The 72,089-nt window shown below is 40.3% G+C and overlaps 2 protein-coding genes across 19 annotated transcripts in view; one reads left to right on the top strand and one right to left on the bottom strand.

Annotated features, from left to right (window-relative positions):
- Positions 1-6,220: 6,220 nt before the first annotated feature.
- LOC124149532 (ly6/PLAUR domain-containing protein 6-like) lies at positions 6,221-27,574 on the top strand. Of its 10 annotated transcripts, none has more exons than XR_007218082.1 (6): positions 18,562-20,305; positions 20,531-20,823; positions 23,109-23,189; positions 24,915-25,054; positions 25,959-26,569; positions 26,780-27,574. XR_007218082.1 is itself a non-coding variant. In XM_046521196.2 (5 exons), exons 2-5 carry the CDS (start codon positions 20,727-20,729, stop codon positions 26,124-26,126), a joined length of 486 nt encoding a protein of 161 aa, XP_046377152.1. In that variant the 5' UTR covers positions 6,221-6,314; positions 20,531-20,726; the 3' UTR covers positions 26,127-27,574. The 10 variants fall into 10 exon arrangements, 3 of the variants coding, with proteins under 3 accessions (XP_046377152.1, XP_046377153.1, XP_046377154.1); XR_006863111.2 differs by having other exon boundaries at positions 25,959-26,506; positions 26,717-27,574; XR_006863106.2 differs by having other exon boundaries at positions 25,959-26,422; positions 26,570-27,574.
- Positions 27,575-29,494: 1,920 nt separating this feature from the next.
- Positions 29,495-72,089, bottom strand: part of LOC124149528 — a 193,009-nt gene continuing 150,414 nt past the window's right edge. For 8 of the 9 annotated variants that reach the window (XM_046521180.2, XM_046521178.2, XM_046521181.2 and 5 more), the window contains 12 exons: positions 58,796-58,941; positions 47,552-47,642; positions 42,903-42,992; positions 42,504-42,677; positions 41,982-42,101; positions 39,624-39,734; positions 39,343-39,468; positions 36,154-38,883; positions 35,741-35,881; positions 34,608-35,594; positions 33,233-33,353; positions 29,495-33,112 (listed from right to left, as the gene is read on the bottom strand). In XM_046521180.2, coding sequence (XP_046377136.2) covers positions 32,592-33,112; positions 33,233-33,353; positions 34,608-35,594; positions 35,741-35,881; positions 36,154-38,883; positions 39,343-39,468; positions 39,624-39,734; positions 41,982-42,101; positions 42,504-42,677; positions 42,903-42,992; positions 47,552-47,642; positions 58,796-58,941 — 5,358 coding nt within the window. In that variant the 3' untranslated portion in view covers positions 29,495-32,591. Of the gene's footprint in view, positions 33,113-33,232; positions 33,354-34,607; positions 35,595-35,740; positions 35,882-36,153; positions 38,884-39,342; positions 39,469-39,623; positions 39,735-41,981; positions 42,102-42,503; positions 42,678-42,902; positions 42,993-47,551; positions 47,643-51,318; positions 51,435-58,795; positions 58,942-72,089 lie in introns of those variants that run through there. The other variant, XM_046521186.2, reaches the window with a different exon arrangement.

A 72,089-nucleotide genomic window follows, 5' to 3' on the forward strand; every position in this document is an offset into this window, starting at 1 on the left:
GAAATGGCGATTTACATTTTAACCAATCACGTTCGGCAGTAGAGGCTGTATCCCACTGAGCTTGTAAGGCCTCACACCAGTAAGGTTTGTAAACCGAGTTACCCTTTTTACAAAAAGGCTTATATCGGGACACTTCCCCAATGTTATACCCCAATTATACCCCGTGTTGCCTCCAAGCCAGGAGATCGAGTAAAGCTGCACTTATACTCCGTGTTACACCAAAAGGGGAGATCGAGTAAAGCTGCACTTATACCCCGTGTTACCTCCAAGCCAGGAGATCGAGTAAAGCTGCACTTATACCCCGTGTTACCTCCAAGCCAGAAGATCGAGTAAAGCTGCACTTATACCCCGTGTTACCTCCAAGCCAGAAGATCGAGTAAAGCTGCACTTATACCCCGTGTTACCTCCAAGCCAGGGGATTGAGTAAAGCTGCACTTATACCCCGTGTTACCTCCAAGCCAGGGGATTGAGTAAAGCTGCACTTATACCCCGTGTTACCCCCAAACCACGAGATCGAGTAAAGCTGCACTTATACCCCGTGTTACCCCAAAAGGGGAGATTGAGTAAAGATGCACTTATACCCCGTGTTACCTCCAAGCCAGGAGATTGAGTAAAGCTGCACTTATACCCCGTGTTACCCCCAAACCAGGAGATCGAGTAAAGCTGCACTTATACCCCGTGTTACCCCCAAACCAGGAGATCGAGTAAAGATGCACTTATACCCCGTGTTACCTCCAAGCCAGGAGATTGAGTAAAGATGCACTTATACCCCGTGTTACCTCCAAGCCAGGAGACTGAGTAAAGCTGCACTTATACCCCGTGTTACCCCCAAACCAGGAGATCGAGTAAAGCTGCACTTATACCCCGTGTTACCTCCAAGCCAGGAGATTGAGTAAAGCTGCACTTATACCCCGTGTTACCTCCAAGCCAGAAGATCGAGTAAAGCTGCACTTATACCCCGTGTTACCTCCAAGCCAGAAGATCGAGTAAAGCTGCACTTATACCCCGTGTTACCTCCAAGCCAGGGGATTGAGTAAAGCTGCACTTATACCCCGTGTTACCTCCAAGCCAGGGGATTGAGTAAAGCTGCACTTATACCCCGTGTTACACCCAAACCAGGAGATCGAGTAAAGCTGCACTTATACCCCGTGTTACCCCAAAAGGGGAGATTGAGTAAAGCTGCACTTATACCCCGTGTTACCTCCAAGCCAGGAGACTGAGTAAAGCTGCACTTATACCCCGTGTTACCCCCAAACCAGGAGATCGAGTAAAGCTGCACTTATACCCCGTGTTACCTCCAAGCCAGGAGATTGAGTAAAGCTGCACTTATACCCCGTGTTACCCCCAAACCAGGAGATCGAGTAAAGCTGCACTTATACCCCGTGTTACCCCCAAGCCAGGAGATCGAGTAAAGCTGCACTTATACCCCGTGTTACCCCCAAACCAGGAGATTGAGTAAAGCTGCACTTATACCCCGTGTTACCTCCAAGCCAGGAGATTGAGTAAAGCTGCACTTATACCCCGTGTTACCCCCAAGCCAGGAGGACAATGATACTTCTGACAAGGACATTGACGGAGCTCGGACATCTCCAACGCCCATGTACACTTACTTACCGGGACTAGTCCTGGTACTTCATATACTTCTAGTCCGTCAATGTCAAGTTCGACATATTTAAAAGGCGTTTGTGTACGTGTGTGTGTTGTTGAACCATACTTTCCCTAATCACCCTAGTCGCGGTGATGGAGTAGCCATATACCTGAGTGCGACGTGTCCATGTTGAATCAGGTGTAAGTACGTCTGCCTTGACACATGACGCCTGTCCCACTTGACACACCATCAACACAACCTGTGCCAGGCCTTGCCTCTAGTACATCGCAGTGCTTATTCAAACGATTGTTTATCACTCTGACTGATATATCCTTGAGCTCGCGCAGCTTCTGTCCTGTTTTTAGACTAACAAGATGTTAATATGATCTTCAGAAGGATAAGAAACTAGTTTGTTGTTCAACGCCGTACTCATGCAGCAATATTCCAGCTACATGACGCGGGTCTTTAAACAATCGAGTCTGGAATGATTGACATCGTGAGCATCGATCTACACAATTGGGATACGATGACATCCATCAACCAAGTCAGCGAGCCTGACCTTCCGATTTCGTTAGTCGCCTCTTACGACAAGCAAGGGTTAATTGTAGAAGACAAATTCTAACCCGCGCGGAATCTTCACGGGATAAGAAACTAGTAAAAAACAAACCTTCGCGTGTATACTAACTGTTTTCTTATTTACAGACCCCCGTCATATTGCTAGAACATTGCTGAGTGTTAAACAACAAACAAGCAAACAAAAAAACGAACTGTTGAACTTAAATTTAAAATTGCCTAAATTTTAAATTGTCTTATTATATTAGCCATATTAAACCGTTCTATTTTCACCTCTCCTTACAACTACAGTTACGTGTATATGTTAGCCAATTACAGTAATTGCGTTCTATGCAGATATGCATAGTATTATGACTTAAAAAAGGAAATTTCAACATATTTACATTTTTGTACTCATAATATATAAAACAGGTGCTGGTCAAATAAAAATATGGCAAGCTATTCGAAGTCAAGTTGTGAAGTATTTGTTTAAGTGACGAAAGCTAAGATCCTTATTTCAGTGAGTGCTAGTTCCGTCTCTCGTTCTGTCGTAAAACTAAACAAACTGAAGTGACGTGCCCCAACGTTTCAACAAATAGTTCCCGTTGCCGTCGCTGGCACGTAGTTCACGGAGTCAATTTGCATGATGTAACGAGTCAGCGCGCCTCCCAATCTGTCGTGATTCCTTGCATGTCACGAGGCTCAGTTGCCGGGCTTTCAATAACTTGAACTGTCTTCCATTGCCCGCGATCAGCCTAAGTCACTCTATCACTACCTTTGATCCCGGACATCGTGTTTGGTTGTTCTTCCAATGCGCAGTCTTCTCTATCGCAACTCCTTTCATCAAGCGTTTGACCACCCACCCACACTCTCGCCAAAACATTGCCCACATTGTCTACATACAGGGCTGCATGTCAATATTGTACTTCAGTTTAAACTTCCAATTGCACTGAATTATGTAGCGCTCCTGGCAATGCTATAGATATCTGTACTCCTTCCCATGTCGAATGTCGGAGGAGGAACATGAGTTGATATTACGCTTCGGGATGAAGGTGTTGTTGGTGCGTCGTGAAAAACTGACAGTGGGCGGGTCTCTGGCCCTCGCTGAAACGTTTAGGAGCCTTCATCAGCCCGTAGGCCTACTAACGGCAGCCACCGACTGATCTTAATCTGCCTAACCACATTTATTCTATATAAACCTCCCCAAAACTATATTTCAGACAAAATGTGTAAACCAGTTGATATATTAACTCACAACAACAGTTCAAATGGGCCGAGCAGATATCGTTGGTATCCCCGTCTCAAATGTTACACTTTCAGCATTGTGGAGCCAATCATGCTTACTCATGAAGTTACCAGAGAAAGAGAGAGAGAGAGTGTGTGTGTGTGTGTGTGTGTGTGTGTGTCTACAATCCCACCTTCACCTCCGCGCAGTCATAGTTCTTACAGATGAGCCATTTGCCTATAACGACCATGGGCGTCAGCAATCTTCCTATCAATGGGGCGGTCGGGTAGCCTAGTGGTTAAAGCGTTCGCTCGTCACGCCGAAGACCCGGGCTAAATCCCAACATAGGTACAATGTGTGAAGCCCATTTCTGGTGTCCCCCGCCGTGATATTGCTGGAATATTGCTAAAAGCGGCGTAAAATCAAACTCACTCACTCTTTCTATCAATAAAACGCCGGTTTGAACAGCATTTCAGTGCATATACCATGTTCGGGAGGAGCCCATGCAACTTGATGCAGACGTTTACCCAACAGGGCGGCTATGGTGCTGATAAACCAAGAATCAGAATCAGGGCGATCTTGGATTCGAACCCACGATCATACGATTGTGGCACACGTAAGTACGACCTCTGCACAGTGACTACGGCACCTTGACGCAAAGCTCATTATGTGGGTGATAGCTAGCTGTAGAAGATAACATCGTGTAATAGTGACTTATTCATGTCATAATGTTCATGGCATTAGCTTGCAATGCCAGAAATGCAGAATGTGTATTGTTAGAGAATCTTTATACATGTAAAAGGCAAAAAGCAAATACGCCGCATTTTAGTAACTATTGCCAGCTGTGTCGCCTTCTTTTAGAATCACTACTCTGGAACAGCATGGGTACATATTATATCATCCCCTCCAAGGGGATACACTTCTGCTTACTATGCTGGAGTACTTGGATCCCAATTGTGTAGAAGGCTTCCTCCTAGTGGTGACAACTGACGCCCCCACCACAGAAATGACGACATCGTCATTTGCATAATGCTTGCCAGACAGTTCTTTCTTTAATTTGGGAAGATGTGGAAATATGACAGTGCCAAATCTGGTGAATCACATCCGTCAGTCCGTTATAAGCGTGTTCGTTATAACCGTAGTTTTCTGTATGTGTATTTTCTCCATGTAGGATCTCTTTTGTAAGAGTTCAAAACTGCGAGATAGATGCCCACCTTAGCCAACCAAATGCTTTATCGTCACACGACATGTTATAAGTGACACCATGAACAATGACAGACGTCAATGGAACTGTGCATGGATTAGCTCATCAATGTGACGTATACTTATATTTCTCAATGAGACGTACCCAAAATAATGTTTCAATGTTTCACAATGTTTCACAATATTTTCCTCGTGTTTTCGTAAGACTAGCTCGATTTGTAAATCAATAGTATTTACAATGTTCCTAATTATAAACCTGCATCACCCTTCCATCCAATCTAGCTTATTTAGATCAAATAGATTCACCTTCTCTTACAAGCATATCCATCTACTTATATATTGTAACTGTTGCGATCTGGTTTAACGCTGTAGGGTTGGAAAGTCAAGAAAGCCACGCCTTGCCTTATTAACATAAAGGGTTTTAAATGAAGCCAGCGAATGTCTGTATGCGACAGATTGTCTGCGTTTGTTTGTTGATACAGGCTCGTGTTGCTATTTTTGCTTTGTTTTGACACAATGGCAACATCCAAGTAAACAAGTATGGTGTCGTAAGTTCGTGTCAGTATATTTGACTATGACACCCTGGGAGGTAAGCTCTGTCCGGAAGGCGTGAAATGTACATAGTTTGAGATAAATACATTCTATGTGTGACTATCAACACCGACCCGTGATGCATAGTATTACACGTTGCAACTTAACACATAGGAAGGGATCCACTGTCTAAGTACATCTATAAACGAAATTTCCCAGCTAAAACACACGCATATGACTGATACTTATTAAAGCCTGTGAGGCTATCTCCTCTTGGGAGGAATGGCACAGGAAAGGGCCCCAGTACCCCAGTGTAGTTGCTTGGTTTGTTGTTTAACGCCGCACTCAGCAATAGTCCAGCTATATGACGGCGGTCTGTAAATAATCGAGTCTGGACCAGACAATCCAGTTTTTGATATCATGAGCATCGATCCTCGCAATGTGGGATCGATGACATCCATCAACCAAGTCAGCGAGCCTAACCACCCGATCCCGTTAGTCGCCTTTTACGACAATCATAGTCGCGTTTTACGGCAAGCTTGGGTTGCTGAAGAGCTATTCAACCCCGGATCTTCACGGGTCATACGCCAGTGTAAGACCTAGCTGATACGTCATTGTGGATCGATGTTTATGCCATCAACCATCGGTTTGCAGTGATGTATCTGGACTAGCGTTGACTGCGGCGTGATACGACATCTACTCGCCGTGAAGTTTCACCGCAGTGGACTGGACTTGAGGTTAGATAGTTACTGTTGGGCCAATTCCATTAAAAGGTTAATATTTGTGAATCTCATCTGTGATACTGTCACCTTCATAATATAATTGATGCAATGCCGCGGTACCTTTTTATTTGAAATCTTTTTTATCAAATTGCATAAATATCAATATAGGTACATAATTTGCCTTTGAAACCTTGAGTTAAATTAATCCCCAGTGCGGTTCAAGCCTCGCTTTTCAGATCCCGCACTTACTAATGCGAATGTGTGCGTGCGTGCGCGCGTGTGAGGGGATATTCGTTGTTATTTGTTACATGTATATATTATTATTGCATTTTACCACTTTGGTCCACATTGACCATATTGAGCTGCGAGTTCGAGCTACAGGCCCCCCTCTCGTTGAAATAGACCGGCCCGAGCAGACAAAGCCTCGTGCCATACTCTCGCTAGTTGCAGACGACACAACTGGCGCCCGTTATAGCAGATGAATCTTGCGAAGGTAAACGGTTATTTGTTAAGCTATTACATATCATGGTTGACATTCTCATTTCTTGGTTTAATTGTGTGTAATACATGTTTATTAAAAATATGTACTGCAATGCACATTTAGTTCTGTTTTCAACACCGCTAAATGAACGGCAGACGACACATTTCATTTGTTTACATTTTATCCTGTTCATGTTAGAGTACAGACATAGGCGGCAGAATGCTGTATATATATGCTTTGGCTAGCTAAGGAAATAAACGTTTGTGTATATCATCAGATAAATTAACTGGAACTATTGCTGTTTAACTCATGTCGAACCAAAACTCAGTATATGTTGATAAGCTGTACAGTTGCTGTTCGCTGATTATTGTGTGGTATACTACTCACTGATAGCCATCAGGACCCCAAAGTCAAAAGCCGTGTTTGAGTCGCAAATGACGTTTAAATCGTTTATATCAAACTTGAATATGCTCTTTTAATTGTCCAGTAATGCCTAGGTTACATTAGATGTAGGAACCATTTTTCATATTATATTAATTTATTATATCTCTGGCACCTCTTGCAAATATAACAAGTTAATGCAGAGTCTAATACCTCCGATCTGAACCAGTGCATTCGACCAAGTATCATCTCACTCCTGCATTGTATAACCCCACATATGCAGTTTGGCATTTGATCTAACAAATCCAGGATATTGTTCCAGGAAGAGAGATTAACAATACTCCTTATGAATTCACCTACATTCACCTTGTTTATTGACACTGCCAGGTAGAGGCCAGTCTATGTTGGGGACACATGAAACCCTTGGCCTGTCTGGAAGGTAGTATGGCTGAGGCTTATTCATCTGGTGGCATATTAAGATGGTATCAGATGTTTTAATGCTGTGGGACAGTGTTGACATAGCACGGTCAGCACAGTCCTTGTGGAGCTGTATAGCCTGCTGTCAAATCAATCACCCAGTTACAATAGCTGTGACAGTCCACTAATAGCATGATCAGGTTAGATATTGGCAGGCATTACACACCATAACCCAGCTGACATACATAACACTTTGTCACATGCACTCTGAGGGATTGGTTTTTCCTTAAAATGATATGAATTAAGAGAGTTTATAATGTAATGTAAAGGTGCTTGGTTTGGTTTCTCACACAAGTAGTGAAAAGATAATATCAAGATCTGGTTCACATTCCTTGTTCCTTGTCCCATTCCTGATGTCCCCACCATGATATTGCTCACTCACTCACTCACTCACTCACTCACTCACTCACTCACTGGTAGTTGACAATAGATGTATACACAGCTTGGAAAATTGTAACAGTGTTGCAGTTCTGATAAAACATTAAACATGTAATAGTTAATGTATCAGTCAGTATATCCCACATGGATTCATTATAACATAGGTTGCATTTTTATTCAGTACCAAAATAGTGAGATGTGGCTTGTTTTGTATTTTCCTATAGTTACACATTCTTGTTCAATATACACAATGTGGAAGTATCTAATGCATATATAAATGCAAGGGAAACATGTACAAGCAAGGTATTCATAGTCTCACAAATTTAGCACCAATTCAGAGGAGTAATGCTTCATCTCTTATGCCTTCATCACATATATATCTTATGAAGATGGTGGCCATTGCAACTATTATGAAACTTAATCTGTTTCTGTTTTATACAACCCTCTCTATATTTTTAATCAAAGCACATCTACTCAGTAAATCCAAATGTGAAACACATTTTCTTCTGTATACAGTAATTAGTAATTTACAAACATATAAGTTATCCCACTTAACCATTTTTCTTTTTAGAAATTAAAATGATTTCAGTACATTCTGTATGACAACTGCTGATTCAAGCTAAATAGAACTTCCGAAATGGCTGACATTCTAGTAACATAGAACTCGGCTGTAGACCTGTGACATGAAAATGGACAGTCCTGAGCTGCCAGATAGAGGGAAGAATGTCCTCTCAAGTAATCCAGTCACTGTACCCATGTACATATACTGACATGTGTATCATTACATACCTTCTGTTTTGTTACGTTTCTAATAATTGAGCATTATTCTAAGCAAGGCTGTTGTGTTCTAGTAGACAGAAGATTTAAGACATGTACAAGTGGAAGGGAGCCAGTATTTGCGGAACATGGTCAAGTGTTGTTTGTGTTTGCCTTGCATGAGCCTCCATGCACAGTGGAGTTATACACCACCCAGAGTAGCTGCTCAAGGGAGGAACAACTGCAGTCTTCAGCTGTTTTTATCATCACTTAGAAGACTATAGGTAGAGAACAAATTGTCATCAGCCGATAACAACCAAGTGGAACTCTTGACAAGGCCCACTGCAGTCCACTGTAGAGCTGTAATGAAGGATTGACTCATCAGGATGTTCCCTGCTGTCAATACAAACAACTGGAACAATGTGACACAATCAGCGTCAGAACAAATAAATTATCACGGTTTGAATTGGATGAAATAAGAACTTCTGTTCATATGAATTATTTAAGAAAAACAATTCCGGGTACACCAGTACCAGTAAGTGAGTGTGTGTCACACTTGCATACAAAGCTGAAGGACTCTCCAAACAACTCTGCAAACATGGAGCAACTGGATTTATCACTATTATAATTTAGGGGGCAAATGTCTTTTTTTCAGTTCCTTGGCTGTTTGGTGCTGATGACCAATCTTTGATTGCTGCTTTTTGGTAATTCCAAATCAATTATTAAGTAGATAATATAAGTAGGCTTTAAATCTTCAGGAAATGTTCATGAGTTATTCTGATACTTAATAACAATACATGCCATGCGATGTTGCTATTTAGACACTTTGATCTTTAGTTCTGTGGTTTCTGTATGTCTGTTTGAATCCTGTAACAAACTTCAGCCATCGTAGCATGCACATAAATCTCACCACAGATTTCCTTCACTCACTCACTCACTCACTAACTAAGTTTTGTTTTAAGAAAGAAAAAGTTCTATCCATAGTTAGCGTAAAAAGAATCAATACCCAGTTTACAAATTCAATGTTTCTTGAAAGAAATCTTGTTGTCGTTTAACACAGGTGGTCTCCTTTATTTTGTTAGTATAGTATGGCTTAATTCATTAGTAGTAATATTTTAAGGAATTATGAGAATCCTTTTTCAGCTGTATGTTGCATGACAGTCTAAACAGTCCAAGCAAAAAGAATCATGGCTGAATAAAGCGATAAACAGTTTGTATTGTGCTGCAATTCAAGTATTCTAAACAATTTGCTTTTTAAGCACTATATGCAAAATCATGTGTTCTGCTTCCATTGTGGTGTGTCAGTGCTGCCTGTCATGCTTATGGTACTACTGTGATTTGTATGAATCTGAAATATTTATGTAATATATGACGCATTCTAGAAGTTGGTGAGTAAGTAAGAAAAACATAAACTTTATGGATAACAACTTCTGGTTTATTCAGCAACATTTTGATGTAGATTCTTATATCTATCAAGCTGGAGTGGAGTCACTTGTGCTACAAGCGTGGCTGTATAATATATATAGTACACATAAGGAGTGAATTAAGGTGTAGCTGAAGCTCATTTTGTTGATAGTTGTGGTAATAGCACCCAAGGGGTACCCTCCGCCCCAGTTAACAAGAGGTCATGTGAAGGCAGCAGGCAGGTGGGATCAACTGGGGATCACATTAATCCACACTGGTGTAAAATATCTTTCTCATGGATTATCCATGTTTTTTTCAAATTGAAAATTGGTAGCTTAAGGGTTTGAGTGGTTCCTTGCTCACCTTGTATGTGTCGAAGGGTAATGATGGGTTAGGTGTCCCTGTAGCAACAACACTGGCTGCGGGAGAAGGATCTTACCCTCTCTGTCATTAGGCAGGAGGTGCAAGTCTCAAGGGTGGCTGTCTCTCAAGATGTATCATGTGTGCTTTGAAACAAGTTTCTCATGTTTCCGTTGCAAACATACTCATAATGAAGAGACAGCCAAATGAAAAGTTCAGTACCACTATCTTAACTCTATCTCCATTGTAAGATATGGGTGGACAACTGAGATGGTAGCACTGTACTTTGGGTGTGGAGGGAGGTAAGTGTGGTTGGACACACCTTAATGGTAGCACTTTACTTCGTGGGTGGACACACCGAGATTGTAGCAATGTACTTCGGGAGTGGATGGAGGTAGGTGTGGATGGACACACCGAGATGGTAGCACTGTACTTGGGGTGTGGAGGGAGGTAAGTGTGGGTGGACACACCGAGATGGTAGCACTGTACTTGGGGTGTGGAGGGAGGTAAGTGTGGGTGGACACACCGAGATGGTAGCACTGTACTTCGGGAGTGGAGGGAAGTAAGTGTGGGTGGACACACCGAGATGGTAGCAATGTACTTCGGGAGTGGAGGGAGGTAAGTGTGGGTGGACACACCGAGATGGTAGCACTGTACTTCGGGAGTGGAGGGAAGTAAGTGTGGGTGGACACACCGAGATGGTAGCAATGTACTTCGGGAGTGGAGGGAGGTAAGTGTGGGTGGACAACTGAGATGGTAGCACTGTACTTCAGGTGTGGAGGGAGGTAGGTATTTAGGGTGAAACGATATACACGGATATTCAGATGCATCGCGATACTCGACCAAAGATACGATACACGATTGTCAGATTTCAACAATATTGAAATATGTTATTCCTGATAAAACAATAATTTCAGATACAATTTCTTCCGACCATTGCATCCAAATTCTTTGAAGTTATATCACTGGGTACGTTTTAACTGAATCACTGGAAGATTGGGAGAAAACGTGTGTACAGCTGGTTGCTATTTCCGGCTTAGTTTACCAGACAATACACACGATAATCTTAATCTCTGCATATAAAACAATGCCCTGGAGAGCAGGAAATAGAATGTTAATGGTAAATCATCGTGTTTGGTGATGTTTTATATCAAATTTCATATTTTTATTGACCAGGTTTGTAATGCCTGTTTATTCACCTGAATTTGCTGAAGGGATACGATGTGTTTTTTTTCAAAAGGGCATGACCTTCGATAATATTTTTTTTACAATATTCTAATCCTTTTTCAAACTCAGAAGCGTACATCGTAGATCGTGTTAGGTAGGCAGAGCATGAACTGAGAATATCGAGATACATATCGTATCGTTACCTTCCTGCATCGTTGCAGCCCTAGTAGGTATGGGTGGACACACCGAGATGGTAGCACTGTACTTGGGGTGTGGAGGGAGGTAAGTGTGGGTGGACACACCGAGATGGTAGCACTGTACTTCGGGTGTGGAGGGAGGTAGGTATGGGTGGACACACAGCTTTTAGTCCATTCAGTCTCAGACGAAATCATCACTTTTTAAGTAAATAACAGATTAAAAGATACTTATTGAACAACTTACTGAAACTGTTTTGCAGCAGTTTATTCATTTATACATGAAAACAAACTGAAAAAATATATGTTCATATATACAATATTTTGTTTAATATACAAAAAACAAGTTAATGACATAGATATGACCCAACACTAGAGCACTTGGCAAGAACAATATGGCAAGCAGGATATATATTCCAACAACAATAATAAGTCAAATATTTTTTCATGCTCTGTCGTTTTTTTATGTTAGTAAGTATGAACAAGACAGGACTTACAGTACTGTAAGATAGGTAACAGCGTTGTCCAACAAGCCATGACAATTGTTGTTTGAGCTGTTCTTGTGCCAGGTTACCCACTGTAGATTGGGTCATGTGAGACTATAAATTCTGTAGTGATGCCATCATAAACTTGTGAGTGGTCCAGACAATGTATGACCAAGCAGTTTGTCAATATTTGAAGTGAATATGGAATTAGCCTATCAGCTGGCTGATGTACTTTTCTACTCCAAAGCTGGTGATTTACAACTTTCCACTAATAAATCCACTGATAAGCAAAGGCATTCCACTCTATAATGGTTTTATAACATGCAGGAGAAGTTAAACAATTCTGTCCTGAAATCCAGGGGTATTCACCTCAATCACTTGTGCCATCCTTAACTGCCTAAGTTTGACATTGATGTCACAGTTCATAAGTTGATTTTCAATGAGATTCAAATGTGCAGATATCAGAAATAGTGCTTCTGATGGAGACTGGGGTGTCTTCTTGGATTTAAAGCTTAAGGCTGTTTTGGTTGAGGTAAGCTACCAAGGTATTGCCATCTAGGCCAGGTGTGAATTACCTTACGTGCCTTTGTGTACTGCTACACCCCTTATAAGATGCAGTCAGGAATTAACATCCCTTGTTGTACTAGCTTTAATGGAGCAGAAGTTGACACTGATTTGTTTGTCAACTTGAAGGATCCTTCTCTCAACTTGGACTCAATGTGACTGGAGCATGTAGCTCTGTTGACTGCTTTCACATATTCTCCTATTGCTTAATGAAAGGCTTGTTGTGGTCTCCCGTGTGTGGATTGAGGCCAAGAGGATGTGAGTGTTGAGATTGTGTAATTACTTCATACCTGTGTATTCATTGTTATACCAACATCGCTGGTGATACTTGCAAAGCTATGATGAGGAATTTTATGTTGTGACATTATCAAAACCCTCTAATGGTGGCTAAACCAAGGTATGGCTGTTGGAATGTTTTTAGTAAATATTGCTGAGCACGTCCTAAAAGGGCACTGCCTGTACCAGAGCACTAGTCCATTGAGCTACGGGTAAGCACGTTCTAAAGTCCAATGAACAACTGGTAAGCATGTCTTGAAAGGGGATTGACATTGCCAGAGTCAACCATATGGAGTAGAGGGTAGGATGTATTCTGAGTTAATCTGGACACAAGCAAGGCACAACCACAATCAGTTCAATAGCCCTAAGATTAACCTTTTGTTATTGGATCATATCTTTGCATATGATCTGATTTGAGAAAAATGAATAAGTCATTTTGGTTTTTTTCTCACTAATAGTGTGGATGATATACTGGTATGGCATTTTGATCAGTGGCATGTTCTCAGTGGCTTCAGCAGTTTCATGCAGAGATGTTAACATGTGTGTCTTAATACTTACTGTTGTTCATGACCACTTGCTTTTAGGGGTGAACCGATACATCGGTGCACCAGTGCTTCGGGATTTTCTTGTGACAATACAGCACACAATATTTTATCGTTGTCATCCATGAGATGTTCACTACAGACTTCACACACATATATACTATACAACACTGTAGTTATGCCAACACCAAAATGTTTTCCCACAGTTCTGTGTTCCACTGTAGATGCCAAGCTTTTCTCTAATGGTGTTGGTTCTCTTACCCAGTTGTCACTGTTTCTGGTGATCCTTGACCTTCTCACAGACTTGTGCATACGCAAATTAGCATACCATTCATTGTCAATATCATTATGGTGCATACCTTCCTACCAAGCCGTATCTCTGTCAATCTTCCATACAGATTTGTCTTTAGGTAAGACCATTTATATTATTGTTGTCAAACCATGCTGACAAGGAAATTGTCTCCTTTATCTTCTGTGATGTGAAATTAGTCTTTCCATGTTGAATACTTGCCATCATATGATGCTTTTGCATTTACTACCCTCAATATACAACACTTGACTAAAACTTTGCGAACACATAGTAGTTTTGCTTTTACTCACGTGTGCCAAAATACACGTGTAATTTTGCTTTTACTCACGTGTGCCAAAATACACGTGTAATTTTGCTTTTACTCATGAGTGCCAAAATACATGTGTAATTTTGCTTTTACTCATGAGTGCCAAAGTACACGTGTAATTTTGCTTTTACTCACGTGTGCCAAAATACATGTGTAATTTTGCTTTTACTCATGAGTGCCAAAGTACACGTGTAATTTTGCTTTTACTCATGAGTGCCAAAGTACATGTGTAATTTTGCTTTTACTCATGAGTGCCAAAGTACACGTGTAATTTTGCTTTTACTCACGTGTGCCAAAGTACACGTGTAATTTTGCTTTTACTCATGAGTGCCAAAATACATGTGTAATTTTGCTTTTACTCATGAGTGCCAAAGTTCACGTGTAATTTTGCTTTTACTCACGTGTGCCGAAATACATGTGAAATTTTGCTTTTACTCATGAGTGCCAAAATACATGTGTAATTTTGCTTTTACTCATGTGTGCCAAAATACATGTGTAATTTTGCTTTTACTCATGAGTGCCAAAATACACGTGTAATTTTGCTTTTACTCACGTGTGCCAAAATACACGTGTAATTTTGCTTTTACGCACGTGTGCCAAAATACACGTGTAATTTTGCTTTTACTCATGAGTGCCAAAATACACGTGTAATTTTGCTTTTACTCACGTGTGCCAAAATACACGTGTAATTTTGCTTTTACTCATGAGTGCCAAAATACATGTGTAATTTTGCTTTTACTCACGTGTGCCAAAATACACGTGCAGTTTTGCGTACGTGAGTAAAGGTTGTGCATGCGAACTGAGCTTTAGTTAATCATCATGTATTGTTTTGTATAATGCCTTCATGAATATAACTTGTACTGGAGAGCTATTTTAACAGAAGTCTTCTTAGCTTGTTTACTGATCCAGATTCATAGAATAAAACTATGGTTAAATGATAATACTTATATCTTCTTTCCATCAGCCAGTGCACTTGACATTTGTGTAGTTCAGTCATGGTAGTCACAACTATATGCTGCCCAATCTCATTAAAATCAGATCTTAGTTCTTACTACCGCTAAACAAAGATCTGAGGACATCCCATTACAGGTCACGTCAGACCGACCTTGCACGAACTTTGACCGACCAATGGGATGACCAATCAGAAGGCAGCTTTCTCGAGCTTTAAGGCACTAATTTCAAACTGGCGACTACGCTTCGAAACATATTTTGACAAATTCTCGATTACAAATATAAAACCCGAACAAAAGAAAATTCTGGAATGGCTAATAAATGGGCTAGATTGTAAGGATTCAGTTGTTAAACCCGTAACTATCGTTCGGAATAAAGTTTTCGAGGTTGCATGATTAGAAATCACATTCCGACTGTCACTTTCATAATCTGGTAAGCGGCGCTCTGATTGGTCGGATGAAAGGTCGTTCTGACGTGACCCCTAATGGGATGTCTTCAGATCTTTGTTTAGCGGTAGCGAGAACTAAGGTCTGATTTTAATGAGATTGATATGCTGCCCAGTTCTCAATGAACCTGTATTGCAAGGTATTGTGAAGTGAGAGGGTAACACAACACTTTAACACCTGTGGTAATTGTAGACCTTTCATAATTGAAAATGTCAATTAAGAACCAGCATTGACATCCATTTGTGAAGTACCAAAGTGAGTTCTTAAACCCCACCATAACTTGATCATTTTTATACCCCACAATGTGTTTTGCAGGGGATATTAAAATGGAAATGTCTGTCAATCTGTGCAAGATGTTGTTTCCGAAGCAGGTGTTGAAAACACTTACCAGATTTCATCACCAAACATGGCACATTGAAAGGTCTAGTGGTGAACTGGTGCCGTGTAATAGTTTGTGATTTAAAAAAAATAAAATTTTCAAGTTCCCATTGCAACAACTTTGATTTAGACTGAAACTGGCTGTAGTGCTTGTTTCCAGAGATTGAAAACCGTTCAATATTTCAACACCATGCATCATATAGATAGGTCTAGTGGTGAACTGGTGCCTTTTGATAGTTTGGGAAGTTTCATATATTTATCCATGACAAGTATTTGCCATTACAGGGGATATCAATGACTTTGTGCTCTTGTCTTGTTTGAATTGCCAATTGCTAGTTTTCTTAGCAAAACACAATTTTTTATAGTGATGTTTTATTGAAAAGGCTGAATTTGTTGTATTTAGCAACAACAAAATTACTTCCCATTTGAAAACAGGCTTCCTAAGGTTCAGAAAGGCCATACCGAGCAACTGAAGAACCTTAAATGTCTATCAATGTTTGTCACAACCATCATTAGGCCTTTGAACATGAGAAACATATCTGCATATGAGTTACTATGTCAGTAGGTGGGATGCACCTTCAACCTTTATGTGCTACTGAATGGTGTGTTGGGTCTGAACAGAAGCAGGGAATACTTGTGTTTATGCTGGAATGGTATGTTACTGTGACACATACTTCCAGCTCTTCCCCTTGCTTTGATGTTAAGTGGTGCTTATTGTGACATGTAGGTAATGTGTGTGCTCAGTGTTTCTCAAGACTGTTTTCCAGCCACCATGTATCTTATCACCGCAGATGGTGTGTTTATACAGCACTTTCATCTACTAACAAGACCTATCCCATTCAGAGCACGCTACAATAGCACATATTTACCTGAGCAATTGCCTGTAATTGGGTTAGGCTGGTGCCCTTAGATAGGTATAGACAGTGTTTATGATGCACTCTGCTGGTTGTGATTGGAAGTAATTAGGGTCAAACAAAGAGAACTGCCTGCTCAACCAGTGCAGTCTGTCATCAGCTAATTTGTCCACCTCCTTCACTAAAACATTTTGAAGGGTTTTGCTATGTGTTATCATTATAACTTCTGGAATTTCTATTCTTTAAATATACGGGTGGCCCAGTTGTCAAAGGCATTGCAATTTGCTGTGCAGTGTTGCGTCCCTAAGGCATACCAGAAACCTATGATTGTGGGTTCGAACCCCGGTTAGCACCATACCCATGCTCGTGGGTTTCACCAAAGTGGTAAACGTCTAAGACCTGCATCACTTCGGGCTTTCCTCCCACACTAAGCTGACACGCCGTGATATAACTGGAATACTGTTAAAAGCAGCGTTAAACATAACTCACACTCTATTCTTGAAATCACTGACGACACTAAAATATCAATCAATTTCACTTTGGAAGGGAAGCAACTCTTCTGCAATTGTCACTTGTGATCAGCAGCAGTGTAACTAATTTCATTGGACGACTGCTGCATCTCTGCCGAATCACTTCTCGACGGAGTCACCTGAATGCCAATTCTCTGTCAGATTGTAAAACTTGATGATGTTTATCACTAGCAAAATGGACATTTCTTGAATAGCTAACTTTGTAATTTTTGTTTTTACTGTAAGTAATATTCCTTATCACTGGAATGGATTATTTTCACTTTATAAGTTTAGCACACATTTAGCTATCTTCGTTAATTAATCATCGCAATATTTCGTGGTTCTATTTCAAGAGGCAGAGGACTGACTATAGTGGTTAGCACCATTATGGATTAGCAACTCTCTGGTTGGCTTGTTTGGAGTCAAGATCATTCTTTCAAAATACATATGTCTACGAATATTTGCCTGATATAACAGGTTTACAGTATCTTCTTCATCTCACTACTTTCTGGTTCATGCCTTTCCTTGCTCCACACTTTTAATTCAGAGATTCCAGCCATTACAATTTTGTCAAATTGAATCATAACAATATTTTAAATCAAATTTGACCAGACCATGCAGTGATTACTATTGCAAAAATTTTATCCAACAAAACATCACTTGTAATTTGAACTGGATACTGATTTCGTTATGCAGTCATTGTCACATATGCAGCCAATGTAACAATCAAGTAGTAATCACTTGTTTTATCCCAGATGGGAAGATTTACTGTTTTTGAGGGTTTGGGTAATAAGAAATAATGCTAAAGATGATTTATTTTAAACCCAAATGGTTAATTTTAGATGTCAAGTACCTAGCTATTCCTTGTTGCTTCAAATTGAGGTTGGCACCTGTATAAATTGTCTTACATGGCATTTTAATATATTCATAGGTGCACTTTAACTTTATTCTGTATGTTCCTAACATACCATATGAATATCAAGTTTTGTTGATTAAGTTTTGTTTCAGCAGACTTTTGAGTAGAATATATTTGGTTTGGTTATATAACTTATGACAATGTATTGTACAGAAGTAACTTCTTCAAATTCAATACAATCATAGCAACCTTGACAACACCATAGGAAACCACTCTGAGCAGTTGCTACAATTGAAATTCACACATTGTTTATTCATCTTTTCATTAATTGTGTTACATTATAATATTTGTATGCCCTGCTGTGTCCTGAATGGCTGCCAGGTGTATGAGCATATACTTGTTGATGATCCTGTCTGATGCTACTGTTGTTTTAACAAGTCAAACATTTGTGCAAGTACTTCCTGCTCAAGGACAATGGAGGGGTGCTGTCCCCCACCCTGATTGGATGGGGAGGAATCAGTGCTACTCTCACTGCCTATATGGGGAGGGAAAAGCTTAGAGTGATACCAAACTTACTGGAGATTGGACACAGTGACATTTAAGGTGGGCTCTCCTGTTTTTTTAATATTATTTGTCTGCAATCTAAATGAATGTAATGCACTCTAAATTGCAGTTTACATATATTGTGTTGTATCCAGATATGCAGTGAATGTGTTTCCATCCAAGTGTGATGACTTTCATACCCCATCAGTGATAAAGTATTGGTCTGTATAGTCCCAGCATATACGTACCTCAATGTGGGGTGCATGTGTAGAGGTCATGTTGATGCAAAGGTACATGCACAGGTACATCAAAGGGCAACAGGTTATTCACCAGGGAAATAAATCACTCAGTTTAACTTATTGTAATTTCTGGTCATTGTGTCACTACCTATTTATCATCTAACATCATGTTAAAGATCTATATTATCTTTGTAACTACAGTGTATATGTAACCATGTGCAACCTGTACAAAAAAAGAAAAGAAAAAGAAGTTTATTTTTGCCTCAAATCCAATGTAATGTTGTTGGAGATGTTTCAAGTTTCATGACGTCAGCCCAAGTTAATAAGTATCAGGGAAGGTGTCGGCACAGCATGTGGATCACATGACAGATGCTTTTGCATGAAGGGCATAGATTTATTGCTTGTTCGCATGATGCCCTTCACTTAGATAGTAGGGTTCTATTTCACTCAATGAATAAACTCATTACAAGTTTGTCAGGTGTGAACTTTAGTGTACAAAGTCTCTTGGCCCCCTCCCTAATCCTCCTTCTTTTTACTTTGTGTGCGATTGTGATCAATACTTGTATCGAGAAGTGAAAAATTGTGATGCATCGGTGCATCGTCCCACTACTAATATAAGTATAATCAATAATGTTTAACCTTTTTTAGAATATGTTAACCGCATATAGTCTAAACATTCATCTGTAAGAAATCATCATAATATTATTTATGATGTGCTAATTTGGGGGACCAATGGTTAAAATGTGCATTACATATTTCCCTCAATTTCTAGCATATAGTGACATTTTATTCTTAACATGATAGTGTACGTACTGTGATGCCACGCGATGAAAGTACAACGCAGTGATGTAACAGTGCTACTCTGTTCACTGTTGCCAATAGCAATACTTGGCCTTGTAAAAGTATTTACTTTTTGTTAAATATATGCCGACAGTTTTGGTGAACATGATGAGATGTTTTGTTGATACAAGCATTGTCTAGCTACCTGTCAAGAGTGATTGAGTCAGGCAGCCACAATCATGTGCATTAAACAGAAGTCTATCCCAGTCACCAATTCTATGTTTGTACTTATTGGTATGTAGACATCTTCTGCAGTAATTACCAGTGGATTAACTTTCAGGGCATGTTAACAGTTCATAGTTTCCTTTGAGCAGTTAGGTACTTGTAAATGTTCCGTTAACCCACTGTGGTAACAGTGAAAGCCCTGGTACCTTGTGCCCAGGGTGATTCATTTATTCCATAGCTGCCTCAGTCCTACACACATTTCATCCTGAAAATATTGATTTTTCTCCTATATTGAGCTGTCTTTTGTAAATATGTTCTGTCAGAATTATATAGCAGTGATGAGGACCATTAGTTAAGAAAGAATGTAATTATTGCAGTGATTATGTGAGGTAGAGTTAGATGTGTAATTTGCACTGATGCTAGACTGAGCTCACTGAAGCCTGGTAACCACTGCATCATTGGGTATTTTCTAGATTGGTTTGATCGATAAGGCAGAGCAGCAGCGAAGTTGTGAGTCATCACATGGTCACTGGACCAAGGATCATATCTCGGCAGCGGCCTTTCCCTCTCTGCTGTTAAGGGAGTTGATTGTGGACTCTCATGCTGGCATCATTTGGGAAGGTCCAGTCAATGTTAGGTGTATCTGACATGTTAGACACAGGGTTTTAACTTCCTTGATTTGATCCCATTTTGTTAAATAGTATTTACAGAAGTGTCATTGCTGTCTTGCTTGGCTGGTTAGCATAAACTGACATATCTGATTCACTGTGTAAAATGATGTAAGTGTATATCTCTAAATAGCTGATTTTGAATGACCATAGTGATTTTGTGTTTACTGTGCTACAGGTGAATGTGTACCTGGAGGACACACACTACCCCAGTCTGCCATCTGTGGACCTCATCTACAGGCTGTTCCACATCTGCTCCATCAAGCACAGCATCACAGACTACACATAGGAACTTCCACAGAGATATTTCTCCAGCAGGTTTTTGTGATACCTGATGTCAGAGTGACTGTTTCTATACTTTGCTGTCTGCCAGTATGGCGTGTCTACAAGAGTGGATGGTTGTGGTGATGTGTGTGGTGGTGTATTCTAAGGATCTGGTTGTGCAGGCTGACACACAGATAACAGTAGACTGTAAGTATCTGTTGACATGTTACAGAAATATGTACCTTGTAGGTAAATTTGGACAGAATAGATCCTTCTGCCTCATACTTGTCAAAATAGGTGACTTGAATGGTGATTGGTTGGTTACTGCACCCTAGGTGATTGTGCTTCACACCCCAAGCAGGCTCATGCATTAGACTCTAGTTATTGTACTTGATGGATGTAGATTACAGTAGACTGTAGCTTATATATACATTACTAAAGAAGTCCCCATTAGATACCAAGGATGAGTGTAGTAATTTATTTATTTCTCTCTTTGACTTCGCACACTATCGAAATTCAATGTAGAAAAAAGACGTTATTGGTGTCACGGTGGCATATAAATACAACATTCGTAGCTGATGATTCTCTCAAGGTGCTACCTGGCAACAAAGTGCCCAGCTTTCTTGAAAGAAATGAAGTAACACCATGTTCATGATAGCATGTGGGATGGTACACTATATTATCATGGTAGTGAATTTATGATGGATCGTAATGGTGCACAATTACTAACCTGTTAAATGTGTCATACGTTTCTTTTCTTTTTTTGTGACACATCAATTAGGATTGATCGATGCTGATTGTCCTCACTGTGTTTGGTAAACAGGGTACCTGTCATTAGCAACTAATGGGTGGACAACTCTATTTTATCACGATATGGCTATTTTGTGGTGTGATATGTGTGGATTATGTGGTTTACATCACTTCTTGTTTTGGATTGTCCATAATCAGTATGCATACGACCTAGTTTGGGTCAAGGGACTTCGTCTAAACAAATGTTGTTGTTTTTGTGCAATCAATTTTGAATTGATGTCGGGGGTATTCCACTTCAAAAACAGTCCAGAAACATTGATAGGCATTACTTAGAAGTTGACGGACAAGGTAGACACAATTTTATGGATAACAACTTCTTTAATACTGTAAAAAGCGATGTTTTGGTATAGATCCTTATACCCTTGTCAAGCAAGACTGTCAACGAGTCCTGTATTCAATCAAGCGATGAAATATCGTGCTTAGATTTGCATAAGTAAACAGTCGACAGTGGCTGTGCATTGCGAGATTTGCCAATACCGCAATAATATAGAGCCCGCAAAAAAATACTATATGTGTATACACAAACATCACAATGTTAGAAATATTTGCATGCAACAAAATCTAGTTTCAAACTCAGTTCTGTGTAGGCGAGTGGAGCTTGCGAGTCGAGTTATGTCACGTTCGCTATTTTTTTGAGTTTTGCTTGGAGATATATATATGTAAAGATATTGGTTGTAATTGCAACAAGTACCGGTACACAAAAGAGCATGAAAGGTTCACAACACAAGATTGTATCGGTTGGCATGACGACATTTTTAACTATTGTCGAAATTGGTCCAAGGGTCGCCACTCTCATATACAACACAAAGTTCAAGGTCAAGCGAGGAATGCTTTCAAAATAATACTTTGTTTATAAATGATTCTTTTAACTTAATGCCGCGATGCTTGCACTACAATAATGCAAAAGTGAGAGTCTGTATACCCTATTTCAAACATTAGTTTGCGAGTTCACAGGCAAGTGCCAACACAAGACTCCAGCAGACGTTGCAGAGTACAGTTGAACAGTGCTTGATGCCAAAAATAGTCCTGCAAGTGATGTTAATAGATAATGTGTAATAAATGTACTTATTACTCATCTGTGAAGAGATCACCCGTTAAATAAACTAACAGCTGAATTACACATTGTTTAATACCAAAGCGCATGGTTATATACTGCTGGAATAGCAAATATTGAAAACATTGCTGGGCTTAATCAAAGACATTGTGCAGGAGATGATAGATCACTGGGAGGAGTGATGATTCTGCACACTCGATGATCCCATAAGCAGCAGCCCTTTTGCTAGGCTGACGTCACAGGGCTTTGTTTCGCTAGTGTAGCTTCACAAATTACATCATAGGGTATTGTGACATGTTTTGTAAACTTTGTGGTCCTGAATTCTAAAGGGAGGCCTTTGTGTGGTATTGAATTTATACATGTCAACTTTTAATGTGTTCTAGGTTGAAGTATTCTGTTAATCTTAATTAAAATTTTGATGTAGATCATGTTGATGTCTTGGTATTTGCACACCATAGTAAGATATTCTATTCATACATTTGACCTTTGACATTTGACAGGAATTCCCATAGTTCAATCAATGAACTTTTAAGCGAAGAGTAATAAATATGATACTAAACTCGCTCTGTAATACCAATTTGATGAAACTTGCTTTTGATTGTCTGATACCAGAACTATTTCTCTGCAGTGATCACATGCTGGACCTGCCCCAACATGACAACTAACGGCGAGTGCAATGGATGGGCCCCAGACATCAAGTGCCCTGCTGGTGAGACTACAATATGGTTGCATTTGACTTATCATTTCGCATGCATTATATTATTAACTCACCAGGTCCGAAGGACCAAGGTGAGCTTATGCCATACAGTGCCATCCATCGTCCAACAAAGGGCTGAGGGGCGGGGCCAAATAGGGGTATTTTTTGCTATATTACTTTAAGCGACTTTTTCTCTGGAACTAAGGATAGATATTGACCATATATGTTTGGAAGCATTCTCCGGTGGTGAGGATTCAAAGTTGTACAGATGGAGGGGCTGACCCCCAAAAGGGGCTGAGGGGCGGGAGTGAAATAGGGGTAATTTGGCGTTATTGCTTTAAACAACGTCTTCTACTATAACAAGACAAATACACATATGCTACCAGGACTGGCCCTTCACAAGGAGTTAGAACCTTGACCACAACATACAACATGAAATAAACAGATACATTGTATACATTTGTTTGTTATGAAGAGAATAATACATTTATGCCAATAGAATTCACCCCGGGGTCCAGAGATGCCTCTGGAAACTTAGATCCTGGATCATAACATGGAAACAGTTCAGATCCTTATGCTACATTTGTATCTAAAGAAGTACACGTTCATGCTGTCAGATTTGCCATCCACCCCTTTTAAATTCAAAATAACGAAATATTTGCAGTATTTGCAGTGCATGTACAATGCAAATGTATATTTTGTCATGATTCCGTAAATATCCAGATGAATGATACACCATGTCACCTTTTACTGATTAGGCAAGGCTTTTTAATATTTTTTAGTATAAATATTCCTAGTTGGTTGGCAGGAAAAAAATAAAATAATAAATACATTTCATATTTGATTTTTTTATATTATATTTCTATGTGAGTAGTGTTAGGTCAGCTTGTCAAGTCTAGTTTAACTTGTATTAAACGTAAATGTATAATGGTATGTGGTTGGTACATAAAAAAGTACTTTTCACATTTATTTTTCACATTTCATAAATAAAGGATGAACAGAACCTGTAAACCAATGTTTTCTCTAACCCCACCCAAAGAAATGCATCCAGTGCATTGCATGTATCATTAAAGGATATTTTATTTCTCTTGATTTGTATGTACTTACTGATGGTATTTCAATAATAATTAATTCAGAAATGTTTGAAATGTATTTTTTGTGTTTCCCAGGTTCAAATGAGGGTAGGGTTAACCTCTAGAGTAACTATAATACCTATGATCATCTCTCCATGACACTAGCAAATTCCTTAGGCTTGTTAGGGTCTGGTTCAAATGAGGGTAGGGTTTAGTCTGGAGCACAATTAGTCATCTACCATTCGATGTTTCCTCAGGTTGATAAGGGCCCATTTTGGCCCGCAGCATCAGGAACAAAAGAAACATGGTAAAAATGTCATCTTGGTTCAGACTTACCCATACTTTTCATTTGACGTAATCATGATCTGCCTCATTTTAGCCATCTTTGTTTGTTTGTGGCCATGTCCAAAACTTGCAAGTGTAAGAAAGAAAAATGGCTCTTTTCATACCAATATTTTAAAGTTTTTCACAACGTTAACATTTGACATATCCAGTAGGCCTTTTATTAGGGCCCTTATCCTTCCTAAAACCCTCGGTATTGGATAATATTCTCATTTTGATTTTCTCAGTGACAAGATCTTATGTATATGGATACCTTACACTAAAACAAAGTACTCCTCAAGCTCTGCAGTGTGTTAATAATGCAAGTTTTGCTGCGTTACAGAGCAAACAGTGTGCAGGACTGTCCACAGGTTCGAGTCAGCGTCAGGCTCCAGTGTCTTGGTCAACAAGGGATGTGTTGCACCCTCCCAGTGCAGCAAGACACATGTTGGCTGCCGGGCAACAGATAATCGGTCACTCAAGGTAAAACTAGTCAAGGGATATATCAATATTAAATTGTGTGAACATATCAATCATTATTCATCTGAGAGATCCATGAAAAGCTTAAGATGGAAATGTAAGTTGTAAGATGATCTGATGTAAATGTACCAGCATCATTGACCATGTGGCTAATCCGGTGTATATCTCTTGTGATATATCCCCTGTACACATTTGTAGTCCAATTTCAATGTCACAACACTAGAAATGACCATCAAATTACTTGTGACTTCAATGAGGTTGAGATGATACTGTTACCTCCTAAAACAAAATATGGTGGGTAATAGGAGGCCATACCAGGGATGATGATCGAATGTAAATCATAGCATTTTCTGCCCCCAGTGTGGTGTGGGCTCTGGATGTTGGGCCACTTACTCAGCTGTGCCTCTTGGTATCCTATGTCACTGTGAAAATATAGCTGGAGGCTACTGTCTCTATGTACAGATGCAGTTTCTTGTAACCATCAGTTCACTACCGGATCAATAACATGGATGTCCTTTTGTCAGTATCAAATTTGAACTTTCCCATTAACCATTAAGTATCTTCAACAAAGGTTGTGTGTTTCAACGTGGGAGCTTCACCCAACTACTTTGCCTTGGGTGTGAAATGTGTCAACTGTAGTTGACTGTCATCACTGTAATTACCTGTTCTGTTTATCATAGGATTGCAACCCCCCTTCAATATATAGGGTGTAAGGCTACCCATTTTAGCATGGATTACTTTGTGTATCAAGTATTTGATATCATATCACAGATATTATTCTAGGTAAAAGCAGTGTAAGTTAAAATAAACATCATATTTTTTGTAATAGGCAGGCTATTTGTTTGCAGGCGTATTAAAATACAAATATGCGTGGTTGTTACTTCAGTAAGAGTATTGCATGTTTCAGGAATGTGTATCATGCTGCACAGAGTCCTATTGTAACAAGGAGGTAGCAGTGGACAACATGACCGCCATGCAGCTGTCTTTATCTGTGCTCAACTTTGCATCCCCTCTCTCCAGCCTGGCCCCTGGCTGTCTTCTGGTGCTCATGTTTCTCCATTACTGTGTCACGTGAGACGTCTCCAACTCCAGGTTTCATATTGGTGCTATCACAGCGAGTCGGACAGACTCAGATGTTGTGTACAGAGAGCTTGAAGGGCTCCAGTTGCCCTGTACCATGAGGTAGATGGACTCGGATGTTGTGTACAGAGAGCTTGCAGGGCTCCAGTTGCCCTGTACAGTGAGGTAGATGGACTCGGATGTTGTGTACAGAGAGCTTGCAGGCCTCCAGTTGCCCTGTACAGTGAGGTAGATGGACTCAGATGTTGTGTACAGAGAGCTTGCAGGCCTCCAGTTGCCCTGTACAGTGAGGTAGATGTACCCTATAGTGAGGTAGATGGACTCAGATGTTATGTACAGAGAGCTTGCAGGCCTCCAGTTGCCCTGTACCGTGCGGTAGATGGACTCAGATGTTGTGTACAGAGAGCTTGCAGGCCTCCAGTTGCCCTGTACAGTGAGGTAGATGGACTCAGATGTTGTGTACGGAGAGCTTGCAGGGCTCCAGTTGCCCTGTACCGTGTGGTAGATGGACCTGGATGTTGTGTACGGAGAGCTTCCAGGGCTCCAGTTGCCCTGTACCGTGTGGTAGATGTACCCTATAGTGAGGTAGATGGACTCAGATGTTGTGTACAGAGAGCTTGCAGGCCTCCTGTTGCCCTGTACAGTGAGGTAGATGTACCCTATAGTGAGGTAGATGGACTCAGATGTTATGTACAGAGAGCTTGCAGGCCTCCATTTGCCCTGTACCGTGAGGTAGATGGACTCGGATGTTGTGTACAGAGAGCTTGCAGGCCTCCTGTTGCCCTGTACAGTGAGGTAGATGTACCCTATAGTGAGGTAGATAGACTCAGATGTTATGTACAGAGAGCTTGCAGGCCTCCAGTTGATCTGTACAGTGAGGAAGCCACCTGATGGTGCAATCCAAGCCAAGAAGTTAGTGGTCATGTGTGGATGTGTTGCACTAGACCTACAGCTCAGGACTAGCCCCGATGTAGAGCTTTGTTGACACATGATTATTCTGGAAACAGTTTGTGTTAGCAGTACAGTGTTAGTATTTATTGCTGTGGATGGTCAGTGTAAGGTTGACAATCACCATCTCCAGCATCAGTAGTGACAGTGACCAGCATATCTGTGATACAGGAATTCCAGAAATTGACCTTCATATAACCTTCTAGGTTTGGAATTGAAGATCATTCAGACACTGAGATTTTTGTTTTCTATGTGCAATATGACTTTAGTGTTGGTGACATTTGTGTTAACTGAATTTGATTTGAGTGTAATACTCATAGTTTGCCAAAGTGTTGTGTAGTATACTGACGGGAGGGACTGGCAACTTCCAACAGTTGGCATAATGCTGTCAGTGAATGGGTACCGAGCAGCCACAAATAATACATGGTAGTAATCTGTTCCATGTCTGTGAATAAAGTTGACTTTCACAAGTGAAGTCTGTATGGATGGTCTTAATCGGTTCTCATTTTGTTGGTGTCACAGATGTAAGGGGAGTGCACATCTGGCACAGCCTCCCTGCTGTGTATTGTGTCATACTGATGGTTGACATTTATGCACATCCAAGCACACATAACACAAATGAATGTGTTCTAAAACTGATAGTAAAATTTTTCGTGGGTATGTTAAAATCAAATTTGTATCTTGTAAAAAAACGAAGCGGAATATATAGTTCACCGGTTGACCGTTCGTACGAAGCAGGGTAATCAGGACCACGTGGAAGTACGGAAGTAGCAGAAACTGTGCCTTGAAGGGACGTAGAGAACATTATAATCATATACCAAAACAAAAATGTCGACAAAAAGAATTATGAAGATGTGAGTGAGTGGTTTTAACCTGCTTTTAGCAATATTCCAGCAATATCACGGCGGGGGACACCAGAAATGGGCTTCACACATTGTACCCATGTCGGGAATGGAACTCGGGTCCTTGGCGCGACGCTTTAACTGCTAGGCTACCCGACCGCCCCGGTGAAAGACCACACGTATAGTAATTGAATACTACTGTAAATGCTTCGCATGGCTTGTATGAGATCAGTCTGTACCAAGTCTTGTTTACAAAACAGAGCTATCTAGACATGTGATGTGTAATTTGCAGGAACCGGAAATGCAGCAGTCTTTCCGAACACGTGGTCAAAAGCTGGTCAAACACACAAGTGGTGTCCCGAGAAACAAAAAAAAGGGTGTTCCTTTGTCAGTCAGTTTCTTGTAGAATATTGGGCGAAACGGTGTAGTACCAAGGTGAGCACACACTGCAAGAGTGAGGGACCTAATCACCAGCACACAAATATATTTTATACGAAAAAACTAGATCTGTTTTCAAAAGCATGTCTCGCCAGCTCTATTCCACATATGAATCAGTAAACAACGCCTTGAAACCGAAAACAGTCGCCTTTATCAAACACTTAGCGAAGTAAGTTGAGATCTGATTCTAACAAGGTAACACACTGTACACATCGTGCACCACACACTCCACTACAATCACAACAAATGGGATGGGGTTAAGTGGCGAAAAACAGGTGATACCATTCGTGTAAAAGAATGTGACGACTAAATAATATATCGTATCTTTGTGTACCACACACTCTTTATGGTAATGGTAAACAGAAGTGAAGTCGTGAAAATCTTTTATAAAAAACCCAACTAAAACAATTATGTTTGGGTGTACGTCCGAAACCCCAGGCAATAGAATTGAGTGAGTGAGTGAGTTGGGTTTAACGCCGCTTTTAACAGTATTCCAGTTATATCACGGCGTGTCAGCTTAATGTGGGAGGAAGGCCCGAAGTGATGCAGGTCTCGGACGTTTACCACTTCGGTGAAACCCACGAGCATGGGTATGGTGCTAACCGGGATTCGAACCCACAATCATAGGTTTCTGGCGTGCCCAAGGGACGCAACTCTGCACAGCGAATCGCGGCACCTTAGACGACTGGGCCACCCGTGCCCCCCGCAATAGAATTGAGAATGAGGGTGCTGGATATGTCTGGTGTTAGGATCGCAGGGGTCGTGTCGCACGGGAATGCAGTGGTGTGTGACCCATGATCACAGTGCTGATTTGGTGATGTATGGGATGTGTTTGGGTGATTAATGTTTTTTGAAGCTGGAAACTTTGTTCTAACACCAGGATCGAAGAATAAGAAGAAATGCATAGTGTAAAAATTGCATATTCAGAACAGAGGGTTCCTGTTTAGGTAAAGTATTTCTGTGTGATGATTTGAATAATGTTAATTTACAGCTTCAGTGGACAAGTGGTTTCTGCAGATATGTACGAGGACGGCAAGACTTACATTCAAGTAGGCAAAATTAGGTTCAAGATTCCCATCCTTGAGTCAGTGTAGCAGTTGAACTGTAGCTAAAACAACATGGATCAAGTTTATGAGAGTGTTCAATATTTATTCCCGACAATGGTGACACCTCATTTCTTCATATGGCCACAATATTACATATCCCTCTTTCAGTCTGAAAATGTAATTATAGTAATGAAATTTGTTGATGTGTAGTAAACATGTGAAGGCAACAAAACACAATGCATTGCATCTAGATATAGTAGTTTATTATTGGTATGAAAAGTACATACTCATGTGACTTGCTTAGTTTTTGCTCACAAGTTTCAAATCTAAGGGCTATAAATATTCTGTAAATAGATATGAAATGTTCACTGATTTCAATGAATACAAGATTATTAAATATTCTTCCTTTTAGAAAAAAATCTTTCATAAACTTGTGAACAAAATATCTGATTCTCATGTCAACAGCATACATAAAATTCAATGAATTCGAAATCACTCCTGTGAAAGTGTGACATATATTAAATATATGGTACTCCTATGAAACATACTACTCTCTGATCCATACACCTAGTATCATTGTTTACATTCAGGCTGGTATAAAAAAACTGATTCACTCAGAAGACACTAACATCCAACAGTGGGAAGCCTTTCCATTGTCATTGCTCAACACACATCTGCATAAAAGCAGGCAAATCAAACCTGCTATTGCTATTTACACATTATGAGATCAAAAGATTTCTTCCAAGTAGAAAATATGAACATGTTGCAAAGCAAGTCACTAATCATCATTGAATTGATGTAAGAAACTGAAATTTATAATATTACAAAATACCATTCCTTCATTCTGTATCAATAGCAGCACAAAACATTTTAATACATGTAAAGCATATTCTGCTTACTGAAATGGAGTTTGTAAGCTGATGATGGTTCAACAGGCATGCTGACATAGTGGCTCTGACATGTTGCACCTCTCAGCTACTGAGGACACACCTTAAAACACATACTGGGAGTAGAACTCAACAAATCTGTCAGGTTAAGCTACACATAGACGGTAAAATCCAATACAACTTACATGACATAGTCCCACAATGGGTATTAATAACAAAATGGATGAAGATGAAACCGCAATGAAAGTATGAAGATCAATGTATCCCACATGAACAAGATTCAGCAGATTTAAAATCTTTACTATACATGTGTAGCGGTGGAGTAATAATGGCGATGAAGTAGGTGTGGTATTCAGGCTGGTATTGCTTGTGGGCGGGGCATCTGCATAGTGGATCAGAGTATTGGCAAGCGTGTCTCACCGTCATCAGCACCTGCTTTGAAACTCAGGAGGCACTCGGTAAATAATGTATCAAAATTCTCATATTGGGTATATTAGATGTCCTGTTAAAATGATGGACAACTCTTATGCAATACTGCAGATGACATCTTAAAGGATGTAGGGCCCATTGTAAAAAAGAAAACCTTACTGATATTTTGGTGTAGATTCATTCACTCCAGTAAACAGGATAATTTAAGACACATTAAGGATTCCTCACTAAAACAATTCTGATAACAATTCAGAATAGCATTAAAATAACAACTTCTTAAAATCCTAGATCAAGGGAGATAACCATATTTTCCATCACACCTAGTTCACATGTTTTGTTGATAGTAAGAATTTCTAAATCAACAATACAGAAAAAGATGGCATAATAATTATTTTGAAGAAATATATTACATCAATGTTCACTTGTGGCAAAATCAACACCACAAAATGTAAGAATGTGCAAAGTCAACTTTCCAGTTCAATACAATAAGCAAATTACAAATTCAACAATCATATTAAAGCATTGTGTGAATAAATAGCACTTACAATAGGATCACTACAAAAATGTAGCAATAACTTGAAATTTAAATTGAATGTAAAATCACAGATTTTCACCAACGCAGAGCACAAGTAACAGCCAAATTCCTATTTGCAGACATAATCAGCCAGTAGTAAAACAACAGGCTGCTGAAAAAGGCAGAAGAACTACTGAGGCGACAACAAGTGACCCTTCTACTTCACACTGTAACCTCCTCAATTGGGTAATGGCACATTTTAACAACAGGCACTAGAGTCAATGGTCAACGTGGCACAAAATCACTCATAAATGATCTCAAGAACATATTTATAGAAGCTGATTGTTACGGTTTAGATGTTACTGAACATAGAGGTTTGATTCTACTATTCCAGGAACCTTTGAACACTGATCAAATGAGCCTGAAGAGTTGAGGTAGACACTACAGTAGTTGATAAAGCGTGTGAATGTTGTCAACATGCATTTTGACTGAAATACAGGTGCGGCCTACATTGTTCCCCAGGACACACCACAGCAGTTGTAGACAGGTATACCAGTCAGTCTGAATGTCACATGCCCTATTGTTGTATGATTAAACGTTATGAGCATTGGTGAATGATAGATGCATAAAATCCTACAGGTGATCGACAGTCCATGTACCATGTAACTAATGCTTTAATGATGCAGATGATTTACAGATGTTTGAGGAGTGTGTCCTTCCCTACACTGGACAGCGGGGACCACGTGGGCAACCAGATATAGCAGGTGAAATGGCATGTGTATATAGATATGTACAGCTTGTCCCAGTAGATCCAGTTGGCACCCGTATGCACCTGATGATAAGCTCCGGTGACTCAAAGTCATTTAATGTTAAGTATACAGAAAATACAAGCCAGTAAAGTCTGCAGCTGTATGAGTTTGGTGACAAATACTGCCAACATGAAACTTGAAGTTATTCTGTCACTAACCTTAGTCTACTCAAAGTTATTTTGAGACTAGCAAAAATATCTCAGTACAAAATTACAACCATGAAATAGTCTGTAATGGTTCCCTATGGATGGTTGTAAGCTGCCAATGGGAACAGTAATATATTTTGTTATTATTTGTTATTCTATACTTTTGATAATGAAGTATAAAATCAATAAACAATTAATGATATTGGCAGAATAAAAGATGTCATGTCTACATATCCCTGTCCTGTACAACTAGCCTCTCACTCAGTACACCCTTGCAAACACTTTGTGTATATATGTAATCTATATAACATCCTGGCACCAAAAGAGTGTGAATGCATGTGGAAGATAAGGATCCCTGACTATATACCCCAGTGAGCCATTTGGCTCACAACATAGTCAGGTCATTGGTTGGAGAAGCCCTCACAGCAAGAGTCACTCAGTGATAAGTTGCCTGCACTGACTGCTGCATCCGAGGAGTCCTGCTGCTGGGGTGAGTCAGCTCTACAGGCTTGTCCCATGCCTATACGGGAATTGTTCTCCCGCTGCTTCCGGGCTTTCATAGCATCTCCCCTTTTTTTCCGCTTATTCTTGTCCACCCGTCTTACCCTTCCTGACGAGGTTGTTATTATCTTTTGGTTTTCTAATCTGTGACCTTCCAGAGGTTGTCCTTGACCATGGTTCATGTTTATCTGACGACTTCTGTGTCCGCGACAATGTTCAGAACGTTCCTCATTGCCTTCAACATTGTCCAGAGCTATCAGTCTTGGGAGAGAGCCAGATTCAGAGTTAGAAGTAGAAAGGTCCTCGAGAAAATCGAAAGCAGCCACAGCTTGTTGTTCAGGCTCTCCATATCTAATGAAGAACTTGGAAAAGTCAAGAGGAGGGCGGTGGGTTGACGGGTACCTCATCACTTCATGGCGAGCTGAGAAAAGACAAAATCCATTCAGAAACAAGTTATTAAGCCAAATGTTCTTCATGTTTATCAGAATAAACTCATACTAGTTTATTATCATGATTATGAATGTGTTCAAAGATTTATCACCTTGTCTCCTGCGGCCAATGAGGCGTTGACACATCACATGGTCCAAACCAATGTCACTGGCAAGGCTGTCATTACTCTCCCCACCTGATGCCAGCATGGAGTCCAGGATGTCGGCACGCTTCTGCAGAACACAACAGCATCAGTATACAATGTTCCTTTCAGAGAAATAACAAGCTGTCAACTCTATTTGTGGTTAACTTGGCATAGCATCCTGTCCACACATCTTGAAATATTTTGTTCACAAGCAATACTAGTGACAGCTATTTTGACCTTTACGCATATGAAGTATACTACCTGTCTTTTAATATGGATATTTTTATGTCATATGATTCATTAATCACAATGCTGACCTACAATGAGGTGAGGTGAAATGGGGTTTAATGTCGCATCCAAGATTATTGCACTTATATAGCGACGTGCATACAGGTGTGTGTGTGGCCTCTTGTATTAGTCTGGAATAAAGCTTTTTATATGCTTGACCACGGAGATATGCTGCAGTTGAACATGAGTACCCCACTCAGTCACAGTATACTGACTCTAAGCTAACAAGTCCTTGTTTTAACCCCTTTATGCCAAGCACCAGGCAGGGTAACAACAAGTATCATCTTTTAACGTCTTTGTAAACGTGGCTGGGTATCGACCCCAGACCATCTGCTCTCCGGGCAGATGCTCTACCACTACACCACAGAACCTGCAATGAAACGACCTGGCCATTTGGTGGAAATCAAACAAAGCACATAGTGACCCCGCATTACATATTACGTATACATATAACATATCTGTTGAATCAGTTTTCAACCCATACTGACACTGACAGTAAATGTCAGCCAAACTATGGCAAATAAACACTGTTAGACCTTTGAATTTAGTGAAACAGACCTGGCACGAATGATGATACAGGAATAAATACTACACGTTGCATTATAAATGAGGTAAACAGAAGGCTTTCCTAGAAACCCTGGTCAATATGATATTGTTACATAAGTCTCGGTAGTCTATTTGACTTTTCATGAGGGTTTACTACTGAAAACAAATGATGGATGGAGAAAGTTATGCCAATTTAGTTCACTTAAATCTGATAAACTGTCTTGGATAAATATTGGTAAATATTGTCAATAAGCATCTTTCAAAAGAAAGAAAGTGACTGAAGTGAAGATGAGACAAGTGTTGCATAAATATCCAGTCAATAAATAAGACAGTCTAGGTGTACCTGCTGATGCTTTATCTCAGGACATGCAAATCCCTGGTTTCATCACTGAATTTTAGTGATCCAATCGTAATTTCCCCCCCAGTATTTTGCTTATCACATTCAATGGAATCTGTTTCACAGATAAATGAGACAGATTATTCTCTGGCATTGATGTTTTGTATTTACCTCAGGATCAGCCATGTGGCTGTCAGACAGATGCCTCTTTGGGAGCCTGGTCTTATCCCCGTTGCAGGCCTTATTGCCATGATAAACTCTGGTACTGGCAGCCCCATTCTCTGAGTATGTGTATCCTGGCAGGTCTGTGTATGATGTCCCATTCACCTGAATCTCATAGAATTCCTCCTCTCGAATCTCACAGTTAGTATCCAGGTCACACGTAGCACCATCATTGTCCTCAAAGTCATCCATCCAGTTGGTAGACTCTTCAGCAAGTAATTCTGTGCTCCCTATGATGACCTCTCCTCCACAGGATGCCATGTAAAACTCATCATCCACCCAGTGGTAGCCATCAAGTGCAGCTGAAGGCTGAGCAGTGGTTTGATTGGCAGGAGGAGGACATCCTGGAAGTTCGTTGGTGGATCCAGAATCAGCAGAATTCAAACTTGATAAACTTTTATGCAAATCATTCACAGTTTTGGATAAGTTGGCAATTTGTCTTGAAATCTCTTCAAATTCCCTGGATTCAATATTCTCCTCTCCAGCATTTTTTCTAACTCTTGGTCTCTCTAGTTCAGGTGGACCAAGTTTGTTAATCCCCCGATCATGACTCCCATTGGAGAAGAGACTTCTGTTGGAGCCCATGTTGCAGAGGCTGTAGAAATTGCTGTTAAATTTGGTCTGCTCTTCTGATGGTGGTGATCGTGGACTATCCTCACTCGATGCCCCCTCATGTGTACCATTAGATGTCTCAGGGGCAGTGAAGGACCCATCCTGAGCAACTGTGGAACTGTTCGAAATGTTGGCTTCTGCCGATGAAAGGTTACCACTGATATTGTTCAGACAATCATCCTCTGCACAGCCATTTTGTGAAGAGGCTTGGAGGTTACTACCTTTAATGTGTTTTTCAATTTCATCTTTGCTGAACTTCAGTAGCCAATCTTCAGGGTTAGAAGAATCAAACTTCTTCATCGACACTGGGGAGGGGGTAGAGCTCTGCAAGAATAGAAAATATCATTAGTAAATACTTCAAGGATCCTCATTTTCATTACGCATCATTATATGATTTATGCATCATTATATGATTTAGAGTAAAAAGAAGTGGATGTTATTTGATACTGAAATAAAGGGCCTTGCAATACCTTCTTTAATTCATCCATGGTGTGTTTTGGCGTCCATGGGGGCAGCGTGAAGGGTCGCTCACTTTTCTGTTTCAGTAATTCAATAAAGTTGATCTGAGCCTCAGAGTCAGTGTCCGAGTCTGACACCAGGGCGGGAGACATCTACAGATGAAAAGCATTCCCACTAAATTGAAGTGTATATGCTAAAATATAAGGTTACAGTCAGGACTTTTAAAATAGATTTTTATACATACTTTCAATATATTTGTGTTAGTTTTAAAAATGTCCTACAGTATCTAGAGATCACACTGAGCAAGTACATTCATGACATTGTTTTTGTATTAATAATGGTGTATACAAATAAATGTGGCTAATTACTGATTAAGGCCTTTCATAATATTGTATAATGTTCTGACATATATCTGTTACTATACCTTTGACTGACAGTGATCCTTGACTATGTCATGTACCCTGTATAGGACGGAGGTTTCATCGATGTCAATTTGTACAACTTGGCGTTGGTAATCACAGTTGCTGCCAGTAGATGGCACTGGCTGGAAATCCATCTCTGAGACTGATGCTGAACGTTCTGGAACTTTTCCACTGTCCCAGTTTCCTTGCGTGAAGTCTTCATACAGAGAGGTAGATTTACTCTGTCCAGCATTGGACAGATCGGAGTCTGACTTAGCCTTGGTAAGGCACAATGAAGGAAGTTTGGTCGATGTATACTTTGTGGAATCTAACGGTGGCAAACAAGGAAGTTTTTGAGTGAAAGGTTGAGGTTTGCTGGACATGTTTTCCATGGAATTTTGAAGGTGTGACTTGAGGCTATTCTTTTGCATGGCAACACTTTCTTGCACAGTTTTGTTGTGAATAGCTTCCCACTCATCATCCTCTGGTATATCCTCCAACAACTTGTCTTCACTGATGTGCAGTGACAGTGCATGGTCACAGATGGAATTTTCCGTCACACTGGTGAAATTTTGGAAGATGATATCTGCTGCTGGGACAGACCCATCATCCTGAGCAGGATCTTTAGCTGGAACAGAGCCATTTACTTCCAGAGCCTGTTGCATAGATTTGGAGGAATTAGGGCTTTTGGCATGTCTGTCTTTATCAAATGGCCAGCGTTTCTTTGGACTCTTGGGAGATATGATTGGTGATCTGGAAGCGTCTAGCTGTTTAGCACCTTTAAGTTTCTTTGCCTCCTCCTCGAAAAACTTTTTCATGTCATTGACCTTAAGGACAGGACTGACAGCACTCTCGCAGCTGGAGGAGGACACTTGTGAGGACAAACTCTGGTTGGAGTTGCGCAGCTCCATGCTGTGTGTGGATGTCTCCATGGCAGAGTCGTGATCACTCATCACATCTGTGAATGCATCCTTTGTCTTTATAGTACTACATTCAGCTGTGGAACTAATGTCACTCTCATTTACTTGTTCACATTTAAATAGAATTTCAACTTTTTGTGCTGCAGCATCACTGAATTTTTCTAAAATCTCTGGCTGAATGTCACTAGACATAGTGGAATATCCATCATCTTTACTTCCAGAGCGTTCTACACGGACACTTTCGAAACTAGTGTCAGAAGATGGAGCCTTTTGATGGTATGCCAACACTTCTCTGCTTTTCACACGTTCAATTACATCCTGGACAAGAAACGCAGCGAGATCTTTCTGTTTTTCAACAGTCAAATTTTCACTCAAAAATGGCATTCCATCTTTGTCCATGATCAGTCCACTACCCTTCTTGTCTGTGCGACCTTGACACTGATCTTCACTAGATAATTTACGTAACCTTGGAGGTTTTTGTGGCACAGGTGGTGGTGATTTTTTAAATTTCCCGGGTGGACTAACAAGAAGAGAAACATTGGCAACAATGCAGTTCTTGTTATCTCCAGCAACATTTGCTGGATATTTTCTCACCATACTGTCATGTTTTTCAACTTTCTGAGGGTTACCTCCCTTCTCTGACTTCTGCTCACTATTTTTCCCCTTGGCATCACTACTTACGTTACGTTTGACACTGTTGATCAAAGACTTGTGTTCCTCAGTGCTCGAAGAGCTGGATGAACTGAATCCACAAGAAAACTGTTTTTCTCTTGGCACAAGAATAAGGTTATCTGGTCTAAGAGGTTTACACCCACTAAACCCGTCTTCACTTTTCACCACAGTTGCTGAGCCATCTTTTACTATAATATCAGCATATGGCCCTGACTTGACAGTTTTAGGTGAAGATCGTGTTGGATTGGCATAGTGGTAGAACATCCCCTTTGTCATAACAGGAATCTGACTCGGGCCTGAGGCAGGTGTGTTGAGGCTATTTGGTGACAGACAATTTGGAGACCAGTCAGAAAGGAAGTCCTCATCGAGAGGGTTGTCCATGTCTAAACTACTATCCAAGAGATCATTGAGTGAGACAGTGGAGGCGGTGCTAGAGTCTCTAGACACTGGTCGGGAGTCACTGTCCTCATCACTGTAGTCATAATAGTACTGACTGCGAAATGGCAGCGTGTGTCGGGGAGAGTCACTGGATTGTCTTGATGAGTTGACAGATTTAGGAGAATTATCCCGAGAGAGTGCTTTTTTCCTCTGTGACATGAGATCATGGAAACTTTGAGGTGTATTGTGTTTTGGTCCTTGCACTTTCTGCTCGGGTGTGTGGTCACCTGACCCTTTCCGAGCTCCCTGATTGGCTGTAAGTGTTGGAACCCTGCTTGGTATTCGAGACTTGGTCCGTGGAGATGGAGGGGGCAAAACTTGTGCTTTGTTAGCAGCACCTTCAGCATTTACATTCTTCTCACTGGATGACTTCTTCCCTAAACTTTTAGGTTTTCGATGAGGACGTGTTGTGTTTTTGATACTAGGGGACTTTCTAGCAACACCAATCCGATCTAGAGACTGACAGCCTCTTTCAAGTCCAGTGACATGTTTCACCTTTGGACTAGAATTATTGGCTGGGAATTCTGTTTTTATTTTTGTCTGTAATGCTGGGCTGCTGCTGGCCTTTGCAATGGACTCTGTGTGGGAGGGGGTAGGGGGGGTCACAGGACTGTTGTCAGAAGAACTGGGCCGACTTTCATCTGTCAAGGGCAAGTCCAGCTTATCTCTCAGCCAAGGGGGAGGAGAACTCATCTCGGGCATACCAGGACTATCATCAAACAGCTATAACAAAGAACATTCATGGGTTAGATTAAAGAAACTAGGGATACAAAGCATTGGGGATATATATCAAAGTTTTGAGAAAGATTTTACTAATTGATGTTCATTAACCAAATTAAATAACTTGCTGAAAGTGTATCATAATTGATTCTTACATAGTTTGTTTGTTTGTTGTTTAACGCTGCACGCAGCAACATTCCAGCTTTATGATGGTGGTCTGAAAATAATCGAGTCTGGACCAGACAATCCAGTGGTTGACATCATGAGCATCGATCCACGCATTTGGGATACGATGACATGCATCAACCATGTCAGTGAGCCTAACCACCCGATCCCGTCAGTCGCCTCTTACGACAAGCATAGTCGCCTTTTACAGCAAGCATAGGTTACTGAAGACCTTTTCTACCCCGGATCTTCACGGGTCTCTTACATAGTATCTAGATTGACAAGTCAAGAACGTACATATTCACTACACATGCTCTGAAGTGAACCCGTGGACCTCTCCAGTGTTGGTGGGGTTGTCTCCCCTTTACCCCCTGCTGGTGCTGCTGCTGCTTGAGGGCGAGCTGTTTGTGTGATGTGCCGGGGCTGGATGGTGAGAAACGGGACAGGTGCATGGTCAGAGAGAGAACAACTGGGGAATGTTAGTATTAAACATTAAATACGTCAGTTAAACTAAATGGTAAGAAAGCTTTGATAAAGATCAGTTTAGAATTCTTTAGAAGGACCTTCAATGCACTGACCTGCTGAGATTGTGGGTGTACTATGGCTGTTATACTGACAGGGGTGGTGTTGGACTTTGCTGCCTCACAAACCTGGACTGGAGCAAGCTGCTTGCGAGAAGGCACAGATTGCTGAAACAACAAATAAAGTCACATGAAATACCTTTCAGGTGTCAATAACACGAGTGGCAGGTACACCGGGCTGGGTTGTATGTCACGTATATATCCCTACTGAGTACTGCAACATGAAGTAATAACAAATCGTTAATGCTGTGCAAGGAGAGTTGTGTCATTTAGCGTCTGGATGTCCTCTTCACATAACACAGCCTTTTGGGTGAAGACAGTTGTGTCATTTAGTGTCTGGATGTCCTCTTCACATAACACAGCCTATAGGGTGAAGACAGTTGTGTCATTTAGTGTCTGGATGTCCTCTTCACATAACACAGCCTATAGGGTGAAGACAGTTGTGTCATTTAGTGTCTGGATGTCCTCTTCACATAACACAGCCTATAGGGTGAAGAAAGTTGTGTCATTTAGTGTCTGGATGTCCTCTTCACATAACACAGCCTATAGGGTGAAGACAGTTGTGTCATTTAGTGTCTGGATGTCCTCTTCACATAACACAGCCTATAGGGTGAAGAAAGTTGTGTCATTTAGTGTCTGGATGTCCTCTTCACATAACACAGCCTTTTGGGTGAAGACAGTTGTGTCATTTAGTGTCTGGATGTCCTCTTCACATAACACAGCCTATAGGGTGAAGACAGTTGTGTCATTTAGTGTCTGGATGTCCTCTTCACATAACACAGCCTATAGGGTGAAGACAGTTGTGTCATTTAGTGTCTGGATGTCCTCTTCACATAACACAGCCTATAGGGTGAAGACAGTTGTGACATTTAGTGTCTGGATGTCCTCTTCACATAACACAGCCTTTTGGGTGAAGACAGTTGTGTCATTTAGTGTCTGGATGTCCTCTTCACATGACACAGCCTATAGGGTGAAGACAGTTGTGTCATTTAGTGTCTGGATGTTCTCTTCACATAACACAGCCTTTTGGGTGAAGACAGTTGTGTCATTTAGTGTCTGGATGTCCTCTTCACATGACACAGCCTATAGGGTGAAGACAGTTGTGTCATTTAGTGTCTGGATGTTCTCTTCACATAACACAGCCTTTTGGGTGAAGACAGTTGTGTCATTTAGAGTCTGGATGTCATCTTCACATAACATGTTGTATAACATGTGTGGGGTATAGGGTTGTATAAAGGGTTATATTGTCTTACATGTGTGGGGTATAGTGTTGTATAAAGGGTTATATTGTCTTACATGTGTGGGGTATAGGGTTGTATAAAGGGTTATATTGTCTTACATGTGTGGGGTATAGGGTTGTATAAAGGGTTATCTTGTATTACATGTGTGGGGTATAGGGTTGTATAAAGGGTTATATTGTCTTACATGTGTGGGGTATAGGGTTGTATAAAGGGTTATATTGTATAACGTGTGGGGTATAGGGTTGTATAAAGGGTTATATTGTATTACATGTGTGGGGTATAGGGTTGTATAAAGGGTTATATTGTATTACATGTGTGGGGTATAGGGTTGTATAAAGGGTTATATTGTATAACATGTGTGGGGTATAGGGTTGTATAAAGGGTTATATTGTCTTACATGTGTGGGGTATAGGGTTGTATAAAGGGTTATATTGTATAACGTGTGGGGTATAGGGTTTTATAAAGGGTTATATTGTATTACATGTGTGGGGTATAGGGTTGTATAAAGGGTTATATTGTCTTACATGTGTGGGGTATAGGGTTGTATAAAGGGTTATATTGTCTTACATGTGTGGGGTATAGGGTTGTATAAAGGGTTATATTGTCTTACATGTGTGGGGTATAGGGTTGTATAAAGGGTTATATTGTATTACATGTGTGGGGTATAGGGTTGTATAAAGGGTTATATTGTCTTACATGTGTGGGGTATAGGGTTGTATAAAGGGTTATATTGTCTTACATGTGTGGGGTATAGGGTTGTATAAAGGGTTATATGGTCTTACATGTGTGGGGTATAGGGTTGTATAAAGGGTTATATTGTCTTACATGTGTGGGGTATAGGGTTGTATAAAGGGTATATTGTATTACATGTGTGGGGTATAGGGTTGTATAAAGGGTTATATTGTATAACTTGTGGGTATAGGGTTGTATAAAGGGTTATATTGTATTACATGTATGGGGTATAGGGTTGTATAAAGGGTTATATTGTCTTACATGTGTGGGGTATAGGGTTGTATAAAGGGTTATATTGTCTTACATGTGTGGGGTATAGGGTTGTATAAAGGGTTATATTGTATAACATGTGTGGGGTATAGGGTGACATAAAGATGTATACCTGCACTATGGAGTCGGAGGCACATCGTAGCTTCTGCTGGAACATGACGTTCAGCTGCCTGTTCTGCAGCTCCAGGTCCTGAACACGGCCCTGCAGCTTCATACACTCTTCACGCAGTGTCTGAAGTAAGGGTAGATGTAGTTAACTACCACAATATAGCAACAAGGTGAATTTACAAATGTTATGAGCACAAAAGTTCCAGAAAGTCACTTATCAATTTTATCAGTACTGGCACTGTTAATGTGAATGTTCAGAACTACCACACAAACAGAACAGCTTGGCCACACAATCAATATATATCTACTTTGTAAACCATCATGTAAACAGCCTTCAGAGTTCTGACTTGCCCAAAGTGAATATAGAGGGGGCTAACTCTGCATACCTTCTGTTCAATAAGAATACAGAGTTCTGACTTGCCCAAAGTGAATATAGAGGGGGCTAACTCTGCATACCTTCTGTTCAATAAGAATACAGAGTTCTGACTTGCCCAAAGTGAATATAGAGGGGGCTAACTCTGCATACCTTCTGTGCAAGAAGTGCTTGTACAACCTGGTTTGCTATCTCATCAAGACACTTCTCATATTGGTGTCGTTGTTGTTCATTCTCCAGCACCAGGGCAGAGTTTTCTGCCTCCAGCATCTTGAGTCTCTGCAGCAGTAGCTTGGATTTGTCCTGGTCATCTCCCTTGCTTGACAGCTGCACAAACAATCCTGGTCAGTTGGGTAAGGTATAGAGTGTACAGATACTTACTTACAAATATAGCCATCTGCTTGACAAATTATGTGAGAATGCCTATGTCTTTTCTTGCAAAAACATTGAAAACAATACATAGCATCTATTCATATGACACAAGATTTAATTTATCAGTAAAGTCTGAGAATCCAGAGTTACACCATCACCAGCAGCTGTGACAGTACCAACCTGCGCCTCCAGTTTCTTCACCTCATTGAGCAGCACCATGTTCTCCCGCTCCAGGGTGCTGATGTGGGAGCTGTACTTCTGCAGGTTTGTCTGCAAGGCAAAGCAATCCATTACACACACACAACAAGTAGAAACTGTCATCATGCATTGAATCAAACTATTCAATCTTTAACAAAACTGCTGTATGTCAACTCATAACTGAAGTACCTGTGGTCTCAAACATGCGTCAGATGTCTGGAATTTATAACAATGTAGCTGAGGCACTGGCTGCTTGCTGTACTTGCACAGCATGCCACTATAGTTCAACCAGACAGCATGCCAATATAGTTCAACCAGACAGCATGCCACTATAGTTCAACCAGACAGCATGCCACTATAGTTCAACCAGACAGCATGCCACTATAGTTCAACCAGACAGCATGCCACTATAGTTCAACCAGACAGCATGCCGCTATAGTTCAACCAGACAGTATGTCACTATAGTTCAACCAGACAGCATGCCGCTATAGTTCAACCAGACAACATGCCACTACAGTTCAACCAGACAGCATGCCACTACAGTTCAACCAGACAGCATGCCACTATAGTTCAACCAGACAGCATGCCACCATAGTTCAACCAGACAGCATGCCACTACAGTTCAACCAGACAGCATGTCACTATAGTTCAACCAGACAGCATGCCACTATAGTTCAACCATACAGTATGTACCCTAGTTCAACCAGACAGCATGCCACTATAGTTCAACCAGACAGCATGCCACTATAGTTCAACCAGACAGCATGCCACTACAGTTCAACCATATAGTATGCCACTATAGTTCAACCAGACAGCATGCCACTATAGTTCAACCAGACAGCATGCCACTACAGTTCAACCATAAAGTATGTCACTATAGTTCAACCAGACAGCATGCCACTATAGTTCAACCAGACAGCATGCCACTATAGTTCAACCAGACAGCATGCCACTATAGTTCAACCATATAGTATGTCACTACAGTTCAACCAGACAGGATGCCACTATAGTTCAACCAGACAGCATGCCACTATAGTTCAACCATAAAGTATGTCACTATAGTTCAACCAGACAGCATGCCGCTATAGTTCAACCAGACAACATGCCACTACAGTTCAACCAGACAGCATGCCACTACAGTTCAACCAGACAGCATGCCACCATAGTTCAACCATACAGTATGTACCCTAGTTCAACCAGACAACATGCCACTATAGTTCAACCAGACAGCATGCCACTATAGTTCAACCAGACAGCATGCCACTATAGTTCAACCAGACAGCATGCCACTACAGTTCAACCAGACAGCATGCCACTATAGTTCAACCAGACAGCATGCCACTATAGTTCAACCAGACAGCATGCCACTATAGTTCAACCTGATAGCATGCCTCTATAGTTCAACCAGACAACATGCCACTATAGTTCAACCAGACAGCATGCCGCTATAGTTCAACCATATAGTATGTCACTCTAGTTCAACCAGACAGCATGCCACTATAGTTTAACCATATACAGTCAAGTCTCGTTAATCCGACATCGTTGGTTGCACATGATTGTGTCGGATTAACGAGTATGTCGGATTAACGAAATTAAGTGATTTGTGATCGAAAATCGGACGTCTTCACAATAGATAATAACCGTGTGTACCTTGTAATAAAATCATTAAAATCGAAATATTAATATTGTTATGTTGTTTATTCATTCATTCCTTAATTTATAATTAATGACTGTGCAAAAATAATAATAATTTTCCCATTTATACATAACAATAGAGACATTACTCACTGAATTTATCACATGATCAACGACACACGTTTCCTCATGTAAATGCAAGTGCTACTGTCTTAACAACTTGCTTCATCTACTTAAAATAGTCCGTCAGTGTTTTCTGTTTCTAACATTTTGAAGGCACATTTCTCAAAGTCCCCTGCTCGCTTGACGTCTAGGGCTTGTGGTTGCGAGGTGTAATTTCATTTGCTGTTTCTTATAATAAAGCTTGAAATTCTTTATGATCCCGGCATCTAGTGGCTGAATGTGCGATGTGGTGTTTGGTGGCAAAAAGTGACATTTCACATTAGTTATGTCGACAGTAGCATGGGATGGGGCGTTGTCCAACAGCAATACCACGTGGCGTTGCTCCAAACGCATTTGCCGATCCAAGATCAGTAGCCAGGCTTTGAATATTAATGAAGTCATCCATGCTTTCTTGTTTACATACCAGTCGACCATGTTTTATATACCTGTTCGTATTTTAAACTGGCTTCATGCACATTTATCTGGCTTCAATTTGTAAACTACATTTGTATAGCTTTGTACATACAGGTTTGAATAGCTTTTCCTGTTAATTGTTAAGTTAATCTCTGCAGCCAGTGCGTGTCAAAACACGGGGTTGTGTACTCGCAGTCAGATGACCACGGAGTACGCTGATCACTGTGTCGGATTAACGAGACTGATTAATGAGTGATTTCGGCAATTCGTTGCAAATTAGGTGTGTCGGAGTCGGAGTGCGAGAATGTCGGATTAACGGGACTAAATAGCACTGATTCAATCGGTTCCCATCATTTGAGTCGGATAAAGCCGAGTGTCGGATTAACGAGTGTGCCACTATAGTTCAACCAGACAGCATGCCGCTATAGTTCAACCAGACAGCATGCCGCTACAGTTCAACCATACAGCATGCCCTATAGTTTTACCATATAGTATGTCACTATAGTTCAACCAGACAGCATGCCACTATAGTTCAACCATATAGTATGTACCCTAGTTCAACCATACAGTATGCCACTATAGTTCAACCAGACAGCATGCCACTATAGTTCAACCACACAGTATGCCACTATAGTTCAACCAGACAGCATGCCGCTATAGTTCAACCAGACAGCATGCAACTATAGTTCAACCATACAGTATGCCACTATAGTTCAACCAGACAGCATGCCACTATAGTTCAACCAGACAGCATGCCACTATAGTTCAACCACATAGTATGTCACTATAGTTCAACCATATAGTGTGTCACTATAGTTCAACCATATAGTGTGTCACTATAGTTCAACCAGACAGCATGCAACTATAGTTCAACCATACAGTATGCCACTATAGTTCAACCAGACAGCATGCCACTATAGTTCAACCAGACAGCATGTCACTATAGTTCAACCATACAGTATGCCACTATAGTTCAACCAGACAGCATGCAACTATAGTTCAACCATACAGTATGCCACTATAGTTCAACCAGACAGCATGCCGCTATAGTTCAACCAGACAGCATGCCACTATAGTTCAACCATATAGTATGTCACTATTGTTCAACCATATAGTATGTCACTATAGTTCAACCATATGGTATGCCACCATAGTTCAACCATATAGTATGTCACTATAGTTCAACCAGACAGCATGCCGCTATAGTTCAACCATAAAGTATGCCACTATAGTTCAACCATATAGTATGTCACTATAGTTCGACCATACAGTATGTAACCTAGTTCAACCAGACAGCATGCCGCTATAGTTCAACAAGACAGCATGCCACTATAGTTCAACCAGACAGCATGCCACTATAGTTCAACCAGACAGCATGCCACCATAGTTCAACCATATAGTATGTCACTATAGTTCAACCAGACAGCATGCCACTATAGTTCAACCAGACAGCATGCCACTATAGTTCAACCATATAGTATGCCACTATAGTTCAACCATATGGTATGCCACCATAGTTCAACCATATAGTATGTCACTATAGCTCAACCAGACAGCATGTCACTATAGTTCAACCAGACAGCATGCCACTATAGTTCAACCATATAGTATGTCACTATAGTTCAACCAGACAGCATGCCACTATAGTTCAACCAGACAGCATGCCACTATAGTTCAACAAGACAGCATGCCACTATAGTTCAACAATACAGTATGTACCCTAGTTCAACAATACAGCATGCCGCTATAGTTCAACCATATAGTATGTCACTATAGTTCAACCATATAGTATGTCACTATAGTTCAACCACACAAAATGACACTATAGTTCAACCAGACAGCATGCCACTATCGTTCAGCCAGAGAGCATGCCACTATAGTTCAACCAGACAGCATGCCACTATAGTTCAACAATACAGTATGTACCCTAGTTCAACAATACAGCATGCCGCTATAGTTCAACCATATAGTATGTCACTATAGTTCAACCATATAGTATGTCACTATAGTTCAACCACACAAAATGACACTATAGTTCAACCAGACAGCATGCCTTTATCGTTCAGCCAGAGAGCATGCCACTATAGTTCAACCAGACAGCATATACCCTAGTTCAACCATACAGTATGCCACTATAGTTCAACCACACAAAATGCCACTATAGTTCAACCAGACAGCATGCCACTATCGTTTAGCCAGAGAGCATGCCACTATAGTTCAACCAGACAGCATATACCCTAGTTCAACCATACAGTATGCCACTATTGTTCATCCAGAGAGCATGCCACTTAGTTCATCCAGACAGCATGCCATATCACACAATGAAGCTATAGTTATAGAAGCTACAGGCATCAGGTCACCAGACAGCTGGCCTTCTTCTACCAGATCTATGTGGCCAAGCCACCCTGCATGTGTCTCACCTCGTATGTGATGGAGAGGTTGGACTTCTCCTGCTTCAGCTGGTCAATCTTGCTCTTGTACTGCAGCATGTTCCTCACCATCTCCTCCATTCTGAAACACATCGCACTGGTTAACTCAGCTGCTTACAGATCACCACAGCAGTGTTATAACATATACACGAGCTGCCTACAGATCACCACAGCAGTGTTAAAACATATACACAAGCTGCTTACAGATCACCACAGCAGTGTCATAGCATATACATGAACTGCTTTACAGATCACCACAGCAGTGTCATAACATATACACGAACTGCTTACAGATCACCACAGCAGTATTATAACATATACACTAGCTGCTTACAGATCACCACAGCAGTATTATAACATATACACGAGCTGCTTACAGATCACCACAGCAGTGTTATAACATATACACGAGTTGCTTACAGATCACCACAGCAATGTCATAACATACAAACAAGCTGCTTACAGATCCCCACAGCAATGTTATAACATATACACTAGCTGCTTACAGATCCCCGCAGCAGTGTTATAACATACACGAGCTGCTTACAGATCACCACAGCAATGTCATAACATATACACGAGCTGCTTACAGATCACCACAGCAGTGTTATAACATATACACTAGCTGCTTACAGATCACCACAGCAGTGTTATAACATATACACTAGCTGCTTACAGATCACCGCAGCAGTGTTATAACATACACGAGCTGCTTACAGATCACCACAGCAATGTCATAACATATACACGAGCTATTTACAGATCACTACACCAGTGTTATAACATATACACTAGCTGCTTACAGATCACCACAGCAGTGTTATAACATATACACTAGCTGCTTACAGATCACCGCAGCAGTGTTATAACATACACGAGCTGTTTACAGATCACCACAGCAATGTCATAACATATACACGAGCTGCTTACAGATCACCACAGCAATGTCATAACATATACACGAGCTGCTTACAGATCACCACAGCAATGTTATAACATATACACTAGCTGCATACTGATCACCGCTGCAATGGTATAACATATACACTAGCTGCTTACAGATCACCGCTGCAATGTTATAACATACATGAGCTGCTTACAGATCACTGCTGGAATGTTGATTTTGTCTAATAGTGGTTTACTAAGCATTGCCCGTCATAAGTCTCACCAGGAAAATCTCCAAAGGAAACCGATGGCCATAATACTTACGTAAATGATCACTATATTCAAATAAAATGTGATCTTCATGATCCATCACAGTATTGCAACACATATATATGCAGCACTTTCTCTTTGTCTATTTGACAGTATCTCCCTGCCATAACAATTAAGTCTAGAACTACCAGTGCCAAGTGCGTGATGAATGTGGAAGTAACAGTAAATATTGGTCATGCCAATGGAACTGGTTGTAAAAGATAACCTATCCTTTTGGTATAATTACCTTATTACACACCCAGATGGTGGCAACACTTTACTCTCTGCACTTCTACTTTACTCTACTGAAGTTAATTTAATGCTTCAATGGTACACCATGTCACAATATGTCAAGATCCCATGTAGTTCTCTCGTCTGTTCAGCACACACAGTGTCACAATATTTCAAGATCCCATGTAGTTCTCTCGTCTGTTCAGCACACACAGTGTCACAATATGTCAAGATCCCATGTAGTTCTATAGTCTGTTCAGCACACACAGTGTCACAATATGTCAAGATCCTATGTAGTTCTCTTGTCTGTTCAGCACACACAGTGTCACAATATGTCAAGATCTCATGTAGTTCTATAGTCTGTTCTGCCCACAGTGTCACAATATGTCAAGATCCCATGTAGTTCTATAGTCTGTTCAGCACACACAGTGTCACAATATGTCAAGATCTCATGTAGTTCTATAGTCTGTTCTGCACACACAGTGTCACAATATGTCAAGATCTCATGTAGTTCTATAGTCTGTTCAGCACACACAGTGTCACAATATGTCAAGATCTCATGTAGTTCTATAGTCTGTTCTGCACACACAGTGTCACAATATGTCAAGATCCCATGTAGTTCTATAGTCTGTTCAGCACACACAGTGTCACAATATGTCAAGATCCCATGTAGTTCTATAGTCTGTTCAGCACACACAGTGTCACAATATGTCAAGATCTCATGTAGTTCTATAGTCTGTTCAGCACACACAGTGTCACAATATGTCAAGATCCCATGTAGTTCTATAGTCTGTTCAGCACACACAGTGTCACAATATGGAAAGATCTCCAGGCTGGAGTACTATGATGTAAGTTATGTATTAATTCATGTACCATTGAATATTTACATATACACTTTCTCTGTATATGTGCCGTGGCCTTCATAACAAAAAAGACTTGGTTTGACTGTTCATTAAAATCTCAGGCTTAGAGATAATAGATGATATGTTCTTACACCTGTATAACGTTTGGGATATCATTATACCATTCTGCAAAACTCATACCACTGATTCTTTATACATGGTTCTGCCACAGTCCAGTGTACAGAACACCGTGAAATGTGTTAATGTTAATGCAAATATCAACTAATGATTTTAGAACTGATGCTAACATTACATACTGCTGACATACCTTCTACACCATGCAACATACACCATTGCTGATACACAGCTAGAGCACCTCTAAGCTTCACTCAACCCTCACAGTTTATACTACAGAGATGACAGTGAGTCCTACTCAGCCCTGCCACGGCATGCTAACACAAGCAGTTGAGCACTAGGCATGTCTCCAGCCATCATACACACTACATAGCTGCTCAACAGCTCACTGATAACTTGGTCAAAAAGAAAACAAAACAAGAACTTCCATCTGTCAAAAATAGATTCAGATGACTGGAGGCAGCTTGCAGATCCAGATAACTGATTGCTGCATACCAAACATAGCTGTCATATCCTCAACATGCCTTCTAACAACCATTCTCATCCAGACACTCCTATATATATGCTGCATGATGTTTGGCCGTTATTTTAGGTGTGAGGCTTCTGATAGTGAAGATTAGCCAACAATATGCATACCCACCTGAATCCTTGTCTTTACTAACAATATGCACACTTATCTGAACCTTTGTCTGACCCAACAATATGCACACTTATCTGAACCTTTGTCTGACCCAACAAGAAATACTCCAATCTGAATCCTTGTCTTTACTAACAATATGCACACTTATCTGAACCTTTGTCTGACCCAACAAGAAATACTCCAATCTGAATCCTTGTCTTTACTAACAATATGCACACTTATCTGAACCTTTGTCTGACCCAACAAGAAATACTCCAATCTGAATCCTTGTCTTTACTAACAATATGCACACTTATCTGAACCTTTGTCTGACCCAGCAAGAAATACTCCAATCTGAATCCTTGTCTTTACTAACAATATGCACACTTATCTGAACCTTGTCTGACCCAACAAGAAATACTCCAATCTGAATCCTTATCTGAACCAACAATATGCACACTAATCTGAACCCTTGTCTGAACCAACATGTGCAGTTTTTTGTCCACAACAGATCATGTCTACAGATGCCCTTTGACCAATGTCGGATGCCAAAACTTGCAATTTCAAGGCAGCTTACCTGAAATGTGATGTACCCGAGGTCAGACACACATCGTGTCAGCACATACTCACAAGCTTATTCGGAAGTCTTGTAAAAGCATAACAGATTTCCCTATATCGTGTACACCTCCACACAGATCCACCTCAACAACTCTGAGGCAACTAAAACAAAACCTCACCTTGACAATGATGGTGTTCCCTAAAACACAAGCACAGGGAAGCAATGACTTCTGCTCTAATATTCCAATCACAAAATACCGAAAGGTAAGCAGCTCCCACCTCCAAGCCTACTTCTAACCATGCTAGCCCTCTTAGTAAGACAGGAAAAAATACCCCGAAATATGAGTAAAGATGTTTTCGGATGTGTGTGATATATCAGGTTTCCCATGCACATGCATGCACGAAGGGAGCCTGAGAAAATACTGGGAGAAAACACGGCCAGATGTTAAAGCAAGAGGTAAAGAAGTCTCCCGCTTCTTTAATTATGAGAAACAAGAGTGTGAGAAGGAGGATGAGGATTTTCAAGTATTTTAACTGCCCCGAGATTAAAATAGACACAATAGCAGTGAGGGGTGGCAAAGTAGCCTGGACACTTGAAATGGTGGCAATTGTGAGACCTGAAGCCCAAACTTCATCAGCGAGCCCCAAGGCAAGCAGTTGACATTAACCTATCAAATTAGATACTAACTATTTATAGGCCTAACAACCTGACCTGCATTCTTGATTGACAAATCATCAAATTAATCATAAAACATAATTGATTTAAGTTTTTTAACGGCCTCTGTTAATAAAATAAGATTGTTTGTTGCCAACTGTTTCACACTTCATTAATCACTGCTGTTACAAATCTTGACAAATTTAGATGATGTTACACACATGCAGAAGTTGACCAGAACACAGCAATTTGCCATATCACTTTAACTTTACAAATCTTGACAAACATCAAGAGCTGCTGGGAGCCCTAGCTCACAAATCTCTAACGCAAATAATAACTGCTAATAAGTATTCCTGTGAAAACTGCCTCTTACCTCAGGAGTCAAAGCTTTCTCCATCAACCAAATCTTTTATTCATGAGGCAGGTCTTTAGAGGGTATATAATTGTCCAAGAAACAAAAGGTTTAACACATTGAAGGTGAATGACAATGAGCTAGTGTGCAATGTGCTACAAGCCAGCACTGAGGAAGATTGACTAGTAGCGGGGGCAGTGCAGGACAGCGGTCAGGTTGGCCTGGGGCAAGGATTGCATGGAGGGGGGGGGGGGGGGCACCACACAGCAAGGTTAAGTCCTCAAAGCACTGCCCGCAAGCACTGCCCACACTTTCAATCTCAATCTGTCTCTAATTCGGTTATAATCTCAGGCCCCAAGACAACAATCCAGTAAACAGGTAAACTAAGTTGACACGGAACTGAGATCTACACAGAGTCTGTCTGTACAAAGATAATTGGGCTTTTCATAATACTATGCAGACTTAGGAAGTGTCCTATCAATGCTTGAGGTGAATTCATTTACCAACTGACTCACTTATCCCTGGCACAAAATCTAGATGGGCTATTGATCAATGGCATATCATATCAACTGATATCGGCAGCTTTTATGGGCATCTAGGATTACATCTTTACCATATCTACAGGCAGTCTCCAGCCTTAGAATAAAACAAGCAATACTCAAACATTATTATATAGTCACCAACTGGACACAGTACGTATACACCAACACTTGTTCTCCACAGTCTGTATGCACCAACACTTGTTCTCTGGAGTTGAAAGTGATATGAAAACACATTCTCCTGGACAGTAACTAATGAAGATAAATTACAGTTACAATATGCAAGTGGCGTAAATGAAGTCTACCTTAGCCCTGCCATGGCGCTGCAAGTAGTTTATGAAGGGAGAGCAGGCATGGAGTAGTGCCACACACATGCTGGCTACCAGATGTTATTGTGTCACCTCCTGCCATGTACATGCAACAGTCTAGCCGTATCTATGTCAGCTTTAGTAGAACAGCTGATGGCCACAATCAATATGTGTTGCTACCCAAGCCTCAGTACAGTGCCGTGTATACAAGGCATTGTGGAGCTTCTGCAGGTGAAGTAACAGACACAGGTGTGGGTGGAGTCAAGTACTATGCCTGCTTAAAATCCTTAATGTAATATTTGTACACAATGAATTACATGTCTTTACCAATAAGGTCTTTATAATTGAAAGATTTTCAGTTTCAATACATCAGAATACATGTATAAAGATTAAAATAATCATTTACAAATTACCTATGCCATCTATTCAAATAATATTGAACAATTCAAAGCATTTGTGCTGCTTGCCATGTTGACTTTGAAAGTACTCTCAATTTGAAAAACAAACATAATTCATATTTAATATAAAGCTTCATCAATGACTCCAGTATTTTCAACAAACGACTGACAATAATGGTGATTTTCTTCTTCAGTGCACATCATTTTCACTTACAAAGAGCTGGGCGAAAAATTAAATTGCTGTTTCCGTTTTTACTATTTGCATCAGAATATTGACAAGTCATCCGCTGTTTCAGCTTAATTAACTCTGCAGCCGAAATGCAGATGTCACATTTGAGGACACTTTTGCACAGGCCATTACAATCATTCTTAAAACTATTTTCCTTCAATTTTCTCTGCTCTGCAGGGACAGTCTAGGTCCTTCCTCTCAGGAGTGTATTTTAATCAATTTGTCAGGACATCATCCAAAACTCACACAACCATGAATGTTATTTGATCAAAAAAAGATCACCAAAACCTTATTTGTGATTAATGCTTTGCTTCATCAAAGGTCTCAATTGTAAAAGCTGAACATTTGGAAGCAGCATGCGTTACTGAGAACAAAAGTCATCAAGGGAATTTACACAGTCGACTTGAGATGTGTTCGTAACAGTGAGTACTGCCTGTGGTCACATCTTAAGATGCAGAGGTCACCTTTTTTCCCTCCTAAATAGAGAACGATTCACGCAACCAGGGTATGAAGTTCGCTTATCAATGGAGCATTCGTGCAAACCTAATTTTGTCATTACTGTTAGTGATTATGGTTGCCGCAGAATATGCCTTTTTAGCAAGGTTGGAGAGTAATGATACGTTTACAAATCTCAAGAAATCAAAATCATCCAAAGGAACACTGAATGCAAAATGATGCAGCTATTTACATTAGATTTATTGAAATTTCAAACACTATAATAACTCAAAAACAGTTTGACAAATATTCTACAAAGCCAATAAAGTGCTGGCCAAACAGAGAAGCTATGGTACACCTTCTATTGAGTCCAGTCTTGGAAAGAACTGGCATCATCAGCACTACTGGATGAAACTAGTATTACAGATTTCTACAAACTTGCCACAAAGTGAGACATTCTATGTTCATACAAGAGAGTAATAAAATCATATCCTTTCTTGTTGTACCCCATGGCTATTTTAGTGTAACCATGCAATTCATCAAATTTTTGTATGGAAAATATTCAAAGCTGTTCCGATTATTGCAGATGAAAGGATTCAGCTTTTTGGTGATCGGATAACAGACAAAAGATTAGTTTTTGCAGCACCGTTAAATCTCATTGATTACGAAGCTTGTCGACTTGGAGGAAATTAGTTTAACGCGGGTGTGTTTCCAGAGTTTCAGCCTTGGCAGGATGGGTCAGAAATTGTGCCTATTTTACTCTGCACTAAAGATAGATTTGGTTTCTGAGTAATTCTATCATGAATTGATGTAAAAGAAATGGTACAGCTCTAGGAAAATGTTGGAGAGAGAGCGGCTCCACATAGGCTGAGTCTGTCCGCAGCCGGGGGATTAAATGCCTGCGGGTGTGCCTGTTTAATACATGATTGATTTGCCAATCACTTCACCCTTGACCTGTGGTTGATATGTCCGAACTCCATTTACTGACCAGGAGATGATCAAAACAGACAAGCTCTGAAAATGGTGTTGATGGACTTGAGATTAAGTCACTTATAAAAAAGGACTGCTGATCTTTTCTTCCTTAATAGGCTTGTGTACGTTTACCACTGATTATGGTAATTGGGTAATTATAAACATTAGCTCAAATCTCAAATACTCTAAGACGGTAAATGTCCACGTTTTCTCATTATCAACTCAAATGATTCCTATTACAATCTGGAAGAATGTGATTAGTTAATTGAAGCCAGATTGCAACTTCTCTATCAAGTCAATGATACGTGTGCTTGATAACATATGTTCACATGAAACAGATGGATGAACAGAACTTGTAAAAACTAACATAAAAAGTATAAATTGAATAAAAATGTTTGCCTTCCACAGGTTGTAATCAGTGAGTGACAGGGCAGCCCAACAACTGGGCCACTATCAGCTGGCAAGGGTCATGCAGGTACCAGCTGACCCCAATACATCAAACCTGACACATACACCACTCTATCATACAAACACTTTAACACCCATATCATTTCTCATAGACAGAATGCTAGACTAACATTTAGTCTATAAAATCTTATAGTACACAATACCCTTCTTCACTCTTAAAATAAAAAAATAATTTTCCCAAGGCTGATAGAGCTAGCTAGACTTGCTTTTGTATACGTTTCTAGATTGTGTTTTGTTTTCATAGAATAAATATATTCCACAGTCATGGTGCAGGACTAACAGAATGCTTACAAACTCTGAAAATATATCTTTTTGACAAACAACTCCATCAGCTGCCTAGAAATCCTGCCTTTGGCAGAGGTGACACTCCCTGTTGCCATGTTCCTTCTCCCAGTGAACTAGCCTTACTTGACACACAACTTAGACAGCCACCATCCCCACTGTCCTGCTGCTATTCAGATTTCCGGCAAATCTATAGTTTTTATCGTTTCTTGAATAGAGAGTCCCTTTGAGATGAAATAATCAAATTTTGACAGACATTCTGGCGGTGGATTATCGACAAGCTAGGGAAATCATTCATTTGGACTAGTGATATTATCATGGCAGTGGAGTAATGACAATTGTAGATGGCTGATAACCATGTCCATGTTAGACTGGGGACAACCCTAGAGACACCCTAATTAGAGATACTCGCCATGCACAGCACACAGAAAACACTCAAACACATATCTGATATCACCCATAGAAACTGGTAAAAAGCTGATTGAAAATGACTAGGATCATAATGCTAGATTATGGTTGGTTGGTTGATTTGTTGTTTAACACCGCACTCAGCAATATTCCAGCTATATGACGGTGGTCTGTAAATAATCAAGTCTGGACCAGACAATCCAGTGATTAATATCATGAGCATCGATCCACGCAATTGGGATCGATGACATGCATCAACCAAGTCAGCGAGTCTGATCACCTGATCCCGTTAGTCGCCTCTTAGGACAAGCATAGTCACCTTTTACAGCAAGCATGGGTTGCTGAAGACCTGTTCTACTCCGGAATCTTCAGGGGTTGCTAGATTATGACCTGTTCGTGCGATCACATGGATTCATCCCTCCTTGCAAGCTGCATCACTGAATAAGGTTTATGATATTGCAGAGATATCTAAAGCATCTAAAGCAGCTTTCATAATCCAAAATATCAGTTGATTCAGGAACTATTTGAATCCATTACTTATTATTATTTACCTCTGAGCTAAACTTATCTGTAGCAAAAAGGACAGTCAAAATCCATCTTTGACAGCATATGTGCCAATTATGCAATTTATTCTAAACTGTGAAAACAGGGCTGTTTTCTTTAATCATTGATAATAATATGTACTGCTATCCCCAGCACTACAACACATATACTGCTGTTCCCACCACTACAACACATATACTGCTGTCCTCACCACTACAACACATATACTGCTATCCTCACCACTACAACACATATACTGCTGTTCCCACCACTACAACACATATTCTGCTGTCCTCACCACTACAACACATATACTGCTGTTCCCACCACTACAACCCATATACTGCTGTTCCCACCACTACAACACACATACTGCTGTCCTCACCACTACAACACATATACTGCTGTCCTCACCACTACAACACATATACTGCTGTTCCCACCACTACAACACATATACTGCTGTCCTCACCACTACAACACATATACTGCTGTCCTCACCACTACAACACATATACTGCTGTCCTCACCACTACAACACATATACTGCTGTCCTCACCACTACAACACATATACTGCTGTCCTCACCACTACAACACATATACTGCTGTCCTCACCACTACAACACATATACTGCTGTCCTCACCACTACAACACATATACTGCTGTCCTCACCACTACAACACATATACTGCTGTTCCCACCACTACAACACATATACTGCTGTTCCCACCACTACAACACATATACTGCTGTTCCCACCACTACAACACATATACTGCTGTTCCCACCACTACAACACATATACTGCTGTTCCCACCACTACAACACATATACTGCTGTTCCCACCACCACAACACATATACTGCTGTTCCCACCACTACAACACATATACTGCTGTCCTCACCACTACAACACATATACTGCTATCCTCACCACTACAACACATATACTGCTGTTCCCACCACTACAACACATATACTGCTGTTCCCACCACTACAACACATATACTGCTGTCCTCACCACTACAACACATATACTGCTGTTCCCACCACTACAACACATATACTGCTGTTCCCACCACTACAACACATATACTGCTGTTCCCACCACTACAACACATATACTGCTGTTCCCACCACTACAACACATATACTGCTGTTCCCACCACTACAACACATATACTGCTGTTCCCACCACTACAACACATATACTGCTGTTCCCACCACTACAACACATATACTGCTATCCCCACCACTACAAGACATACAGTCGTGCCTTGTTTATACGGACTTCAGATATCTGGAAACCTTGGTTCCCGGACGATTTTCATTCAAAACGAAATAATTACTATATAAATTTACCCGTATATCCAGAAATTCAGTTTCCGGAACTGGACGGTCATTTTCATACACAAAACACTGAAATGAACACAAAATTGTCTCACTTATCCGGACAATACACTTCCGCTGGTGGTCATCCTTCCGCTGGTGGTAATCCTTTGATTCGTGAGAAGTCAATTAACCAAGTGACACTGAGTTACGTTTGAGACGAGCTTGTTTATTCTACATGTAATGCCCTTCGATAAATATGGCGTCTGTGGAGGTCAGAGGTCAAAGTTGTGTAAGTATGGCCTGTCAACCAGCGAAACGTAAGCGACAGGCAGTTACAGCACGCGAAAAAAGGGAAAAAAATGTCTGTTTAAAGAAAAACACCCTTCAGCAAGTTTAGAAACCATCAGTAAGCATTATGGCACTGAATTTGGACATACCATAGGAAAATCGACAATTGGTGACATTTTTTAAAAGACAAGCAGAAGTGGCTAAATCTCCTGGAAAATGGATGTATCTGTTTGCTCTGTCATCTGTCATGAGTTGCATAATTGAAGGGAAGTAACTCTTCCAGTAAGAAGCTGGTTTCAGTTATACAGAAATTTGTTTATACGGACGAATTGTGAAATGACGCAAGTGTCCGTATAAACGAGGCACGACTGTATACTGTTGTGCCTGGCCCCTGTACGAGCCAGCCAGCTACTGCTGTCCCCTGCACTACAACACATATACTTACTTTTTGAACTCCTCCTGCAGAGCTTGAAGCCTGGAGCGGCAGGAGTCACTCTCCAACCTCATCTCCAGGAGCCGCTGCTCAGCATCCACTCTCAGCATCCTCTCCCTCTCCAGCTCCTTCATCAGTCCCTCCCGCGACTCCCCGCGCTGAAAACATACAAAAGCATGGTTAATTCAGCCTTCATCAACCCCTCACCTGCTGAACACAGAGAGGGTTAATACAGCCTTCATCAACGCCTCACCTGCAGAACACAGAGAGGGTTAATACAACCTTCGTCAACCCCTCACCTTCAGAACACAGAGAGGGCTGATACAGCATTATTCAGCCCCTGCTGAACACAGAGAGGGTTAATACAACCTTCATCAACCCCTCACCTGCAGAACACAGAGAGGGTTAATACAACCTTCATCAACCCCTTCACCTGCAGAACACAGAGAGGGTTAATACAGCCTTCATCAACCCCTCACCTGCAGAACACAGAGAGGGTTAATACAGCCTTCATCAACCCCCCCACCTGCTGAACACAGAGAAAGTTAATACAGCCTTCATCAACCCCTCACCTGCAGAACACAGAGAGGGTTAATTCAGCCTTCATCAACCCCCCACCTGCTGAACACAGAGAAAGTTAATACAGCCTTCATCAACCCCTCACCTGCCGAACACAGAGAGGGTTAATACAGCCTTCATCAACCCCTCACCTGCAGAAATCGCCAGTGACTGAAGGGATGGTGTAAATCCTGCCAGGGTCCATGCAGGAAGCAAAGGTACTGTAAGTCCCCATGGTCCCTGGTGTGGTGATCTCCCTTTAGTTACTGACGATCTCTAGCCCATTTTTATATTGTTTTGTTCCTTAATACTTAATTCTTTTAAATGTTCCGCAACTAGTTTTAAAATCTTATCTGTGATATTCTAGTTCTCATACTGTCCTTCGATGACAGATTTTTATAAAGTTTAAATATATGTATATTTCATGTCTAATTTCTCGTCACGATATGGCTGAAATATTGCCGATGTGACGTAAAGCATTACCTCACTCACTCACCTGCAGAACACAGAGAGGGTTCATTCAGCCTTCATCAACCCCTCACCTGCAGAACACAGAGAGGGCTCATACAGCATTATTCAGCCCATGCTGAACACAGAGAGGGTTAATACAGCCTTTCATCAACCTCTGCTGAACACAGAGAGGGTTAATACAGCCTTCATCAACCTCTGTTGAACACAGAGAGGGTTAATACAGCCTTCATCAACCTCTGTTGAACACAGAGAGGGTGTCAAAGGCTGAGATTCTACTTCTCATCCAAAATCATACTTCCAACTTTTTCTGTTTGTAAAGTGTAATAACCAGTGCCCTGAGTGTAAAATGCAGAAAGATAAGTGATGTCATGGTACCCGATGATGTCACAATGGTCTGCAACACATTGATACAATTCACTATAGCAATATCTCCTAGGAGATATCACTTAATCTCACCAAATCTCTCCTGTGGAAGCCAATTTGGATGATAAATAGATGGTTAGTACAGATCTCCAGTTTCTCAATGAATATTCAATGGATCCACTTGTGAAATAAGTCATTACGGTTTTAAAGATGAAAAAGCCATTGTCCACACACCAGTGTATCGCATGACTAGTTATATATTTTGTAACAAAGAACTTATTAATGTTTGGCAACACGGAACTACAAGAGACTGCTGCTATAGTAGCTTTGTGTGGGGATCAATAGCCAGACGGCCAATGCTCCCACGCCAGGGACAATACACCACATCAATATCACGTCATTACTGTCATCAAGGTGAATACAGAAATGCAAACAACACCAACATGTATTCATGGACAATCAGACAATCCATGTACATATCTTGGAGATCACTCAAATACCATGTACTAACATGTACACAACTGACACTAAATGCTTTTATACAAAATAATAATCAAGCTCTTTTGCCTACCGTATATCACCGTCTATAAAGCAATCCCACATATAAGGCAACCCCACTGTAAAAGCCTTCAAAATTGATGCTAATTTATAAACCCGCCTATAAAGCGATTCGGAATGGAGCACATCACCAGCGCATACACAATCCCTCCATTTGCAATAAAAACATATTTGTCTTCCGAAGGCTAAAATACATTGTATCGTCCGAAAACTTTATGTGGACATATAATCTGACCATGGGTTGGTGTAAATAACGGTGAGATGTGCCATCTTTCGATCACTTCACACACAATTTTGACGAAATAAATGTAAATAAATATTGAATGAAATTTGGAATAAAATTAATAAAATAGATTACAAACATAAGTCCAGATAACCAATAAAAACTTTTTATAACCAGAGAGTATAATTACATGATTAGTTTACGAACTTCAGGATGGATTTGTTGACATGGTATTTCTGATGTTTCATGCTCACAGTAATGTCTTTAAGTTGGGGAAAAAAACATCAAAACTCTTCAATCCTGTGTATAAGATGACCCCCCCTTGAAAGCCCCCTAATTGTAGGTACGACAAACTCGCCTTATACACAGCGACATATGGTACATAACTTTAAGTTTCTCCTGAATATAACTGACAAATGCAATCTATCATCACAAATACACACATTCTTAATTGCATCATATTATAGATACTCATCAGCTATGACATAGCATTTGTACAATCACCTAACTCACTGGAGTAATTTTATAAATCGTCAAACACATTGGAGCTTATGTACAAGTCAACGAACACATTAGAGAAACTGTACAAGTCATCAAACATATTCTCCATTAGGTGCTTCTGTTTTCATGTCATATGATGCCTGCCCCACCCTGCCAGCCAGAGACAGCAAGTAGCACCTCATCAACTACAGTCTTCAACTACTGGAACACCCACCATCATCTCAGGGTCATACCAATCCATTACTTGCTTTTTAACAACTGCTGGCTCAAAGTTTCTATGTATCAGTTCAATCCCAAGTGTGGCTGGCACAGTGGGACTGGCAGAGAAACAGTCAGAACGTGCTGGACTCAGGACGATGGGAGGCACAGATTTGCTTGCCGTTTGTCTGACAAGATATTGAGGAATGGCCATGATCAATAGATAGGCACTTAGACAGATTGAATAGCACCATCAGACTTGAAACATCACCTCTCTTCTCTCAAAGACCTCTGCATCAAAGATACACTTTCTAACAATATCTGCAACATCACAGCATCAGAGGCCGAACACTCAGCTTAACATTCAACAGGCAGTCTTTGGATGTAAAAGTCTTCAAACGAACATGAGTCCACTTGTCATAACCTCTCTTAGTTTCAGGAAGCTGCCCACCAAACCTAATATGGTCCGTCCAAGCACTGGCGATTAGGGATGTTGAGACGTTCTCTCCAGCCACATGCAGCACCTTGACATACAATAAACTGATTTCGACAGGAACAAGACAAACTGTGAACAACACTTACTATTACCCCCAACTTTGACTCCAACATAGTTCTAAGTTCAAAACATGAAAAAACAACAACATATTTTCTCAGAAAATCCACTTATCAACATCAAACTTTGCACTGCACCTCTACTATTAATACATAATCTGTACTCCTAATTGGAAAAAATCCATGAAGTAGTTTTCAAGTTATAGGTCGCACAAATGTTGAAGTAAAGAAATATTCTATGGTCAAAACTTGCAAAAAATCAGCTATTTTTCTTTCTTTTTTAATGAAATATTAGAGCAACCTATAACTAGAAAACTACTTCATTGATTCTTTTAGGAATTTAGGGAGCAGTTTCCATACTAATAGAAGATGTGCAGTGCAAAGTTTAATATTGATATGTATTTTTTTCAGAAAATCCACTTTGCACTGCACCTCTCCTATTGGTATAGAAACGGTACAACCAATTGGAAAAGAATACATGTAGTAGTTTTCAAGTCACACGAATGTCCACATAGAAAACTTAGTGAAGTCTCACAAATGCTGAAGTTAAAATATTCTAAATAAAAAAATGATAAAAAAAGCTGTACTTTTTCATACAATCCAAATATTGAAACCAAACTTTGCACTGAAACTGTCACGTAGCTATAAAATGTGTTCAACAAGTTTGAAAAGAATCTATGTACCGGTAGTAGTTTTCAAGTTTTCAAAATGTCCTCGGCAGGACAGACAGACAGATGGACAGAATACCTTGGTGTAACTATGTACTCCTGCCCTTTTAGGTCGGGGGTATAATTATCTTCCTTAGTAAGCAACCCTGTTCAGTAACACTGCTTCTCAATATGAAATAGAAGACTTCACAAAGTTTCTTTGTGGACACTTGTTAAGCCATTTCCCAATCTGTCAGTCGTGTTGGGTCACAAAGAAATATATGGGACACTGTAAGTATAATATGGAATATGGGTGTTCCTAAGAGATAAAGCAAACAATTGACATCATTCTTCCAGACAAGGACACTGCCCATTTCTTGGATGCAGTGTGTGTGATGGGCATTTGTTGTGCTGGACACCTGTGTCTACTGTCTGTGATGCTACAACATGAATGTGTCTGTACGGTGCTGGACAGATTACATTAACCTGTGTCTACTGTCCGTGATGCTACAACATGAATGTGTCTGTCCGGTACTGGACAGATTACATTAACCTGTGTCTACTGTCTGTGATGCTACAACATGAATGTGTCTGTACGGTGCTGGACAGATTACATTAACCTGTGTCTACTGTCCGTGATGCTACAACATGAATGTGTCTGTCCGGTACTGGACAGATTACATTAACCTGTGTCTACTGTCCGTGATGCTACAACATGAATGTGTCTGTACGGTGCTGGACAGATTACATTAACCTGTGTCTACTGTCTGTGATGCTACAACATGAATGTGTCTGTACGGTGCTGGACAGATTACATTAACCTGTGTCTACTGTCTGTGATGCTACAACATGAATGTGTCTGTACGGTACTGGACAGATTACATTAACCTGTGTCTACTGTCCGTGATGCTACAACATGAATGTGTCTGTACGGTGCTGGACAGATTACATTAACCTGTGTCTACTGTCTGTGATGCTACAACATGAATGTGTCTGTACGGTGCTGGACAGATTACATTACCTGTGTCTACTGTCTGTGATGCTACAACATGAATGTGTCTGTACGGTGCTGGACAGATTACATTAACCTGTGTCTACTGTCCGTGATGCTACAACATGAATGTGTCTGTCCGGTACTGGACAGATTACATTAACCTGTGTCTCCTGTCCGTGATGCTACAAAATGAATGTGTCTGTCCGGTACTGGACAGATTACATTAACCTGTGTCTACTGTATTTTAGTCACATCAATGAAGAATATAGCCATAACATATTTAATTCCAAAGTTCACTCAATCAAAACAACCATTCATTGCTTTACTTTGTCTGATTCAGTAAATGTGAACAATGGCATGCTCCATCAAATGTTTTCTTGGTGAGAATAACATCAATTTTGTGCTTTTTCTTTTTGTTTTTCAAACAAACTATACTGCCATTGTTTGAACAGTTGACATGTAATAAAATTCAAACAACATTTTATTTCTCTCTATAGCAATCTACACTTGTCTTTTTTGGTCAGCAGTGTTAATTTTGTGCCTGTACAACCTCAAGTACCACCATGACCAGCACTGCTTCACACAACATGCACAACCTCAAGTACCACCATGACCAGCACTGCTTCACACAACATGCACAACCTCAAGTACCACCATGACCAGCACTGCTTCACACAACATGCACAACCTCAAGTACCACCACGACCAGCACTGCTTTACACAACTCGCACAACCTCAAGTACCACCATGACCAGCACTGCTTCACACAACTCGCACAACCTCAAGTACCACCTCGACCAGCACTGCTTCACACAACATGCACAACCTCAAGTACCACCACGACCAGCACTGCTTCACACAACTCGCACAACCTCAAGTACCACCATGACCAGCACTGCTTCACACAACTCGCACAACCTCAAGTACCACCATGACCAGCACTGCTTCACACAACTCGCACAACCTCAAGTACCACCTCGACCAGCACTGCTTCACACAACTCGCACAACCTCAAGTACCACCACGACCAGCACTGCTTCACACAACATGCAAATCCCACATGCACTGAGGCTTCTCTGCTGATAGAGTTTCCTCTATTACAGACAATTACATGCAAACAGTCCGTTATCATGGTCCAAACAGTATCCAATAGCCTGTGATTTATGCCAATAGGGCATCACCGATCAGGAGAAGAGATCGATATACCCATTAAGACAGGAAGTGTTTAGCAGAAGCCATGACAATAATAGCAGCTCCAACTGCAGCTACAGATTTACAATCTTGCTCCAACATCATAAATATGAGATCAATTAACAAGGCAGTGACTATACATTACTGGCTTAAGAAGACTTAAGACTTCTGACAAGCCCACAATTTGCTGATACATATATGACTGATTGGTCCGTCTTGTTACATACCTTGTCAATCAGTGTCATCTACACATCATATCCAGTGTTGGAAGCCTACATTATTTACACTTCACACACGCTGGTGCAGTACCAATTGAGGGGCGCATGGTTCTTAACTCGGATGTGATGCTTACACTGAAGCTAGGACCATTTCAAGTCACATTACACAATAAGTGTGTTAACTGATAATTGTTTTCAAATAGTCAAAGTATAATCATACAACATAAATCAAGATTTACAGACACAATATACTTCAGAAACTGTTTGTAACACTTCATAACATTGACTGAACTGAAGTGGCTTTCAGCTGAAACATCCCACACAATGGTACTGTTGAGGCTCTGTTCACCATCAATCTCTCCCTCAAATCTTGATCATGATTAAGTATTCAAATTTGGCACAGCCTTGATACTGTCATGATTTTTCAGGAGGGCTTGTGCTAATTCCCCATTTGACAACATAATTAAAATAACCCTACTGGCTGTTTGCTTGCTGGCAGTGCTGTACCAGACCTCATTCAACTCATTCAGATGAATCTTTTCCAATCAATACAATTTTCAGATTTTGGGGAGCTCATTCGGACAAGCAATCGGAGTTACTCTTCTGGTGTTTACTGTTTCCAGCCTCACTAAATACTGTGGCACAATGTATCAAATTAGTAAAGCAGGGACTAAGCGCCTGATGAAAATTATGGGTTGGCTATCACCTTGGGGGAGAGGCAACAGTTCATCAGAGTGTCAGTCATAATCGTTCTCTTCGCATACTTCAACTGGAGACACTTTGTAATAATAGACGCAACACTTGAAGTCTTTCAACGCACCAATCAAGATTTATGTTTTAAATTACATCAGAGAGAATCATAGCTTTGGTGATCTACTTAAGCCATCAACTTCTTTGATGTGACTGAAGACATCATTGGTCCAGTGCCTGGGATGTTCCCAGAGGAGCTGCGACCTTGATTCTCCACCTCCAGGACAACTTGCTGTTGAATAACACTAACACCCTAAGCCTTTCCACCTTTTTGTATTGCTTTTTATCACACGGAGAGTTTGACCTGAATGAGGAAATGAATACTTCCACCCTTCTTTCAAGACATCAATGAGCTGAAAGCAAATTCCTAAATTTCCAAATCATTTTGAGCCTTTAAAAATCTGATGAAAGCCATTGTCCACTTGAATTCCATTCTGTAACACTTGAATACTAAAAACTAGTTTATTATCAGATCATATCTTACTGGAGAGTCTGCACATCAACATTGTGACAAAAGTCAGCCATGTGGATTGCAACCCCTTTACTAAAACTGTATGACATCTCAACTAGAATGTGCATGTGTGAATGTAAAACCTGGTCAAATTCCAATTAAAAAATGTGATGTGATCAATCGTCTAAAATTGTGATGTTTATGGTGTTGAGATAGTGTTAATGGTGAAGAGCTGTAAGGACATATCTCACACACAAAGCTGCAATCTTCCCAGTAGCTACTGCTATATGGCAGTGTATTTTATTGTTTAACAGTGAATGTAGCTGTGTTGCATTGTTTCTGTTGGGATTCGGTAGACTCTAATTGCATTGTGTTTGGACAGTGATCAGTCATCAGGAAGTTACTATATTTAGATGCTAGTGTGGTGTGTAAACTTCTCATCCAGTATATGGTGATATCATGTTACCAACATTTCTGTAAAGTTCTATGTGGTGAGGGCACAGTATGGAAAAGTTTCCAGTAGCTTGTTAGGTTGTATCTAAGGGGACAATAGTGTGTTTACGTATCTCTCACACATTTTCATTGCTTCGGAAATAGCTTTCATGTTGAGGATCGCCCATCATCACTGTATCCTTGCCTAGCCTATTATGGAAGCTTGGCCACTGTCGCTGCTGGGTGAATATATATTATTATCACTGACTTTTGCTATTACCACTGTATTTCTTGTATTTGATACTGACCACTGCCATACTGTCATTGAATATTGTGCTACCGCTATATTGTGTACTATCTTAATTGCTGGGCAATAATTTGTGTTGATTTGCTGAATTAATTTTGTAATACATTTGTTGATTGTATACACTTGTCGGTTTCAAACTAAATTCTTTTATGTATAGATTTCAGGGTTAACATATTGTTTCAATTTGGGAATCAACATGCAACACTTACTTACCAAGTGAAAACACAACCAACCATGCAAGTACTTGAATGTCAGCAAAAGGTGGTCTAGCACATCTGTGGGGAGGGGAGCCAAGGTTGGGCAGAGATCTCCACAATCAGCACATTCCTATTAAATGTTGCTGCTTTCATCAAAGGATTTCTTGATAATCTCAGAAGGGAGAACCTGATTGTTTCAGTAATGTATTTTTCTCTGTAAATAAGATAAGTGCTCCCCTGATGGGAGGTGTTTCTGTAGTCAGTGAGGAGGATATATCTTGGGGCAATATCAGTTCTGGGAACAGTTCAAGGAATGTTCGGGTTCTCGCTTGGTCTACAACTCATTGATTTCCGAGGCAGAGGAAACAAACAAGCCTGAGCAAGTGTGTAACATATATCTCACTTGATGGCTTTGACAGGATGGCTCATCAGCTAGCCAGGAAATTGAAGGCTGTTACCAAAATTACTTCAGTTAACTTTTAATGAAAATATATGGGTTATAGATTTTGTCAAGATTAATCCAACTAGTCACTTCTACCCAACAGTCTGATCACTATCAGAGCATTTAATCTATGTAGAATTGATTCAAATATTGGAAATCATTGAACATTTCAACCTGTTGGATCTCAACTTTCTCACAGACAAAGAAGTGACCTAGGCTACCCCAGGGTTAGTGCAGGTTTCAGCAAACAATAGTGCATATTTACCTATGCAGTGTTCCCTAGCTATTGTGAACTTCAATACAGCGCAAACCTTGATTAAAGCGTGCGGTAACACATGGTGCCAAAAATGTATGTCCATATTTAATAAAAGTTTTGCACTGAGACAATGTTTTTTCCCCATCGCAAAAAACATACCAGCTGCTCACTGCAAGTATGCAACACCGGAAATACCAATCAACAAATCAACTGCAGTCCGCAGTTTCATCCTAGCATTATACTATCTTGTAATAAAAACCTGTACATTGTATATCTGGACTTATGTTTGTAACACATTTTATTAATTTTATTCAAAAATTCATTCAATATTGTTTACACTAATTTCGGCGAAATTGTGAGTGAAGTGATCGGTAGATCGCACAACTCATCGTTATTTAAAGCAACCTCGGTCAGATTACTGCTACTGAGGCCTTGAAACGAACTTTAGTTGACAGAGAATAGATACATCATAAATGACATACTTTGATTTGTTAAAAGTCAAAATTTGTTGTAATTTGACTGTTATGTCATGGCGACTGATTTACGACACCCATTGTCTGAAGAACTTTTAATTGCAAAGGCTCATTACCCTAGAGCCATGATATCTATATGCCTTGTAACACTTAATTGCTGTTATTTATAAGATGCTAATCCTATTTGTTAATCCCCATTTTTGTGTACATCGACCGTCTGCCATCCTGAACGAGATGTGCAAGTATGTCATTGATGAATTACTATTTATATTTATATTTATTACTTACTAAATCTCAGGTGACCTTGGCTATATAAACCTTGGTCCAGAGAGATTGAGACGAAGGAAAAAAAAAAGGTCTTACCCTTAGCCTAGCTAGGGTTAGGCTGGGAACCACAACCACTACAGTCCGTTTGACTCCAAATGAGAACGATGAATTGCAAAATAACTCGAAATCCAGAAAAGTGTATGAAACATCAATACGGTACTTAACCATGAATACCCTGTACCCAACAAAATCTGAAATATTGTTTATGTGCTGACCTGGCACATAGTGTTTTTTGTATGTATATATTTGTATGTATATATCTACATGTATAAAGTAAAACTGTATATACCGCAAGCCATCGTCTCCAAGTTGTCACTTCCTACTGAGAACCATACGTCGGCCCCTTGCATATACGAGTGTGCAAATTATTCATTAATCAACGTCAGACCACACGCGTTGTTAATTTGTATGTCAACAAAGTTATATGATCGAGCATGTCAGCCTCGAAAGTGTCTGGTCAAATTGTTCCATATGTGAAAAAAAATAATATTGTTTCAGGTAGGCAGAGCAAGCATGTACAGTTGTGTTGTTCATCTACTCCCTACAACTCCACCTTGGCTAAACCGCTGATTGTCTATAACGTTCATCCATTATTTGGCCTCCCCATGGAAGGGTTGTAGCGAAAGATCACTTCATGTCATTAGACATTTCTCAATACAAACAAAGCGTATAAGTTCTTTAACTCTTTCAACACCGCAGGCCGGTAAACCGGCAAAAATGTCATGAGTCCCTAGACACTGCAGGCTGATAAACCGGCCACCCCATAACCATGCCAAAATAGTACCTAATTTTATGAACCTACCTGTCACATTATTCATTAAATCTATCACTTTTTGCAAAATGTCTAAAAATATGTAATTCAAAACTTTTTATCACAATTTCAAACCTCAAAGGATGTAGGCCAAGATCTATATACAATTTGATTTAATACGTGTGACTTCATCATAGATTGCTGTAGACTGTCACTGTCGACATGGATCGAGTTGATACAACCATAGTTTGGATGTGCATTTCTTTGTTTTGTTCACAAGGATGGGTCAAAGTGAGGATATTCGTGAACAATCATGCAGTCAAACTCTCTGAAGTTTCTCTATGTATACTAAAACGCTGAGTTCAAGATTAAAGGGTCTAAGTGATCAGAAAGTACGTTCCTGTACGTATTCATGCTTGGGAATTCCCAGGGTTTTCCCCAGGAATTTGGAAGTAGTCCGTCAGGGTTTATGTCATTTCAAGAACACGGTTTCATGATACACTTATGAACATCAATTTTGCTGTCAGGTGACCGAACTCTTGTCCAATTGAAAAGCTGTATAACGTGTAAACTTCAAAGTAAAAAATTATTTGTATTTATCCTATTTTATTAATACATTTAAAATATTTTAACCATTTCCGCAATGTTATTGAAAAACAATTTCTGGAACCCAAGCATCGACAGCGGGTCCATATCAAGCATGTCAAAGAGCAAAATAAAGATGTTTCAAGCAAACCTTTAAGTAAATTATATAAATGTAACAAATAACAATTTTAAAAATATTTCTACTTGATTTTTAGACTCGGACACGATATATGCATGAGAAATCTTTGTCACAGGTCGTAACCTTGCACGATACATCCACAAAGTTCCATATTATTAATAAAGGTCGCGATTTAATGCTTAAAACGTTAAGAATAACACGATTTCTTCTATATCTGAAATATTTCATATACAAGGAAGGAATCCATTTCTGTAATTTGATTGGCTGCCTTAGGTCACATACTTGAATTTGACCAATCACGATCCTTGTAGCAGATATCGAGAAGAAAGCCTCATTAGAAACCATTTTCTACACCACACCTACAAAAATACTCCAGGGGAGCTTTCTAATGTTACCAAAGATCGACCGAATCGTCACACATGTTATCCATATATAATTTTATTTCCCTGTATTTATGTTACTGAGCGGAAAACCACTGGTATAGGGCAATGAGTGATGACAGATAATATTTAAAATTCTTTTAAAAATAAATTTTCGATTATGTAAACAATGAAAATAAAAAAGAAATAGGTAAGTGGATATAAAGAAATCCTAAATTGCCCCAAATCATCAAATTTTCACTTCCTTATATAGTGCTTATTCTGGACATTATGAATGTGTTAGCTTACATTTCATATTTAAAATAAACTTAATTAGGTTGTAAATGCATTATATAAATAATGTGATAAACATAACTTTCATATTTATAAACAGTAGGATTGGACCTTTCAAATGGTGTATGTTATGTATTAGCAAAGAAGTTAAACAAGCAGACAATTTCCTTGATAAATGTTGGCTTCATCTATCACTCAAGAGTCTCTGGGAACTTGGTCTCACAGCAGTAAAGGCTCCTGGTTGACTGGTTTGAAGGAGTTAAAACAGACATTTTAATCAATGAAACCTTCAGTTTTTATACCTCATTTAGTGCAGTATATCAAATGCTTTTGATAATCACTGTTTCCATTATTTTATATAATGATACAATATTTCCCAAATAGGAGCTAAGGAACTCCTATATTACCCGATCCACCTCTGCAACAATTAAGCTCTCTAAACCTGCTTTTCCTTACTCTTCAGTAGCTGCAATACTCAAACCAATAATCATCATTAACTGGATCACTTAGGATCAGCAAGAAATTCCAAGTCACCATGCATCAAAAGCTCTCAGAGTGAATTATTGTGAGATAGTTATGTACAACTGGTGCAAATATGATTGACTGACCAGAACTACGCTGTGATGTCTGCGAGTCAGGGAACAAGCCGGGATGTCTCACATCTCATCAAGTCTTGTCTCCACACTTCACAAAGACAACATTTGTCATTAGTCCTCATAATAAGAAACAAATTTTCCACAACTGAATTTGACTAACTCCTCGAAAGGAAATGAAACTTCCTCCATGGAAGCACGCCAGTGACATGCATAGCAAGTAGGCATTGATTTGGGTATGTGACAACTTAATTTACACGACACGGAATGGGCGAGTGAAGATCGGGCCTAATTGTCATGATGATAGAGAAGTCATCATGGTGATGAACATGAAATGAGCATTAGAAATGTTCATGTTCATCTCTGCTGCACTTGTCACCCTGGAGCTGCCGACAGTCACATGTTGCAACTCCCTGGACACTGACAACCAGCGACAAGAAGCAGCCTCATCCAGCAAAACTGAAGACACTGACAAC

The sequence above is a fragment of the Haliotis rufescens genome, unplaced genomic scaffold, assembly GCF_023055435.1.
Source record: "Haliotis rufescens isolate VD_foot unplaced genomic scaffold, xgHalRufe1.0.p SCAF_4, whole genome shotgun sequence".
NCBI lineage: Eukaryota > Metazoa > Mollusca > Gastropoda > Lepetellida > Haliotidae > Haliotis > Haliotis rufescens.

Coding starts and splice junctions, on each gene's coding strand:
- LOC124149532 (XM_046521196.2), top strand. CDS start 20,727: ATGGCGTGTCTACAAGAGTGGATGGTTGTGGTGATGTGTGTGGTGGTG. Junction 20,824..23,108: donor CACACAGATAACAGTAGACT/GTAAGTATCTGT, acceptor ATTTCTCTGCAG/TGATCACATGCTGGACCTGC. Junction 25,055..25,958: donor CAGATAATCGGTCACTCAAG/GTAAAACTAGTC, acceptor TGCATGTTTCAG/GAATGTGTATCATGCTGCAC.